The sequence below is a fragment of the Heterocephalus glaber genome, unplaced genomic scaffold (assembly GCF_053883595.1).
Source record: "Heterocephalus glaber isolate CG9 unplaced genomic scaffold, H.glaber_assembly_v1.0 deba00001707, whole genome shotgun sequence".
NCBI classification, from domain to species: Eukaryota; Metazoa; Chordata; class Mammalia; order Rodentia; family Bathyergidae; genus Heterocephalus; species Heterocephalus glaber.
In genome coordinates, this window is record NW_028258427.1 from 2,250,626 (window position 1) to 2,311,573 (window position 60,948).

General features: G+C 42.3%; 1 protein-coding gene across 4 annotated transcripts; it reads left to right on the forward strand.

The window, feature by feature from the left end:
* Positions 1-11,211: 11,211 nt before the first annotated feature.
* Positions 11,212-60,120, forward strand: Mylk3 (myosin light chain kinase 3). 4 transcript variants are annotated; one of them, XM_004873888.3, is made up of 13 exons: positions 11,212-11,418; positions 29,873-29,963; positions 32,500-32,920; positions 38,764-39,215; positions 40,886-40,991; positions 41,556-41,649; positions 42,108-42,217; positions 43,307-43,448; positions 48,736-48,806; positions 53,554-53,682; positions 55,063-55,215; positions 56,888-57,020; positions 59,153-60,120. In XM_004873888.3, the coding sequence occupies exons 1-13, from the start codon at positions 11,401-11,403 to the stop codon at positions 59,207-59,209; spliced, it is 1,977 nt and encodes a 658-aa protein (XP_004873945.2). In that variant the 5' UTR covers positions 11,212-11,400; the 3' UTR covers positions 59,210-60,120. The 4 variants fall into 4 exon arrangements, with proteins under 4 accessions (XP_004873945.2, XP_004873944.2, XP_004873943.2 ...); XM_004873887.3 differs by lacking the exon at positions 11,212-11,418 and adding an exon at positions 14,859-15,037; XM_004873886.3 differs by lacking the exon at positions 11,212-11,418 and adding an exon at positions 23,445-24,058.
* Positions 60,121-60,948: the final 828 nt, after the last annotated feature.

Below are 60,948 nucleotides of genomic sequence, written 5' to 3' on the forward strand. Positions count from 1 at the left end.
TTTTGATAATTTGAGAAGGTCTTTGAAATGAGAATTATTTCCAAAGGTTAGGAATGAGCTGAGGCTGGTGGTACAGGCCTGTAACCCAGTACTCTGGAAGGCTGAGGCAGGAGGATTGCAAGTCAGCCCAGCCTGGGCAATTTAGTGACTTAGCAAGACCCTGCCTCGAAATACAAAACAAAAAATAGGGCTGGGGATGTATGTAGTTCATTAGGATGGTTCAGTATGTTCAATTTCCAGTATCACAAAAAGAAGAAAAAAAAATCAGGCTTCGATGAAATCATTCATTCTTTAATTCACGAGTACCTACTAAGTGTCAGTTACTCTGCTAGGCTCTCAGGAGTCTGAGGCAAGAGGATTCCAAATCTGAAGGCAACCAGGCCAAATTAGTGAGACCTGTCTCAAAATTTTAAAAAGGGTATAGGGATGTGGTAGAGCCATTGCCTAGCATGTGAGAGGCCCTGGGTTAAATCCTGAGTGCTACATAAGAGAAAAAAAAGTGAACTTTTTAAACAAGGTAATTACATAATGATACTTAAGGTTTTGTGGTAAGGGAAGGCTCTTCTGACATGGTAATATTTCAGCTGAGACTTGAGGACAGAGTAATGTTCTTTATGCTTGGGATTCATTGAGCCTTTTGCATCTGAGAAGTTAAGAGTTTTCAACAAATTTGGAAGTTATTTTATCATTTTCTCTCTCCTTTGGAAACTGAAATTACACATATATTAGTAAACCATTTGAAATCAAACAGCTTGTTGTTTTGGGGTGATTTGTTTTGGGTTTTAGTTTCTGAGACAGTTTATGTTTCCCGGGCTAGTCTCAAACTCCTGGGCTTCAACAATCCTCCTGCTTCAGACTACCTTGTAGCTGTGACTACAGTTGATTTTTACTCTCTTGAATAATTTCTATTGTCTGTGTCTTTATGTTCACTAATGTTTTCTTGCAACATTTAACCTACCTTTAATCCTACCAATGTGTTTTTCATCTCATTGTTGGAATTTTCATCTTTAGAATTTCACTTTAGGATTAAAATTTTTTGTTCTATGTCTCCATTTAACATATGCTGCTTTTTCTTTAGCTTCTCAAAAACTGGAGCAATCAAAGGGCTCATCTCTTTAGTTCTTTGTCTCTCCTGCATCAGTGTCCTTTTTTGCCTGATGTTCAGTGTCTTGAGAACTGATCTTTCATGTATCTTGTCCACAGTTAGTTGTTTCAGACAAGAGAGTAAAGGCAGCCCTTACTCCCTCTTGGCTGCATATAGAAGTACTTTGCCACTATTATTTAGCTTATATTCACTGTTAAAGTAATGTCAATGGAAAACACTTTAGAGTCCGAGTGTATGTATTTTCCATCACTTTGGTTTCCATATTATTCTTCATTTAGAGTCTGTTTATTAACACACCTGTCAAAAGGGCTCTGGTATTTTTTATTCTCTTTTATTTTTTTATTTTAAAACATCACTTCTGGGCTGGGAATTTAGCTCAGTGGTTCTGCTGCCTGCCTCGAAAGCACAAGGTCCCAAGTTCGATCCCTGGTACCAAAACAAACAAACAAAAAAAATCACTTCTGATTTTACCAGAGTCTTTTGTTATTTATTATGAAACTACAGTATCACACTGGGCTGAGCTGCTTCTCAGATGTAGCTATCAAACATTTTTGTAGTCGTTATGGTTTCGATTGAGAATACCCCCCAAAAGTCTCATATGTTCAGAGGTGGGGCTTTTGGAAGGTGATTGGATCACAGGATCATGGGACTGCTATACTCATCAATCCTCTGATGAATCCATTGCTTGAATGTGCTGTTAGGATGTAGGGCCTGGTTGGAAGAGGCAGGTCACTGGGCCCATGATCTGGAAAAAGTATCTCCTCCCTAATCCTCCTTTCCCTCTGCTTCCTGGATGTCATGATGTGAGCAGCTTTCTTCCACCATGCCATTTCCTGCCTTGGGAGCCAGATGACCACCCATGGATGGAGACCTCTAAAATTGTGAGGCAAAATAAACTTCTCTTTTAAATTTTGGGCATCAGGTATTGTATCTCAGTGACCATTGTCTTAGTCATATGGCCCAAGAACTTTAGAATCAATGTGTGTTGAGGCAGAGTTGTGCCTTTAAAATTGTAGTAAAATCCACATAACAGTTACCATTTTAATCACTTTAAAGTGTATAATTTGTGCTCGCTTCAGCAGCACATATACTAAAGTGTATAATTCAGTGATGTTAAATATATTCATAATGTTGTATAAAAACTGACCACTATTTATTTCCAGAACTTTTTCATCACTGCATATTGATACTCTACATCTGTTAAACAATAAATCACTATGCCTTTCTTTTTGGTCCCTGGTAAGCTCTATATCTCTATGAATTGGCCTATTCTAGTACTACATGTAAGTGGAATCATGCAATATATAACTTGTAGTACCTGGCTTATTTGATTTAGCATAATGTTTTCAAAGTATCAGCTTCACCCCCAGTATTCCGTTGTATGTATAATATTTTGATTATTCATTTATCTAGTGAAAACTTGGGTTGTTTCCACCTTTTGGCTATGAACATAGGTATACAAGTGTTCATTTGAAATCCCCCCCTTCAGTTCTTTGGGGTATTTACTTAGGAGTAGAATCACTAGATCATATGAGATATTTTACTTTTTTTTTTGAGACAGGGTCTCACTATGTAATTCAAGCTGGCCTTGAACTTACTATTAGCCCAGGCTGGCCTCAAACTCACTGTGATCCTCTTGCCTCAGTTTCTCTAGTGCTTGGATTACTAGGCAAGTGCTGTACAACTCAGCTATATCCCTTGCCCTAAACTTCACTTTTCTATTGGTTGGAAAAGCTTATCCCCGTAAGAAAATATAAAACAAAACAAACCCCCTCACTCCTTGGCACCTTGTTTCTAATTAGACGTGCAAATGAAAAAATTCACTTTCTGAATTTTCATAGCATCATTAAGAAAATCTGCTGCAGTTCTAGTAGCAGCAGGTCTACACAATGTATACCTTGTGCTTTCTGTGGTTGGAAGCCACATACACTTAGTGCTAGGAATACAGATAAACATAACTTCTGCCCTTCATGAGGAAGCTCAGGGTTAAAAGTCTTAAATGTAATTTATGAGGCTATAAAAATATAAAACCCTTAAAAACCCAAATCTGTTTATAACAAAAGAATCAGTTACAGTGCATTTACTTATTTCTTTTGTGATAGTGCCAGTATTTGATTAAAAGGGACAATAAAAAAATAGAAAGGATCTACCACTTATGGAGTGGTCACTGTTCCAGGCACTATGCCAAATGCTTTCCTTTTATGATTATGTTTAATAATTATGAATCAGGAAACTGAAACTCAAAGAGTCAAGAAAGTTGCTCAAGGACACACACCTGATAAGTAAGTGGCAGAGCCTGGATACAAACCTAGGTTATTATGGCCCCAATTTTGTAACAAAAGTATTGACAACTTGTTGGAAGGGACAGAAACAGGGAAATGCATTTCAAAGAGCTTCAAGTTATTGAGACTGTCTGGGAAAGCAGTGGAGATATTGTTTAGATTAAGATTTAATAAAATATTTAATAGGTAGAGAAACCTTAAAAAAAACTGTTTTGGAAATTTTATGTAGGAGTGCCCAAAGTCATGTTCATTTTCTGATTGCTACACGATATTTTTCAGACTCAAATTTTGGAGTCAAGTATCTTGATTGGCCTTTGTCTTCATTACTGTGTCCTCTTCATTGGCCTTACCACCTCCTCCTGAAGGAAATGTCATTTGAAAAGCTTCCTTTCCTAAATAGTTCTTACCATACCTCATCTGTTTACCTTTCAGCCATGGCCAGCCTGTGGCCTATATGGTGCATGCTGTCTTTTTTTTCCTAATATTATCATTAAAAAATATTTAAAGAAGGAAATTTTGTTACTTATATACATTAGCCATATTATATATTTCATATTTAGCTCAAGACAGTTCCTCTTCACTTAGTGCAACCCAGGCAAGCGAAAAGGTTGAACATCGTCCAGCCCTTGATGATTTGCCTAATGCTGTTTAATGGATTTTCCTTCATTTAAGGTGTAAATGCCTCCATTTAATCTACTTCTCTCTGTATCATAGCCCTATGCTCTTTTGGTTCTTGACAAACATACTTTTGGGCCCCTTGTTTTGTACACACACACACACCCCGTTCATTTTGATTTATAGAAGTTCGTGGTCACTCTCTCCAACTTGAAGCCTGAAGACTATCTCTAGAGTCTTTGTCTTATCAGACCAATTTTCACATTGTGATAATGGAAAATCTTGTTGTTTCAAATTTTAGAAATCTACCATTGGGTCAGTTAGTCATAGCCAGTTTGGTGAGGATGAGTTCCATAGTGCAGACATGAGTGCTGAGAGTCCACCTATAGGCTCTTAGGGACATTCCTGGAAAAGGCAAAATACTTGCTAGCTAGGTAATTATCCAGAGATGCCTGCTATGCTCTGTATCCTACAGCATTGGAAGAACTAATGTTCTTATAAATCAGTTGGAGAAACATCTGAATCCCAGGAGTTGGGTGCACTTGTGAGCCATGAAACACCCAGATCCAATGAGGGTGGATGATGTCAGCCTGGAGGCTGGTCATCAGTGAAGGGGGGGGCCTCTTGACCTTCACATTACCCTGATTTTAGCTTTTCTCTTGGTGACTCATTTGAGTTATCTCTAAAGTGCAAATGCCCATACCTACAGAGGTGTGGTCCTGGCTTCTTTGACCCTGTTAGGCCACGTTAAGAAAATGACACAAGGGCTGGGGATTTAGCTCAGTGGTTCCGCTGCCTGCCTTGCAAGCGCAAGGACCTGAGTTCAATCCCCGGTACCAAAAAAAAAAAAAAAATGACATAAGTTGGAGTGGTGACGTGTACCTAGTACCAGCACTCAGAGATTGAGGTAGGAGGAGCCCTTGAGCCCTGGGTTCAAGACTTGCAAGGGCAACATAGTGAGGCTTCCTCCTAAAAAAAGAAAAGAAAAATGGCACATATGTTGTCATTTTCCCACCATCTTTCATCACCCCTTTCCTGAAAATACATACCCCTGTCTTGGTATGGTAAATCTAGAAAATGATCACCCATGGTGGCAGCCAAGTGGGTTTCCATCAGAGTTACCCGAGGGTGGGGGATGCAAAGATGGGAAAGTGGCTGCCATCAGTTTATCCCTCCCTCCCACCCCTGCCTTTTCTCTATGTATGCTCTTTTCACTGAACATTGGACTTTGGCATCTGACCTTTTGTGTCTTTTCTGTTCCTTCACACTTTCTCTCTTTTTATTCTGTGTTCTGGGAGATTTCTTCTCTTTTATTACTCTTAAATGTTTTATTTCAACTCTCATATCTTCAGTGTCTCATTGCTTCCTCTTGTTCTGTGGCTATTTTGGGGGGGGGGATTAACCTGTTCTGGTTTTATAAAATCTTCCTTAATTCTCCTTGAATAAATTTTTCTACTTCCTGATAATCTTTTGTTTCCACTAGAGTTTGATTTTCATATCCACATATCTTGGTGTTTCTTTTTCAAGTTGTTGGTTTTACTAATCTTTGGTGATCTTTGGTTGTTTGGTCACATTTAAGAAAGATGGTCTAGTCACCATGCAAGCCTGTAATCCCAGCTACTAAGGAGTCTCAGACAACAGGATTTCAAGTTTGAGGCCAGCCTGAGCAATTTATCAAGAACCTTTCTGCAGAATAAAATATGTCAAAGTGGGATGGGGCTTGAGAGTGTGGCTCAGTGGTAAAGCACTTGCCTAGCTTGTGTGAGCTCCTGAGCTCAATCCCTACCACCACCACCACTACCACTCCCACAAAAGGAGAAGGAAGGGGAGGAAGAAGAAGGAGGAGAAAGAAAGAAGAAAGATCTGTCTAGTTGGGTGACTTTTGCCCATTGAGATTCTGACTGGATGCTCTGGGGATATGGTGGGAAAGGGTGGTTAGGACTCAATTATAGACAAAAGCCATCTGATTATTAGAATGAGGATTTTGCTTGAAGCACCAAGTTGATTCTCCATTGCAAATTGTTTAATTTCTTTAAAGAAGAGCTGTCAGGGACTTGTTCACTTTTGCCTGAGGGTAAATGCCAGCTGCCTGTACTTGCTAGTGTGTGTGAGGGATGCAGAGTGGGAAAAGGGGTGGAAGAAGCAGGTGGATACAGTTGATCCACTGTCAGAGCTTTCACAGGTTGACTGGCAGCCCTGCTCTGCAGCTTGCTATTCAACAGCTAACCTTCTCCCATGGGCTTTCTGCCTTCCAGAAATCGATTAGCTCTCTTACCTCTACATGCTTCCCACTTACTTTGTCTTCATGGTATGAGTTTATTCCTTGTGTTTTTATCCCTTTAGTACAAAGGGTCAAGGCAGAGAAAGCACTGCTGATAGTTTTAAAATGACACATATTTAGATAGTTATTCCACAAGTAGCATTTCTTTTTTTAAAAAATGTTTATCGGTACATATTTGCCATAATAGTGCTCACATTCATCATATGGAATTTGTACCTGTACATAATATATCTTAATTCTCATTTTTTCCCATTCCCTTCCTATTCCTTTAACCCTTCTTCCCCTCCCCATTTACAGAAGCTTTGTTTCCATTTCTTTCCTTCCAGTCTTTGTTTTTTTGTGTGTTTTTTTTGGGTACTGAGGATCGAACTCGGGTCCTTGCGCTTGTGCAGCCGGGGGTGAAACCACTGAGCTAAATCCCCAGCCCACAAACTTAGATTTTTTTTTTTTTTTGGGTACCAGGGATTGATTGAACTTGGGACCTTGCACTTCCAAGGCAGGGGCCAGAACCACTGAGCTAAATCCCCTGCCCAAGTCTTTGTTTTTTTAATCCCTTCCTTCCTTTCCCCTTCCTCCTTCCCTTGTTACCCATCTCATTTGAACATATTCTTCCTACTTCCCAATATTTATCCTCCATTTTGCCACTTAGGGTTTCTCACACAGGAGAAACAATGCAATATTAAAATTTGTGTGTTTTATTTATATCACTTAAATTATGGTCTTGAGGTGCATCCAATTACCTACAAATGACTCAAGTTTATCCTTTATGGAAGAGTAGCACTCCATTCTATATAAATACCACACTTTCTTTAGCCATTTATCTGTTGATGGCATATGGGCTGTTTCCAAGATTTAGGTATTACAGATTGTGCGCTATAAGCATGAGTATGGATATATCACTGTGGTAGGATGCTTTTAACCCTTGAGAAGATGCCTAGAAGGGGAATAGCTGGATCAAATGGAACCTCTAGTTTTAGTGTTTTGAGGAATGTCTGTGATGATTTCCATAGTGGTTGCACTGGTTTACACTTCCACTAAAAATGGGAACGTGTTCCTTTTTCCCCACAGCCTTGCCAGCATTTATTATTGGTTGATTTCTCAACAATAGCCATTTTTTTTGGAATGAGATGGAATTTCAGTGTTGTTTTATTTTGCATTTCTCAAATGACCAGTAATGTTGAACATTTTTTCCATATATTTATTTGCTGTTTGTGCTTCTTCATTTGAGAAGTGTCTGTTCATTTCAAATGCTGAATTTTGGATTGCATCTTTGAATTTGAGGGGCTCTGATTTTTTTGAGTTCTTTATATATTCTAGATATCAGCCCTTTGTCTGAGGAGTAGCTAGTTAAAATTTTTCCCATCCTGTGGGTTATCTCTTCACTCTGTTTTGGTTTCTTTTGCTGTGTAAATCTTTAATTTGATGTGATCCCAGTTGTTGATTCTTTGTAATATTTCCTCTGTGATCAGGGTTTTGTTTATAAAGTCTTTTTCTACACCTATGTCTTCAAGAGTTCTACCTATTCTGTCTTCCAGCAGATTTAATATTTCTGTTTTCATATTTAGATCTTTAATCCATTTTGATTTTAGTTTAGTGCATGGTGAGAGATATGGGTCTTGGGTCAGTCTTCGGCATGTGGAAAGCAAGTTTTCCCAGCACTATTTATTACAGAGGCTGTCTTTCTTTCAGAGAAAGTATTCGGCACTTTTATCAAAGATAAGGTAGCTGAGTGTGTTTGGAGTTGTTCCTGCATCTTCTATTCTGTTCTATTGCTCATTGGGTCTTTTCTTTTTTGCCAGTATCATGCTGTTTTTCTCATGGTAGCTTTGTAATATAACTTTAGGTCAGGGATTGTGATGCCCTTTGCCTTGCCCTTGTTGCCCAGAATTGTTTTTGCTATTCTGGTTCCATATGAATTTTAGAATTGTTTTTTCTAGTTCTGTGAAGTATGCTATTGGTATTTTGATAGGAATTGCATTAAATCTGTATAATCTGTTTTGGAAGGGTGGCCATTTTTACTATATTGGTTCTGCCTATCCAAGAACAAGGGATATCTTTCCATTTTCTGATATCTTCTTTGATCTCTTTTTTCAGAGTGCTATAGTTTTCAATATAAAGGTCTTTTATTTCCTTTGTTAGATTGAGTCCAAAGAATTTGCTATTGTGAAAATTCTTGTTTCCCTAATTTCTGTCTCAGTGAATTTGTTATTGGTGTACAGTAATGCTATTGATTTTTAAGTGTTGACTTTATATTCTGGCATGCTAAATATAAATTTGGTTCAAATTTGGTTATTAATTTTAGGAGTCTTTTGATGATATTTTTGGATCTTCTATTTAGAGTATTATGTCATTTGCCAATAATGATAATTTAACTTCTTCCATTCTTATCTGTATTCCTTTTATTTCTTTCTTTTGTCTAATTGTTCTGGCTAATGTTTCCAGAACCATATTGAACAGAAATGGTGATAGTGAACAGCTTTTTTTTTTTAATTATTTTTTTATTTTTTTGAAGAAATCTACTTGTTCTCATTTTTTAGGTTTTTTTTAGTTTTTTTTTTTTCTTGTTACCGGGGATTGAACTTGGGACCTTGAGCTTTCGAGGCAGGCGCCGGAACCACTGAGCTAAATCCCCGGCCGCTTGGATAGCTTTGTCTTGTTCCTGATTTTAGAGTGAAAGCTTTCAGTTTTTGACCATTTAGTATGATGCTGGCTGTTGGTTTGTCATAGATGACTTTTATCAAATTGAGATAAAGACCATCCTTTTCAATGTTTTGTAGAGTTTATATCATGAATGTGTGTTAGACTTTGTCAAATGCTTTTTCTGCATCTATGGTTTTTGTCTTTGGCTCTGTTAATATCTATATTACATTTAATGATTTGCATATGTTGAACCATCCCTGAATCCCTGGGATGACTCCTACTTGGTCATAGTGTATAATCTTTTTTTTTTGGTACCAGGGATCAAACTCGGGACCTTGCGCTTGCGCAGCAGGCAACGAAACCACTGAGCTAAATCCCTGGCCCTTGTATAATCTTGTTGATGAGTTGCTGCTATGTGTTTGCCAGTATCTTATTGAGGATTTTTGCATCCATATTCATTAGGGAGATTGGCCTGTAGTTCTCTTTTCTGGTTGGACCCTTCTCTGGTTTTAGTATCGGTGTAAATCATGCTTCCAGGAATTTGGGAGTATTGCTTCCCTTTCAGTTTCATTAAAGATATTGAGGGGCTGGGGATTTAGCTCAGTGATTCTGCTGCCTGCTTCGCAAGCTCAAGGACCCAAGTTCGATCCCCAGTACCAAAATAAAAAAGATATTGAGACAAGGGAGGGTGAGTTTTCAGTGCAATCACATGTATCATTATAAAGGGACGCCAAAGAAGATTTGATGCAACACAAGGACACATATGCATATGTGAAGACAGTGGAGTATGATAGTGGAGGTAGAGATTGGAGTAATGTGGCCACAAAGCAAGAAACGCTAGCAGCTACCAAAAGCTGGAAGATCCAAGGAATGGATTCTCCTCCAGGTCTTTGGAGGAAGCATAGTGCTGCTTACCCTGTAATTTGACCCAGCGATCCTGCCTTTGGACTTGTAGCCTCTAGAATCATGAGCAAACACCTTTCTGCCGCTTTCAGCTACTAAATTTGTGGTAATTTGCTATGGCAGCTATAGGAAACTGATACAGTGACTTTGTGACCTCTCTAAGCCTCCATTTCCTGATCTGTAAAATGGAAGTTATTTATTTGTTTAACTATTTTGGTGTTTTTTTGGCAGGTGGAAGGAGATAGGATCTTTTTATGTTGCCCAAGCTGGCCTCAAATTTCTTGGCTGAAGCAACGCTCCTGTTTCAGCCTCTTGAGTAACTGGAACTATTGGGATAATTGTGTGGCTCTTTTAAAATGAAGATATGAATGGTACATATCTAGTGTCTTAAAAACTAATACATTTTAAATGCTTGGTAGGGTGGCCGGCACATGATAAATGCTCATCAGAGATGAGGTATTTTGATTACGAGTGAATCTCAGCTAACCCAGCCTCCAGTTCACAGAATGTATATGGCTACTCAATAAAGTCAACAGGGCATTTTAGAGGCAAATAAATTGAAATTAAAACTGACAATATATGATAGGCCAACTGATACCATATATGATAGACCAAAACTGACAATACATATGACCAAATGATAGAACTGACAAAAATAATTCACCTCTAATTTTTTTTTCTTTAGCAGTGCTGAGGGTCAAATCCAGGACCTTGTACATGCTAAACAAGGGCTCTGCCACTGACCCACAACTCCAGCATCCACATCTAGTTTCTAATTGTACTATAGCCATCAGAGAAACACGGTTCAGGTAGTAACTTTTAAGTAACTTTCTTATTTTCCATGACTTGACTGCTATTCTCATTCTAAGATACATTAATTAACAAACATAAAAGTAAACACTGCAACTGGGAATTTTAAGTGTGAATCCAATTGGCTGTCAGGCATATAATTCAAGACTAGCACATTTTGATCCGTCATCCATAGAAATGAGCAGGGGTAGGGGGACTGCACTGACCTAGGGTCCTGGTCCAAGATATCTAGGGGTTATTTCTCCCTGAAAGCTGCCTTGAAGTTGTTCACACTTTTTACCCAGCTCCAAGAGACGTCATAGCTTTCCTTATGGATTACTCTGGGCAAGTGATGGAGGATTAGCAGAATGGCCTGGAGTGGCTTTCAGCAGGGTACGGCCAGCTGACACACGCCACTTCGGTTTCCAAGGAGCCCAACTATCCCCACTCACGCACGGCTGATGCACTTGTGTCTAAATGTGGTGTAGTCAGGGCCCTGGGCCAGGTTCAGGGCAGGAAATAGAATGCCACCTCCATCACTAGGGAAACAATGGTCTAGTGCATGCTTTATACTGAGGCCAACAAGAAAGCTCAAAGGGACAGTCAGCTGAGTAAGGGAGACCAGAGGACAACTTGCAGGAATCTTGTCTTGAGTTATAACTGTTGACAAGCCACTTAGCTGCCCCCGCTTTAAGCCTGACTGAGTATAAGATGGAAGTAACAATATTTACACATCTCACTGGAGATTTACGAAAACAACCTTTCTGACAGACCACTTGGGATCCATGGATGGAAGGTGGTATGTAAGTGCAGATGATAAACTCATGTGTTTGTGTTTCCAGCAGTGCTTTAGGGGCATGCAGACCCTCCAGAAAACACTCTTAGAGTCTAGTAGGAAGAAAAGAAAAACAATAAAAATGAACAGCTCTTGGTTTTAGGTGCATGGATTTGTCTTTGGTTTGTACAGCTTTGGGGGAATTGTATGTGTAATTCAGACTTCAGAACTGTTTTTCAAACCTGTTGCTGTGATTAATAATACAAGTGCTTAAATCATTTGATAATATTGCTAGTGATTTTTCCCAAATGTTTACCAACTTTCCTTTTAAAAAATTCCCCAAATAGTTCTACTTTATAGTTTATGAATTGTGCATGAAGTCTGGAACATTTCTTCCCAAGTTGGATGGGGGATCTATTTAAAAAATAAAGCACAAAGCGTTCATCTTTCCCGATGAGATTTGCTGTCTGAAGAGACTCTTGAGCCTGTTAAATGTGGGACCAAGTAATTGACCTCAGACCTCCCTATAAGGTTATTAAATGTTGTTTTCTGTCAACCAGGGCCTTGAGGGAGTTTACTATTCTGTGTTCTTGGTTAATTAAACTCTCTCTGGTGCATATAGTCTGTCTAGAATAATTCCTGTGGGTTTCAGTAAATGATGACTACTAGAGAAAAACAATTTTTGTTAAATAACACAAATCATGCACTCTTTTTTGTTGTTGTTGTTGTGGTGGTGGTGGTGGTACAGGGGATTGATGAACCCAGGGCCTCTGCCCTGAGCTACTTTTTACTTTCCCTTTTGAAATGGGGTCTCACTAAATCACTAAGTTACCCAGGCTGGGCTCAAACTTGTGATCCTCTTGTCTCAGCCTCCCAAGAGAAGAGATTATAGGTGTGTGCCACCATTCCCAGCTCACCTCTCTTTAAAATTAGAAAGAAGATGGGCCGGGGATTTAGCTCAGTGGTTCCATCGCTCAAGCACAAGGTCCTGAGTTCGATCACCAGTACCAAAAAAAAAAATTTAGAAGATATAAGAAAACTATAGAAAATAAAGATAATCTATAATGTCTCATGTGGAATTAAACATACTTGAATCCATGCATATTTTAAACAAAAATGGGATTCTAACAAAAGCTACTGTTATTTTGCATCCTGCTTTTGGGGTGAGGTTTTCAGCTGTTGGATCTGGAAAAAGTGTCACAGATCCCTAGAATCTCCTGCTCACAAGGAGAGATCAAACTTCTGTTGCCAGTTGTGTAGGTTGGGAACAAGGCCTCGGAATTTAAGGCAGCACTTGTAGGAGAAATTTCAAAGACTTGTTCTCTTAAATATTGCTCTACTTCCTTAGCACTCCTGTGTTTTGGCAACATGGAAGAACACATCCTGGAAGTGGTAAACATTTGATGACTTAGCTTGATCCTAGCCCTCCCAGTCCATGTGCACTCTGCTGCCAGGCCCATCCATCTCCTTTCCCCCTTTTTTTTCATGCTAGCAGGAATTGATTAAGGCATAAACCATATGCAGTGCAATACACACACACAGACACACACACTACAGCCATGAAATTTGAACAAACACACACACCCATGTGATTACCACCCAAGATAGAAAACATCTCCAGCATCCCAGAAGTAGCTTTTTGTCTCCTCCAAGTCAAAACCCCTTCCCCAGTTAATTACTTCCACCAGTTCTTAAACTGACTTTGTCATGTTACTCCTCACCTCAGAACATTCCATCAGGGAGTGTTGTCCCTCTGTCTTGCTGCTTCGGATCTAAATGTTTTGGGTCTCAGTGTTTCTGCCTAATTTTCCTGCTCTACCCTCCTCAGGCCCCACTTGCTGAGTCAGCTGGGCCTCCACTGACATCCTGAACAGAGGACAGCTCCTACCCTGTCACCCCTCGTGACCAGGCACCACTTGGAGCTTTATTTGCTCTGTCCTCACTAGAATTGCATTTCGCTGGCCTTCCCAAGTGACAGCCATCCTTCAAGGCTGAGCTCAATTTTCTCCAAGAGGTCCTTCCCAATTTCTTTGCCTCCTTTTATACTCTGAATTGCCTGGTAGCAGGTAGCTAAGTTTTCTGTAAATACCTGACACTCTGGAAGCCCAGCTGTTGTACCACTCGTGCTTGTGACTCCTGATGGTCATTTATACCTTGTAGCAGGTATTTTCTCAAATGCTTTTCAATCACTGTCAATCATGGCACTGCCTGGGGGTCTCTCAGTCCCCAAGCCCCGGACCTTAGGGCAGATAAGATGAAGTCACAAAGCTATGTATGTGTTGTTAGGGCTAGGGGGCTTCCAGAAACCCTCCCCACTGTGGTATACACAAGCTCAGGACTGTAGAGCCAAGCCCGAGGCTCAGTTCCCTCTCTGTGAGCTGCAGTCTCTTCATGAGTCAAATGGTGATGATAATCCATCCTCTTCAGATGTGCAGCAAACATGAGGACACACGTCAGAGTATTACAGATGGAAACACCTTGGCAGTGTTAACTGGTAGACAGGCAAGGCGACGTGCTGGCATGAAACTGGCTGGTTTCGTTCCAACTTGCAAATGTAATTGAGTTTCTGAATTGATAGTTGGCAGATGCAGCCCTCTAAAGACAAATTCAAGTTGTAGACAAAAAGGAGAAAGTTTTACTTAGAGTACTTTCAGTTTTATGCAAACTTAAATTTGGCTGCCCGAACTTAAATCCAGGCTCTTACATGGACTTTGGAAAGTGCCTTTTCACTCCAAGCTTTGCAGGTCCTGGGCTCTGGTCAGGCTCAGAAAAGTGGGCTGCTATCAAAAGCTTTCAGCCCCTTCCCTGGATCCTATCAACTATTCTAGGCAAGCTGCGGTCACAAAGTAATATGTGTCCGTCTGTCTGTGTGTATGCCAGTGTGTGTGTAGAGCTTGGTCTCTCCTAGGACACTCTGGGATGACCTAACCAAGAGAACCCTCCTCTTCCTTCACTGTAGCCTGCCCCAGTTCTTGGGGATCCTGTACCCCTTCATTGCTTCCTGAGTAGTTTCCTTGGAGAGACAATAACTAGAGTCTTGCAGCTTGAAGGCCACTAACCAGGCTCCCAAGTTCCCAGCCAGGGCACATACAACCCTGTGGAAGAAATGCAGGAGTTCCTCCTCATTCTGCTGCTGGTCAAGACTTTCTTCTGTCCTGGTGTGCAATAATTCCCAATTCATCTGGGCCGCTGAACCAGGATTGTGGGTTTTGAACTGAGGTGAGTTTTGCCCTAGGACTCCTTCTCTCTCCCCCTTCTTGGACCTCACAATGTTTGTTTCACAGCTAAACACTCTGCTAAGTGATGCAGGAAGTAGGCCCCCAGGAAGGCAGATACAGCCCAGCAAGGCAGATAACCAAGTGAAGCCTCTGGATACCGTGGGGCCTGGGACAGGGTCAGAGATAAGCGGAAATGCCAGGCTTATCGCTACTCCCTGAGTTCTTCCAGAGAAACCATTCTGGCCGGCCAGCCCACTTCATTCCCAGTGCTCAAGGCAGCTGGGCAGAATCCATCTCCAGGCGGAGTAAACACTGGTCTGGCACAGCCACAGCTGCTGCAGGATGGGGACTCTGTGCCCCATTCCAACACTGCAGGGTCCTAGCACCAGAGGCCAGCAACGGACATCAGATTACACCCAGATATTTGCGGTAAGAGCAGCTCCATGCCAGTGTGCTTTGAAGTAGGAGCCTGAAGAACAATTGGAAGGTCATGGGACTGAAGGAGCTCCGGTGACAATTGTTACCCAGACCTAGGTCCTCTTGGGCTAAGAAACTTAACAGAAAGCTTTGGTTGCCAGGAACATTTTGAGGATGGTCACCTTGGGCCTTTCCTAACTAACGTGAGGTGCAGTGGGCAAATGATGCCAAATGCAGCTAACCCTGAAGTCTCATTAAACTCTGCAACGCTTCCTGAGGTTCTTTTTCATCTGTTTTCTTTTCTGAAAAAAGCTCAGCTCAGTTGAGAGCATGTTTGTACCTTCTGAATAGATGGCAAATGAGGGTGCATGTGGGAGAGATGGGTGGGGATCTGGGCTGGGCCAGGTGATGGCTTAGAACTGTAGAACCATCCTCCCCCTTCCTGCTCTCTCTACCCCACAACAAGGTGGTTGAGCACACTATCTTGGGGCTTCTCAGCTGGGGCAGGAGGTGGGAAGAAAGTGGGGTTGGTTTTGAGGATGGCAGTTCTAATCTACCGTTTTAAGAGCTAAATGCATGATATGAGTGTTGTACTTACATCATACTCAGGCAGCCCTGTGAATATTGTGCTGTTATGAGCCTCTTGAGCTGTGTTCAGAAAGGTGAAGTTCGGCTGGGGATTTAGCTCAGTGGGACCATGCCTGCCTTGCAAGTGCAAGGTCCTGAGTTCGACCCCAGTACCAAACAAAAACAAAAACAACAAAAAAAACAGAGAGGTGAAGTTAGTTCCAGGTATGCAGCTGGCCCATGAAACATTTGCATAATGTAGAAAAGAGCACGTTTCTTTTAGACAACTGCCTCCCCTCTCTTGGAAAATGCTCATAATATTTGATTTTGTTAGAACGAGACCCTTCATTTCCACATGCATTGTTATAAACACAGAAATCAATAAAATGTCCCTTAGATGCTGTGCCTTGAATTCTGCCTAACCTGCTTCTTGTCCTGGTCCTCAGAGCAAACATGTGGAAGTCTTTTAGTGGTTTCTTCTATTTGCCTCCATATTTCAATATTGGCTGTCTCTTATCTATGGGCTTCTTATTAAGACAAATGAAGACTTAGCTCTTATACTTCCTGCCCTCCCTCTTCCAATAGATTATATTGCTGTTTTTACTTAGTGAAGTGTTTGCAGTATTAATAGCTAAAAATATTCATTGCAAAATCAATTATTATATTATAATATCATTCTTTGTGGTAAGAACTCTGATTTTCTTGACCTTTCTAATTCCTTTTGTTCCCCCTTTGCCCTGTCTGCCATCACCCTGCTGATGGCTAAATTCTGAGCTCTTCCTGTGTGTCAAGCGCTGCTCTAGGGGCATTAAAACATTCTCCTGTTGGGCCAGGGATTTAGCTCAGTGGTTCCGCCACCTGCCTCCCAAGCACAAGGTCCTGAGTTCGATCCTCCCTACCAAAAAACAAAAACAAAAAAAAATTCTCCTGTAACCCTCCCACCAACTCCAGGCAACTGCATGTATAGTTATTATTTTTATGTCACAGAAAAGAAGTGCAGACTCAGGGAGGTTAAGTAAACACTGGCTACAATTCTAGCTAATAACTGGCAAATGCAGGAGTTACACCCAGTCTGAGCCATGCTCTTAATATTGTATACTGTCTTTTCCCTTTCAGAATTCTCTTTTTTGGGGGAATTTTCATTCACCTGTTTCAACTTTGGGCCAGAAGTTGCTGTCTCCTGAATTATTGATCTTCCTCCTCCTCTCTTCCTCTCTCTCTCTCTCTCTGTCTCTCTCTCTCTCTCTCTCTCTCTCTCTCTCTCTCTTCTCATTAAAGGACTTTCCTTAACGGTTCATGAAGAAATAAAAGCAAAGAGTACATAGATTTTTGGGGATCTTTGCAAGTCATAATACTTTTCATTCTATCCTCTGACAAATTCTGAGGGGAAATGCTTTCTGATATAGAATTCTATATGGAACCTATCTTCTAGCATCCAGTTTTTAAGATGAGAAGTCTGATGTTATTCTGATTTCAGTGATTTTCTTTTATTTCAGAGAGCTTTTGTAATCCTTTCTTTATCCTTGTGGGGTGTGGCGGAGCACGCCTGTAATCCTAGCTACTTGGCAGGCTGAAGTAGGAGGATTGTGAGTTCCAGGCTGGGCAACATAGTGAGACCTTGGCTCAAAAACAACAACAATTGAGGCTGGGGATTTAGCTCAGTGGTTCCACCGCCTGGTTGGCTAAGCCCAAGGACCCCAGTTCGATCCCCGGCACCAAAACAAACAAACAATGACAACAAAACCAAAAGAGCAAAGGGTGAATTTATCCTTCTAAATTTGCATAATATTGCAATATTTCTTTGATAACTTCTTTCACTTTTTCTCATTTTTATTCCTGAAATTCCAATTAATTATATATGAGACCAGCTGGATCCAGAGTCAAACACCTTTTCTCTCCTTATGTATATGCCTTTATTTTTAAGTTCCATCTTCTAAAGTAATACTGTTATTTTCTAATCCATAGCTTAGAGTTTTGAAATTTAACTCTCATATTTTGAATTTTCAAGACCTCTCTTATATTCCATGGGATGTTTTTCCATAACATCCTCTTTTAATGGATGGAATCATCTTTCACATACTTTCCCGTGGCTATGAATGATACCCTTTTTGAAATTTTCTTCCGTTTCTCATTTTCTTTGTTTCCTCCATGATTATGTTTTTATATTTTTTTTAATCTCCTCTTTTTATCTTGGGGACTTTCTTGGAGTGCCTGTTAATCCTTTTTTGCCTATGCATGTTTCAGAATAAGGTACTAAAATCTGGGTGGGTGGGGAAGGTTTGTTAACTGCTTTGGTTTATTGAGCATGATGAAGTGGGGAGCTTCTGCGGGATCCCCCAGTGCCAGTGCATAGAGCTATTATAATATGGACCCAGAAATAGACTGGTGGGAGGTGGGTTCCTGGCCATGTTCCCCTGTGCAGAGGTGTGGGGAAAGAGGAGTGGACCAGGATTTGGTTTCTCAGTGTTGCATTTCTGATCCACCCGGGGTCTCAGGGTCCAGAGGCTTCTCTGGGTTTTTATAGAGCAGACTGGCTCTACAATTGTGTGTATTCATCTGTTCCTGGTCCAGGCTGTGGTTTTCTGTTTCTTGTTTTTCTAGTTACCTCTCCTTCAATAGCTTTCCATCTTCCAGAAATTCATTGATAAAACTTATTCACCAATGGCTCCTCTTCCATTCTCTTTGTCATTGACAGTATGTATTTATTTTCTTCCTTTACTGTCACTCTAATTGGATCTCTGGAGAGAAAAGAGATAAATATGAGAGGTCAATCTTTCAACTTGAGTCAGAGTTTTGATAGCACTTTAGAGTGAAGATGTTGCAATCTCTCTCACTCCGTGAAACCCAAGATTGTAAGGTAACCAGAAGACCAGGGAAGAATCTTGAGGTTCATGAAAGCTAACCCTACCTTAGGGCATGCAGAGAGGCCAGCCTATCTTTTTTTTTTTTTTTTTTTTTTTTTTTTGGAGTGAATAGGCAGCCATCCTTGGGGAGGGCAGCCTGTTTATTGAATACAGAGGATACACTTACAAACTGAGTACACAAAATAAATAACTGCACATTCTCCATCCAGGGTCCATGGGATAAAGGCCCAAGACTCCAAATTTTCTTGTCCTACTCTTTGGACCAGGCCTACCCTGGGCAAGAGAGGGAGCCTATCTTTTTGCAGAAGTGGACCAGCTGTCCAAGAACAAAAAAAGTGTTACTGGATTTGATGCCCCATGTCAGTCTAGTGCAGCTGCCTCTTCTCTTGTCTTCCTTCTCCTATCATGGGGGTGTGGGTCCTCCTCTATCTTCTGAACAAGTAACATTGCCCAAGAAGCATTGCCCCATACTTGCTGTGCCCTGTGTATCAGTGAGAGTTGGGGAGAAGACTCAAGTCAGCCCTCAGGAAACTCGTGTGCACAAGCTCATTTCTCCTGAAGGCTGAGGACCAAAAGGGATTTAAAGCTGGTTTTCTTGGTTATGACTTTTCATCAGAGAAGCTTCAAGAACTTCTTTGAGTGTGTTTTGAACAGGGATCACAGAGGGTCCTAGAGCACACTGCTGGGGCTCATCAGGGTTTCCTGTCCTGAACTTTTGACTGCTCTGGGAAAGCCAATCTACTGCCTCCCCTCAAGAGAAGACTCTCCACAGTCAGCTCCACCGGGCGCCTCCCCTTAGTTCATCCCTCCAGTACCACGGTACCAAACACCAGCTGTGTGAATTGCCCGAAGGTTGGTTTGTCCAAGGTAGGCAGGCCAAAGGGGCCCTGCTCTGTCCTCTGGGAGGTTTGAGGTGGCTCTAGAGCAGTGGATGGCTTCAGAGGTCCCATTGCTAGTAAATGAACTTCCTTATACACTTGCTGGTTAAAGGAGACTTGGGGCAAATTCTTTTGTAATTTAAACGACTAACTTTAGAGATAGATTTGTGTATGGGGCATTTGTTTGTTTCATTTGGACTTTCAATATCTTCCAGAGCTTTGGTAACCCAACCCTTTGGTTGATCTCCATAGCAGTGATAGTAGTGAAGCAGCCTGTGTTGGTAGAAAGTCTGTCCTGGAGAGTTCTGTCTCTGTAGACTGATGGGAACTTTATTTCACAAACATTATTGGCACCAACTGAGAGAGAGACCCTGGGCTGGGCTTTGGACTTGTAGAGATTTATCTATGCAGCCATTTCCCAAAGTTTGAGTCAGGAAATCCTGGTTCCACAGGGAGGTATTAAGTATGAATTATTGTAGGGGAAAGAGTGGTCCTCCTCAGATGCGGTACCTTTTGTATAGCAGATGGGTCCTGCCTAAGACGGGCTGCAATACAGTGTTCCCTAATTTTTTTATTTTTTTATTTTTTTGGTACTGAGGATTGAACTTGAGACCTTACGCTTGCGAGGCAGGCAGTGGAACCACTGAGCTAAATCCCTGGCCCAGCCCTAATTTTTTTATTAGCACATGTTTGCAGTACATAATGATTACTTTTGTCATGGGGAGTTGGTACAAACCACATCTTAATTCTTTTCATCCCCTACCCCTTCCATCCCTCCCTGAGCCTTCCATCCCTTCATTCTCTTCTCATTTGCAAAAGCTCGATTTTCATTTTTTTCCTCTCAATCCTTTTTTCATCCCATTTCCCTTCCCTCTCTCCCCTCCTTACACTTCCTCCTCCACCAGTTTTCCTTTCCATTTAAAAAAGATCTCCTACTTCCTATTTTATTTTACTCTTTACTTAGATTTTGGGTTTCTCATATAAGAGAAACCATACAATACAATATTTAAATTTATGTGTCTGTCTTATTTCACTTAACATTATGGTCTCGAGGCTAAACCCATTTACCTACAAATGCCTCAAGTTTATCCTTCTTTACAGTAGAGTTGTACTCCACTGTATGTAAATAACTGCATTTTATTTATCCTTTCATCTGTTGATGGGCATATAGGCTGTTTCCAAGGTTTAGCTATTACTAATTGTGCACTATAAACATGGGTAACACTGTGGTATGATGCTTTTAACTCTTTTGGGAAGACCCAATCAAAACACAGGCAACTAAAATGAATAGATATTTCTTGAAGAAAAAGTACAAATAGCCAATAAATACATGAAGAAATGTTCAATGTTGCTAGCCATTAGAGAAATGCAAATTAAAACAGCACTTGAGATTCCATGTTACTCCAGAAAACTAAAACTCGAAATTCCATTTGAGCCAGCTATTCCCTTCTTGCTACCTTCCTAGAAGAGTTAAAGTCATCATATCAAGATCTAGCTATTATGAATTGTGCTGCTATAAACATAGGTATACATGTATCACTGTAATATGATGGCACTAAAAGTTTTAATTGACAGTTTTAGTTTTTTGAGCAACCTCCATACTGATTTCCAGAGCGGTTGTACTGGTTTACATTCACACCAACAATGTAGAAGGATTCTTTTTTCCTCGCAGCCTTGCCAGCGTTTATTATTATTTGATTTCTTCATGATAGCCATTCTTTCTGGAGTAACTTCTCAGATCTGAAGTTACATTACAAAGTTACTAATAAAAACAGCATGGCATGGAAACAGACATGTGGATCAATAGAGGAAACAGAACCTCAGGCACGTTCAGCTGTTTGATCTTTGACAAAGGGTCTGAAAGCATACACTGGAGGAAAGATATCTTCCTTAATAAATGGTGCTGGGAAAATATGCACATGCAGATTTTGAGTCTAGACTCATATATCTCACCAAAATAAAAATGAAGCAAAGATCTAAATGTTAGAAACAATCTGTTGGAAGATAAAATAGGTAAAACTCTTGAAGACATAGGGGACTTTCTAAACAGAGAGAGCCCCAGTGGCACAGGAAATGGTACTGAGAATCAACAAATGGAATCATATCAAATTAAAAAGCTTCTGCACAACCTAATTTCTTTTTCTAAGGACTCTTTCCCTCCCTTTCTCCCTTCTCCCCTGCCCTTCTTTCTTTTCTTCCCTTCTTCTTTTGCAGTACTGAGGATTGAACCTTTACACTGAGCTACTTTCCCAACCCTTTTTTATTTTTTATTTTGAGACAAGGTCTTACTAAGTTGCTAAAATGCTAAGGCTGAATTTAAACTTGGGATTCTCCTGCCTCAGGCTACTGGAGTGCTGGGATTGTCTGTGTGTGCCACCGTGCCTCTGTGTGTGTGTGTGTGTGTGTGTGTGTGTGTGTGTGTGTGTGTAAATAATCACAGTGGCTAAAACAGACTAATGCTATTTTGAGCAGGCCCTCGGTCAGTGATGGCAAATCTTTTAGAGACTGAGTGCCCAAACTGTAACCCAAAACCCACTTATTTATCACAAAGTGCCACACTGCAATTAAACCTGAATATTGAAGCTTTGGTTTAGAAAAAACAACTGTTATCTAATGCTCGGCCGCTAGGGTGACTTGGCTCGTGTGCTGACAGAAAGGGTTCTGGGTGCCCACTGTGGTTATGTGTGCCACAGGTTCACCACCAATGCCGTAGGTCATTCTACCAATGACACCCAGTACCTAGGAATGGTATGGACTTCCATGTGGGCTGCTTAGGTGCAGCTATCCTAATACAGAATGGGGATGGAGAAAAAAGAGTTGTGGCCAATCTGCATTTATACAGCAAGCACATTGTATTTGTAGGTTACCTGTGGCTTAAAATAGCAAAGCCACTGAGTGGCGCTTTTTTTTTTTTTTTTTTGGTACCGGGGATCAAACTCGGGACTTTGCACTTGCGAAGCAGGCAGCGGAACCACTGAGCTAAATCCCTGGCCCTGAGTGGCGCTTTTGGATGTCAAATTTCCAGGTTAGAGTGTATCATAATTACTTTTACTCAGAAGGGGGACACTATGGAGAACACACCCCTCATCCTACCTGCAGACCTCACAGGTTATGGTGAAACAATCCTCAGGAGACCTTGTGCCTGGGTGACCTTGGACACATTTCTCTCTGTGCCCTGCTTTATCCTGATGAGGGGTTAGATAAAAAGAATAAGTCAGACTTCACTTTGGTGTTGTTGGGACTCAGGTAGGTCCCTTGTGTCCCACCTCAGCGATGACCTGAGCATCTTGCACCTCTGCTTCTCTGATTTGTTTTTGATGCTTCTATAAAACTTTCATTCAAAATGAGTTTCCGAGGCTAAAACATTTAGAAAGCAGAGGAAACATGAGCCTCATTGTCCTCGGGACCTTGCTGAGTCTGTATCAGTGTAGAAAATGGGTCTTGATACCTACATAGTCATTATTGGACCACAGGGTCACTGGTAAATGACCCCCAGTGGCTTTGCAGGGAACATGACCTGTGGGGTGGAGCTGGCAAGTAGTCTAGGCTGTTGTTCCTTAGTTCTATTTCAAGTTACAAGTGACTAGTGACTGAGGGCCCTTTTTGGGAGGGGCTGCAGACTCACCCCACAGGCAGTCTAAACTCATGTTTCAGGCATTGGCAAAACAGTTTTTAATTTGCAGAAGCATCAAATTTTTCACCATGGCAAAAGTTAGACATTGGTTGAATATTCTATTTCTTTCCATTTCTGTCTTGCTCTCCATTATGAATTAGATGTATATGTAGTGGGTGGGACTTCATCTCCTCAGTGCCTGAGATCCCTGAAGCCTCGCTGTAGAATCCAGCTCATAGATGTGTTACCTAAAGGACCCTTTTCTCCCAGCCTTTAGCTTCAGCTGCATGAACCCCTGCCTAACCTGGGAAAATTCTTAAAATGTTTGCCCATCAGCAGCCTCTCAAGAGAGGAATGTTCTACACTGCCATGATGTCAAAGGGGCCCCAAGGAGAAGGGATCTGGGCCAAACCGAGCTTGTTACTCACAGCCCATGGCTGAGTGGGAGATAAGCAAGGCAAAGGCATGGAGAGAACCCAGCCCTCTGAGCTCCCTACACAGCCCCAGTTGTCAATGCACGTTGGAGCTGCAGGGTGAGACTGTTAGCTAACAAGGACAATGGTCTCACAGATGCTGCCTAAGTGAAAGCCACAGATTTGTGGCTTTTCTATTTCCTTGCCCTAGCCCTTCTCTAGCCTGAGTCACAATGTCAGGAGCCTCCAAGGAAAGTCTGGGCTCCCGAGGTCTGCCAGTGTTGGGCAAGGCCTGCCTCACTGCCATGGACAACAAGCTTAACGTGCTGAATGAGAAGGTCGACAAGCTCTTGAATTTCCAGGAAGATGTCACAGAGAAACTGCACTGTGTGTGCCGGGGCATGGGCCACCTGGAGCAAGGCCTGCAGCGACTGGAGGCCTCTCAAGGGCTGGACCTGGCGGGAGCTGACTGTGCTTCTCCAGCTGATGCTCAGGCTGGGTGGCCTGAGGTCCTGGAGTTGGTGAGGGCTGTGCAGCAGGATGGTGTCCAGCATAGTGCCAGGCTTGAAGCCCTCTTCAGTATGGTGGTGGCTCTGGACAGGGCCATTGCTCTGGTGGGTGCTGCGTTCCAGAACTCGAAGTTGGTGGATTTCATCATGCAAGGGAGGAAAGGCAGCCTGGCTGATGGCCCTGAGGAGGTTGGTTCTGTTTTCCCTGTCCTGGCTTGAAGGGAGGCTCAGGTGTCTGTGGTGGGGGACTGGCGGTTCTGGCCAGATAGCTAGTCTTAGAAGACCTAGAGGGATGCTTTCCCCTTCTTGTGTTCCTGTGTGTTCTGCTGATGCAGAAAAGGAGAGATTGAACCTTAGAGGTCACAGGTGGATTTCCAGAAAGTCCACTGACTGTTGCTCTCCCAGGGAAAGGAAAAGGCAGTGTGTTAGCCAGGACTGTGGGGTCTTGGGCAGCTCCAGGCAGCCAAGATGTAGGGGACAATGATAGTTAGGGAGAGGAGCGCATTAAGCTTCTTTAACACTTCTGGGGCTTCTCTTCCCCTCAGAGGTCCTTCCTGCTCTTTCACACCTGGGGTGGGAGACAGATGGGGAATGGTCCATTACCCCTGAGCAGAAACACAATCCCCCCTTCCTGTCCCAGCCTTGTGCTTTGTCCCAGAGTGAGTGGAGTGAGCAGCTGCCTGTGGGGAGATAAGTGTTGACAGTGGCCCATGGGGGACAACAGAGGCAGGAGCCAGAGTCCAAGGGTGGAGGGTGACATTTCTGGAAGCAGCTGTTCCCAAAGGTTTCATAATCAAACCTGCTGGGAGGAGAAAGATGGGGGTGAAGTATGTGGCAGAAACACCCTGTTTGGGAACAGCTGAGGGTCAGCCACTTAGCAACACTTAGTCAGCCTGGAGCAACTGTTTGGGATCTCTGCTGTCACTGACTAGCCTCTGGCAGGGAATGAGTTGGGGTCTAAAAGGGTTCAGTTTGTACTGACTATCAGCTACTGAGGCTGTCGCAGGAAAACAGCAGGGGGCCTTTCCAGCCCAGCCAGGCCAGAGCTCACCTGTGTAGCCCTCACCCTTCCCACTCCCTGCCCTGCAGCACCCCCCAGAGAAGCCCCCACCCTAGCTGTCTCCCAGGCTGGATGAAGTGACTTCTGCAGTGGCTCTTGCTTACTGATAACCAACCTCAGCTTCAATAAAGAAAATCAATCTAATAAATAAATCCAATTCATAGCTTTAAAAAGAAAATCAAATTAATATGCAGAAGAAAAAATACTCATGATGCAGAATGCCGTGGGTTATTTCCTCAAATAAAACAAAAACAAAACCAAACCTAGGAAAAACACTCATGTAGAATGAAAAGAATCCATTTCCCTCCTATTCCACCCCTCTGTCCCTAGGACAACTTCCCTTATACCCACAAGCAATTATAGGTACCAGATTTTTCTAAATTCTTTCAGATATAGACTCTGCATCTGCAAGCACTTTGATACAAATAATGGCTTCATACTTTGTTTTGTTTTCACCCAAATATTACCCACAATGTGCTTTCTTTGATTTTTTAAAAAATTTTTACTTAGGGCCGGGGATTTAGCTCAGTGGTGCCGCCACCTGCCTCGAAAGCACAAGGTCTTGAGTTCAATCCCCAGTACCAAAAAAAAAAATTGTACTTAATGTATTTTGGGCATTGTTTCATATTTATACCTAGAAAATTTTCTTGTTCTTATTTTTTTGTTTGTTTGGTACCGTGGATTGAACTCGGGTCCTTGCACTTGCACAGTAGGCGGCGAATCCACTGAGCCAAATCCCCGGCCCTTGTTCTTACTTCTTAAAGTTGCAGAGTACATCTTGGGGAATGTGTCTTAATTTGCTAGCTAGTCACATATCATTGTTTATACTGTTTGTCATCTTTAGCTTTTAAAAATAATGCTGCAGTGAATATCTTTAGATGTATGTCTTTGAACACAGTATGAGTTTATCTGTATGATACATTCCTAAGAGGGGAAATACTAAACCAAAGGGTAAACTTGTATTGATTAAAGCCAAATCAACGTTGAAAAAAGTTATTCCAACTTAGCCTTCTAACCATTACATATGGGAGTGCTTATTGCCTCCACTGTGGCTAATAAAGCATTGTATCCAATTTTTAAAATTCCTTTCCTGGCTGGTAAATGTAAAACAAGACCTTATTGTGGATGTATTTTAATATGAAAGCCTTCAAACATTTATAAAAGCAGAGATTAGTACACTCATTCCTTGTTACCCACGGGGGATTGGACCCCATTTGACACTAAAATCCACTTATGTTCAAGTCTCTTATATGAAATGACACAGTATTTGTATGTAATTTATGTACCTCCCCATCCAGAAATCATCTCTTGATTACTTATACAATAATAATACAATGTAAATGCTATGTAAATAGCTGTTGTACTACATTACTTGCAACTAATGAAAAGAAAAGGTCTGTACATGTTCAGTACAGATGCAGCCTTTCCCCTCAGATGTGTTACATCTAAAGTTGGTTGCGTTCTCAGTTGCAGAGCCCATGGATACAGAAGGCCCACTGTGTAATGAACCCTGTGACCTATCTCTCACTTCATCATGGCCTGAAGACCAAGGGCATTTCATCAATTCACCACCCATTTAGCCCTATCTAGATTATTTTAAAGCAAATCTAGGACTTTTGTCTTTCATAAACATTTCAGAGAGCCAGGGATTTAGCTCAGTGGTTTCGCCACCTGCTGTGCAAGTGCAAGGACCTGAGTTCAACCCTGGTACCAAAAAAAAAAAAAAAGAAAAAAAAAAAAAACCGTTTCGGAGTTTATATCTAAAATATATGGGCTCTTTTTAAAAAGCTAAGCATACATGATTATTCTATCTAACCAGTAAAAGGTGATAATTTCTATTATTACCAAAGTTGGTGTTCACATATTTATGCTCTATAAAATTTCTATAGTTTGTTTGAAACAAATCAAAACAAGGCAGTTGGTTATATGTCTCTTGAAAGCTAACTCTTCTTTTGAATTCATAAAAAATTTTTAAAGCTTTTTACTAAGGAAAACTTCAAACATAACCAAAACAGATAGAATGATATATCTGTAGTTTTAATTTATATTTCTTTCATGTAATTTATGTTTCTTTTACTAAAAGATTGAACATCATTTATACATTTAAAACTCTTTGTATTTTTGTTCATTCCTTTTTTTTTTTTCTGCCTTGTTCTTACAGATTTATAAGAGCTCTTTATATATTAATGAGGTTAGCTGTCACGTTGCAAATATTTAGGCATTTCTGGATGGGGGAAGTCATACAACTACTCTTGATTTTTGCTACATTTCTTGTCAGCATTGCTCCACTGGGCACTTCATGGGTCACTTTCTGGTCCTTGGGTTTCATACACATATTGGTAACTATCTACAGGTGAGTCCAGTCTCTGAACTGGTTGTCAGCTGCTTGTTGGCCCACTATGATATGAAGCCTTTACTTCCCAAGCTGGTCTTGAAGAAAGTGTTCAGAGGACAGATAGTGAACTGATACCCAACCACAGCTATTTAACACATTGTCAGTGCTGAAAACTGAGTTATGGAGGCATTCTGGAGACCTTCTTTGTGTCTTCTAAGAGAGTAGGGCCACAGTAGTCATCTGTGGAATTGAATTAAATCCTAGCCCTGGATGTTAAATGTGAAAATTATTCCAGAACTTTGTAAAGGTCATGTTTGGATCTTTTGAAGTACTCAGCAGCACTTTGGTTGCAACAATGAATTAGATTATTTCTAGGGCCAGGGATTTAGCTCAGTTCCTGCGCCTGCCTTGTAAGTGCGAGGTCCCAAGTTCGATCCCTGGTACCAAAAAAAAAAAAAGATTATTTCTAAAAGCCAGGGGTTCTCTCAGGAAAGATAAATTCAAGTTCAAGCCAGGGGTGGGCCAGAATCATGGTCAAGCTGTTCAGAACCATCAACCCCCTGGAATGGTGTTCAAGGTCTCTTCTACTTCTGCACACACAAACAAGGCAATTGAGTCCTGAAAATAGAGGCCTGGCTCCATGTGCTGTGTGTGTTTACGTGTGTGTGTTTAGGCTTGCGTGCACTAAAGCAGAGGGAGGGAGAGGACAGTTTGAGCGCAATAAGGTCTGCCAAAGGACAGTCCCTTCTACTGGTAGGGTGAAATAGGAGAAGGTCTGTGAAAATGCCAGCTGTTCTCCCCAGCTATGGGGGTGGCAGGACAGAAGACTAAGCCTGCAGAAGAATAAGGGACAGCTCTTTGCTGAGCAGAGTCTGTGGCACATCAATGGCATTGTTGGTAATCATAGCAACAGCAGGTAGCATTTTTATTAAGTGCCTACCACATGCCAGGCACTGGGCTGAGCGTCTACATGTGTTGTGTCCTTACCATTCACAGGGCAAAATTCAATGTCCTGGAATCCTGAAGGGGTGAGCATGGGTAATAGGACTGCAGGAAATGGGAAACTGTAGCATAGGAAAAAACAGCAAACCAAACCCTCAGCCCATGAAGACATTTGTGATCAGTGATGTCTATAAGCAACTCAGGAACTGCCCTAGCTGATGTTTGCTATCTGAGCATAGATAATTGCCAGATCTTTTGATTTTTTTCAAGAGAAGTAAGGAAATCAGAATTTTTTTCTAATTAGTTTAATTAAGGCATAAGAATAAAATAATACTTATTAAGTATGATTTATATACAATAAGCCACAAACACACACACACAAACTATGTATATTTTAAGTATACAGTTCAACAAATGTGTACACCCAGCTAACTACCACCACAATCAAAATATAGAACAGTTTGGCTGGGGATGGAGCTCAGTGGTAGAGCACTTGTCTAGCATGCACAAGGCACTGGGTTCTACCCCGACACTGAGGAGAAACAGACACACACACACACACAAATTCTATCTCCCCTACAAGGATCCTAAAATTTTAGTCTAAATACACAGATATCTAACGTTGGAAATAAACATTTTTAAAATGCTGCACAAGCCAAACAACATAAGCCTGAGCTGTTTTTGGTCTCAGGGCTCCCAGTTAAGGACCTCTGTGGCCATGGAAGGAGAAAGGCCCTTATTGGCGTGTCTCGTGCCTGGGGGCCCAGCCAAGGCTCTGGGCTGTGAGCAGAGCTGCTGCTGTGACCTGGCCTGGGAGTCAGAAGTCATATTAGGGACTTCACCAGTCAGAACCTTGAAGCCCCTGAAAGCGCTACGGCCCAGCAAGAGGTGAGCGTGTGTAGGATATTTGCTTGAGAGCTCCCTGTTTCAGCCTGAAAGCCCAGGTATGCTAGGCTCTGGTCTTGCACAGGCTCAGATTTAAGGGAGAGCTGCTGAAAGTTCCCCTGGGGCCGTACCTGCCATCTTTACACAGTGGGTTCCTTTGACACTGATGGCTCTTGGCTTCAAGCAGGACAAAATCACCAGCACTGTTGAGTACTCCATAGATCCTAGTTTGCAGATGTGAACGTGAGGTACAGAGAGCTTACGGAGCTGGACTAAGTGGTGAGGATGGGTAAGGTGAGCTGGCATGTTTGTGCTACTGGCCTCACTGCATCCTGGAAAAGAGTGACCTTGGGGTCTGCGAGGAGGCTGCCGGGCAGACCGGAGTCATTGGCGCAGCACTCCTTCCCTGCTAAGCACGGATTTAATGGAGTTCAGGATTCAGAACCCCTGTTTGGGGCTAGGCCTGCAGATCACCAACAATAAATAGAAGGATTGGAAACAACTTGAGTTCTGGGTTCGAAACTGGGCTCTTCTTTTAAGTTTTATAGCCTTGGGGAGGCCTTGGTGCCTTTATCTCTAAATGATAATATTTAGTAGTATTTACCTTAATATTTAGATGGCATTTAGATAATATTTAGATAGCATTTACCTACTAATATTACTGTGACAAGATGCCTAATAACCTAAATACCTTTATCTTAAGCACATGGTAGGTGGTCAACAAAGGTTTACGACCTGATGGATGTTGGTGACAATGATTTTTTTATGGTCATTATTTTAGAACAAAGAGCCAGTGGAAGAGAAGGAAGCAAAACCAAAGCATGGGCTGAGCACCAGGGGAGTGCAAGCTGCCATCAGGGGGCATTGGGAAGGTGAGTGGGCCCATTTGCTGTTTCCTATATAAAAATACAATGATATCACCCAAAGTGTGACCAATGGGAAATTGTTGAAGCTGCTTTTTTCTTTTTCGGCAGTTCTTTTTGTCTTTATGTGTACATGATTGCAGATGTCCACAGTCAATTGCAATGTTTTGAAAGCACTTGGAGCTGGGCATTATGGCACATGCCAGTTACTGATGATGCTGAAGTTGGAGGATTGCTTGAGCCCAGGAATTCAGCCTGAGTGACACAGTGAGACCCAGTTTAAAAAAATAAAAGGAACAGGGCCAGGGTTTTAGCTCAGTGGTTCCGTTGCCTGCCTTGCAAGCACAAGGTCCCGAGTTCAATCCCCAGTACCAAACAATAAAAAATAAAATAAAAGGAACATGGCCAGGTGTGGTGGCACGCACGTGTAATCCCGCCACTTGGGAGGCTGAGGCTGGAGGATCACCATGAGTTTGAGGCCAGCCTGAGATGCTGTCTCAAAAAAAAAAAAAAAAAAGAAATCACTTGGAATAGCTCCTTTCCATGTAGGCTATGCCACCAACTTAATAATAAACTTTATTTTATTTCATTTTGCTTTACTTCCTATGTAGAAAAAAGTGCAGCTTACTGCCAGCTTTCATTTAATTTTACATAAATACCTTGAGGCTGAGGCAAGTCCAACTGATTTTTAATGTGAAAATAAAATATAAAAACTTTTTTTAGCTGGGTATGGTGGTGCATGGCTGTAATCCCAGCACTTGGGACACTGAGACAGGAAGATTGCTGCAAGTTTGAAGCCAGGCTGGGCTGCACAGTGAGTTCATGGCCTGCCTGGACTGCACAGCGAGACCCTGTCTTAAAACAACAACAGGGCCTTGGGCTGGGGATTTAGCTCAGTGGTTTTGCTGCCTGCTGTGCAAGCACAAGGACACGAGTTTGATCCCTGGTACTAAAAAAAAAAACAACAACAGGGCCGCCTGCCTCGCAAGTGCAAGGTCTTGAGTTTGATCCCTGGTACCAAAAGCAATGACAACAACAAAACAGGGGCCAGGGATTTAGCTCAATGGCACCTCGCTTGCCTCGCAAGTGCAAGGTCCCGAGTTCAATCCCCAGTACCAACAAAACAAAAAACCAACAATAAAAAAGCCAAAACACTTTTCTTGGAGTCATTGCTAAACAGAACTTGTCTCTAATCCTAATGTAGCAGAAATATATATATATATATGGTGGTATGGTGATGCATGCTTATGATCCCAGGACTAGGGAAGCTGAGCTGCTAGATCACCTTGTGTTTGAGGCCAGCCTGGGCTACATAGTGAGTTCAAGGCCAGCCTGAACTATGTAGTGAGACCCTGTCTCAAAACAAAACAAAACAAAACAAAACGTAAATAAATTTTCATTTATTGAAAAATTTTCTATCATATTTACGTGGTTCCTGTTGCAAATGGCAGAAGAATGAGACCATCCGAGCAGGCTAGTAGAAGGCAACAAGGCACAGACTATTCACTTGAGTATAGGCTGACTGAAGGCAACAAAGCTGTCAGTGGCAAACAAAGAGAAAGGAGGGAGTTTTATAGGGGATTGGGAAGGGATCAGTCACGTACAGGGGTTGGAGCAAATATTTGTGGTTGGAGTCCATGCAGCAGTCAAAGCAGATGTCTGGATATTACCAGGTAACTTGGCACCAGGAAGATGTTGTGTTATACTTTGTAGTCTTATCTTTTTTCCATAACATCCCATTCTGTGTTCTGTCTGCCTGGAGAAATGGCTCAGTTTGTATCTGGTTTTTAGCCATCTTGAGGAGCAGCATGTTTTATTGAGGGCGGCAGTTTTTTCATCTGCTAAAAACTGTAGTTTGGAATTTAACAACATATTCATTAAACAGGTCATGGGCAAATTAAGCCTGACCGTTCCAAAGTCAAATTGACAAAGCAAGGTACATTAGAAGAAGTCCAGCTTCTGTCCTTGTTTTCTGTACCATCTTCTTCGCCCATATATAGCCATCTAAAAATCTTTGTCTTGGGCCGGGGATTTAGCTCAGTGGTTTTGCCATCTGCTGCTCAAGTGCAAGGACCGGAGTTTGATCCGTGGTACTAAAAAACAAAACAAAACAAAAATAAAAAGCTTTGTCTTCCCATTGAGCTCCAGTCTATTTAGTGCACATTGTACGTGCTTATATGCACACACACGTGCACACGCGTGCACACACACACACACACACGCACACACTGTTCTCCCTTCTTAGGTAAACAGCTTCTAACAGGTTCTGTATCCCAGTTCTCCACTTTCCTTCTTTTCACTTCCAGTATATTCTGAGATCATTCCACATCTGCCTATAATGATAGTAATTTCTCATTTTTTATAGCTATGCAACATCCCATTGTGTGGTTGCTCCCCCTTTCAGACAACTTCCTGACAGTCATTTAAGTTATTCTCAGCCTTTGACTACTACGAACATGGGACAATGAATCCACTTACTTTGCAAAATCTTTGTCATAGACTCTTCCAAGTGTGAATTGTTTTTACCTTGCCTGTTTTCCTGTAGAGACCCAAAGGGTGAATCAGCCAGATGGGACAGTGGAGAGGCTGCTCCCCATCAGGGCATCAGGGACAGGAGCTGACCTTCTCTCCCAGGTGAGGATCTCATCAGGGCACGAAGATGGAGTTCCTAGCCCAGGACCGATGTTCCCTGGTGACCTGCTGCTGCCCACAGAAGCCTGTGCCACAGCTCTGGAAACATCCAGTGAGAACCCTGGGAATTGCCTGGAATCATCTGCAGCACCTGACAGGGTTGGTGAGGCTCCCACTAGCCAGGAGGTGGTATCTGGTGCAAGACAAGGAGCATCATCCAGCAGGCCTGACACTCAGCTTTCAGAGGAGGGCATGAGGTTGATGTCAGGGCCCATCCCTCTGTCTGCAGTACCTCTGACCAGGATGGCTCACAGTGGTGGAGAAGTGCCTTGCAGGTAAGAGGAGCAGTTCTGTGCTTGGGGAATTGTAGGGAACAGGGGAAGGGGACCTTACCAGAACCTCTGCAGTAAGTCCTAGTCTCCTGTGAGCCACGGCAGCAGGAAAGGTAGAAAAATAAGACTGAGAAGAAACTGAGCTTTGGGTCTGATCAGCGCTGCTCTGGGCAGCAAAGACAAAGACTCCTAGCTTGCAGCACCATTTATTCAGTACATTGGGAGAAACAAAAGTAACAAATGAATATGTAGATTTCAGTACTTCACATTGGGATAAACAAGGTATAACAAAAGACGGGGGGGGGGGGGTAGCTATGGAAATCTAAGAACAATGAGGAACTTTGCAGAAGAAGATTTGGTCCCTCCCAGAAACTATGCAGATGAAGATTTGGTTCCTCCCAGGGTGTCTCCCGCAGGTGTGGTCTTGCCCTGGAGCATCACAGGATCACTAAAGTCTCATTGTGACCCAAGGCCAAAATGGAATTATGTCTCAGAATGCCATAGCTGGCCTGTAGGCGGAAAGAACTAGGCCTAATCAAATGATTTTTCCCTAGAATTCTGTAGCATTGCTCCCAACAGGAAATGGAAAAGATTAACAGCTGGCCTCAGCTGCAGCATGGCCAGTGGGCCAGCCAGAGACGTGTTGAGTGACTGCCATATGCATAGGGCTAGTCCAGCTTCCTGGAGAGAAAACCCCATGTTTGGGAGCTTCGAGGACTGGTTTGTACCTGCTGCCCACTAGATTACCTAGGGAGATTTAAGAAACACTGATGCCCAGAGATTGTGATTCAGTTCTTCTCGAGTGAGTCTTGGGCATTGAAGTTTTTGTTTGTTTGTTTGTTTGTTTTTTCTTCTTGTTTTCTTAAGCAGTGTTGGGGTCAAGCTCAGGGTCTCGTGCATGCTAGGCAAGTACTCTACCACTGAGCTATAGCCCCAGTCCTATTTTAAACATATTTGTTTGTTTGTTTGTTTGTTTGTTTGTTTTGTTTTGTTTTGTTGGTACCGGGGATCGAACTTGGGACCTTGCGCTTGCAAGGCAGGCGCCAGAACCACTGAGCTAAATCCTCGGCCCTTTAAATATATTTTTAAAACACTCTCTAGGTGACTAACAGGGAGCAGGGTTAAGAATCGTCAGGTCGGGCTGGGGATTTGGCTCAGTGGTTCTGGCTCCTGCCTTGAAAGTGCAAGGTGCTGAGTTCAATCCCTGGTACCAAAAAAAAAAAAGAATCATCAGGTCTTAAAATAAATAATAACAATTTAAAAATGGGGCTCATAGAGTACTTCCACTGACCAGGCAGACCAAGCAGGGGCGGCACATTTTGCAGGGATCTCTTTGTTCTCACAATATGCTCAGCAAGCAGGGGTGGTTGTTGATCCCCATTTTACTGAAGAGGAAACAGGCTCAGAGTGCTGTGACCACCTAGCGATTCAGATTGGGATCTGAGTCCAGTTACTGGTCTCCAGAATCAGTGACCCTAACTACCACACTGGTTCCTCAGGCCAGCTTTTAATTAAATCCTAAATAATATGGGCATGGGGAAGAGGAACAGGGCAGGCTGGGTCAATCCAAGAGTGGTGCTTTCAGGAGGATTACATTGAATGTTCTGGAGGTAGAATTGTGGTAGCTGATGCTCAGGATGCTCAGAAGCCTGCTGACTCTCAGGCCCTCCCTCCTTCTACCCCTCTGAGGCCATATCCTGGTGCCAGAGCTCACTGCAGGGTACTGGGCTTTCCTGGGTTTTTTTCAGAGGAACTTGGTGCCCCTGTGTTGTTGTGCCCAGTTTACGAAGTCCCAAAGACCACCAGGAGGCCGTTTCCGATGTAAGCACACGAGGGTCATTTATTCAAGCTTAAGCAGGGACTCTCAACTGTCACCGACACAGCGGATCGAGATTGAGAGCCCCGAGTTCCAAATTAGCAGGGTTTTTATAGAGGTTACAGCAAGCTTCAGTCATTAGCAGCCATATGATTGGTTAACGTTTAGCAAGTATGAAGTGTAGAATTTTGATTGGCTAGGCTCATTGGGGGTTGAAGGGGATTACGTATAGGTTTTTACAAGAAAAATGGGGACAAAGGTTAGTGGTCTACTGTCACGTACTGATGGTCAGCAGACATCCTGACTAATGGTCATGACCACCTTGTGTGGATAGTCAGCACGTTAACAGATTGTCCTATAGATAGTGGGCCCAGGACACTTGTTTCTAGAGCAAACAGATGGCTGAGTAATGAGCTTAGGAATCTTGAGTTACAGATCATGTCTTTTGTCCCAGATTAAGCACATTTAATCATTAATTTGAAAGAACAAAGGAGACTGCTCCATTTTGGACAAAATGGAGTCATTCTGGTCTCACATTAGCAAAATGGAGTCACTTTTGGTCTCACAGTGTCTGCCCTGGGCTACCCTATACTTTGAGACCCCAGAGCCTGGCTCAGGGAGGTGATCTGGTGTCTGTTTGCTATGGTGACTGGCAGAGCAGTCCAGATTGTTTGTCAGCCTTTGTTCTGGAAGGAAATGGGGGCCCAAGGGAAGGATTCCTGGCAGGCATCCCTGGGCCCAGGTCAGGGCCCTAAATATGGAATCTGGGGCTGGGGGTGAACTTTCCATGAACTTGTTAGGGGGCCCAAAATGATTCTGAGTGAGAAGAGAAGATCTCTATCTCAGTTTCAGCCCATGAGCTGAATTCCAGGCACAGTAGACCTGCAACATGTGGAAAGAAATAAGGAGATTACTACTTGCCCTCCTTTCCTAAGTGCGTGAATATATTTTCAGGAAAGTAGATTTAAGTTAAGGGTCAACTGTGATTAGTAGGGGCTTTCTAGGTAGAGTGTGCTAGGGCCATATCTGAACTTGGTGACACTGAGTGATGTAACTGATTGGCAATGCCTGCCATGGGTATATTCTAGTAAAAACCTTTGGATATGCATGCGATGAAATATCATTCAGCCTTAAAACAGAAAGAAATTCTGACAAATAGTGCAACACGAGTTAACCCTGAGGCAACATACTAAATGAAACCATTTGCAAGAAGATAAATACTATATGATTCCACTGAGATGAGGTAACTAGAGCGGTAAGAAAGCTTACTGTGGAGTAGTTCAATAGTAAGAAAGCTTTGGACACTAAAAGTGACATGTGTCTTAGTTACTTTTTCTTGTTGCTGAGCTAAAATACCCAACACCCAAAGTTAAAAAGAAAGGTTTGGGCTGGGGATTTAGCTCAGTGGTTCCGCCACCTGCCTCAAAAGTGCAAGGTACTGAGTTCCATCCCTGGTACCAAAAAAAAAAAAGAAATGTTTGTAGAGGTTTCAGTCCATAGTTGGCTGGCTCCAAAGCAGGGTGGCATTGTAGAGGGGGCACCGCAGAGGAGAAACAGTTAATGGCAAAGCAGAGTAGGCAGAAAGCAGCCAGCAGTGAAGTAGCAAGCAGTGAGCAGCAATCAATGGCAGCAGACTCTTTCTGTACCTTATATTCTATCCAGGATACATACCTTTAGGACAAGTAGCACTCACACTCAGGGAAAGCCTTTCCATTATCCATGCCCAGAACTATGCCAAATCAATCAGTGGACCAATTTAGTAATCACACATCCTTGATCCCAGCATCACACTCCTAAATGCAACATCACATACTAGATCCAGCCACTTCTGAAAAGCCCCACCTATGACCACATGGGACTTTGTTGGGGGGACATTTAGATACAAGCCATAACAGCATGGAACTGCATGGCATGGCTTTGGGGTCATTGAATGTTCCATGGAAGGGAAGACTAAGGAGGAGAGCATTGACACTGGCCTTCTCAGCAGACCAGAAGATATTCCTCTGGAGAGCAACTACCTTGCCAGTTTCCTGTGTCCTCAGTCTTGGAAAGAGGCCCAAGCTAGGTATTGGGGGCTTGGCTTGGATACCCCCTCTTCCTACCAACCCTTCTTTAGTCTTTCAAGGTGGTGTTGGAAGAATTTGTGCCCCCTGCCCAATGCTTAGCTCTGGAGAGGCTGTCAATCCCTCAGTGTCCACCCAGGGTCAGGGCCTGCCCTCAGAGGTCTAGCAGCTCAGAGAGCTGAAGAAAGGCTTCTTCACTTTTTCTTTTTTCATTTGTAATAAAAAACACATTTCAGAATTTACCATCTTAACTTTTTGCGGGGAGCAGCAAAGGAGAGAACCCAGGGCTTCCCACATGCTAGGCAAGTGCTCTGCCACTGGGCTACACCCTAGCCCATCTTAATCACTTTTAAATATATGATTCAGTAGTGTTATGTGTTCACTCTGTTGAGAAACAGATCTACAGAAAATTTTCATCTTACAAATTGAAACTCTGCACTCACTAAATAATAACTCCCCATTTCCCATTTCTGTTATCCCAACCCCTGGTAAGCACCATTCTGCTTTCTATCTTTGTAAGTTTAACTACTCTAGTTACCTCTTCTCAGTGGAATCATACAATATTTATCTTCTTGTGCTGGTTTATTGCACTTAGTATGTTGTCTTCAGGGTTCTTCGATGTACAATTTGTCTAAATTTCTTTCCTTTTTAAGGCTAAATAACATTCCATTGCATGCACGTACTGTACTTTGTTTATCCATTCAACCATTAGTGGATATCTGGGTTGCTCCTACCCTGTGCTTCTTGTGAATAAAGCTATGAACACGGTTATACAAATATCTCTCAGACACTGTGCTTTCAGCACTTTCGGGTATATACCCAGAAGTGGAATTTCTGGGACATATTCTATGCTACTTTTAAGTTTTTAAACAACTTTCACAGTTTTCCGCAGCGATTTGACCATCTCAGGCTTTGCTCTTTGAACCTTGCCTTTGTGCATCCCTGTCTTAGTTGACCCCCTCTATTCATTGACCCTCTCCTTTCATCTGAAAGTGTCACTTGCTCTGTGTGACAGAGGAGTAAACCCAGTTGGACTTGTCCACGTTGTCTAGCAGAGTGAAGACCAGAATCAGGCCACCTGGCTTCCTCTCAACCCCATACACATAGACTATGGCAGTGGTTTTGATCCAGCAAGAAGCCTCCCAAGAGGCAGCCAGAGCTGGGGAACAGCTCTGAGAGGGAGGTCTGACGCCTGCGGATGTGGCTGCTGAGTCAAGTTCCCTCCTCTGAACACCATGTCTCAGTGCCACCACATCTGGGTAGTGAAAATCAATGGAGAGGGCCGGAAGGCATGGCCAGGGCACACCAGGACACCAGGGCTGCTCTTCTGCTCCATGGGCACGGAGGCTCAGCACAGCCAGGGCTGCTGTGCTTAATTTTAGTCAAATGTGTCAGACCTGAGCTTTCAGCGTGGTGTTAGACTGGGTTCCTCCTTCTCTTCATTTAACAAAAAGGGAAACTGAGGCCCAGAGGAGGATGGGAAAAATCTGAAGGTCTCCCACCTTCAGGCCACAATCCTCTTGGGACAGAAGGCTCCAGGAACCTCAGGAATGTCTGGTCCCCACCCTTGTCCACCATGGGTTACCTATCTCCAGCCTTCCTGGGCCCTCACCTCATGGAATGCCTAGAGCTGGCCCCTCTCCTGTCCTGTCTGAGCAGTGGTCCAGGATCCAGAGGGACAGGAGTTGGAGTCTGTTAGTTCCAGCCACAAGATGACTTATTATTACAACCCTCATACAACCTTAAGGTACACATGGAGAACTGAGGCCAAGGGGCCACTGTCAGTGATTGGCAGTAATAGCCTTTGAACCTGGGTCTCTTCTGATTGCAGCTCTTGCTTTTAATCCTCAGGCCCTGTTTCTAGGGATTTTTTTTTGTACTGGGAATCGAACTCAGGACCTTGCGTTTGCCAGGCACCACTGAGGTAAATCCCTGGCCCTCTCAGGTCCTGTTTCTCTCCGCCCTAGGATCTCCATTCATGTGCACCAAATGGATACTCCTGGGGAGTTGCTTGTGACACGAGGGGGCAACCTTACACCCACTCTCCCTGCAGAGGCTCCAACAGCTGCCCATCCAGGTGAGCAGGACCTTCCCGGGCCTGGGTGCTGCTCCCAAGCCACTGGAACTGGGTCAGAAGAGCAGACTTCCCAAGGAGCCAGAGAGATTCCCCTGTTGCCGAGGAGGAGCAGCCACCCAGCAGATGAAGAGAAGCAATGGTGTGAGGCTGAGCCGATCATAGGACTAAGTATGACCAGGGACAAAGGAGCTACTGCTGCTGAAGGTGTGGGGATACAGCAAGAAAAAGGCCCAGGAGCAGGACACCTGGATCCTGGGAAAGACTGTGAAGCTGGAGGCTCGGGGAGAGTGGAAGCAGGAGGGAGGTCGCTCTCAGGTGCTGAGGCTGGCAGCATGGTTCTGGGTAAGTGAGGCTGTCCCTTGGCTTCACTAGATACCAACTCTGAGATAGGAGGCTGTGCCCCTGTGGGCTTTCCTGCTGCTTCCAGGGTTGAGAGGTGTGGAGCTGGGGGAGTCTGATTCATGGAAACAGCCTGCCAATACTTCCTGGGGCTACATACCAAGACGTGGGATACAAAGGGCTGAAATCAAATTGCCTGTGGTAGTAGGGGAGGAGAGGACCCACATGGTCCAACTGGGTGGATTTCTCAAAACCACCTGCCTACCTATTTGGCTTTCCAATATTGGTATCATTTTTCATTGAGACAGAGAAAGCTTCTGTTAAAAAACAAAGACACTTGGGGCTGGGGATTTAGCTCAGTGGTTCTGCTGCCTGCCTTGCAAGCACAAGGACCAGAGTTCGATCCCCGGTACCAAAAACAAAAACAAAAACAAACAAAAAAAACAGAGACACTTAACTGGCGTGTATGACCACTCTCAGCTGTTTCCATCCAGAGAGCGGATTCCCACCAGGATGGGGAGAGGGCAGTGAGGCTGCTGGCCTGCTTACTGACCCAATGAGGGGATGGGAGACATCCTTGTGTTCTTGTGACTCAAAGGCTATCAATCCCTCTGGCTTTGGGTCGCTCTTGAGTACTCCTTGTAGTTGGAGAGCCAGAAGGGCGCCTCCACGACAGGCCCTGAACAAGTGCCAGCGCAAGCCACTGACATCCTGCTGCCACATCTCCCAGGACTTTACATACAAACTGCTTCATGTCATTGTGTTTGGTACATGTTCCAGATTCTGTTTATTCCTTTATTTCATATGATATTTCTAGGTATTTATATTATCTCCAAAGGACAAGATTTTTTTTTTAAAAGCCCTAACCTATGTTTACCTTTCTGAGTGCAAGCCGTCTTCTACTCCCTCTGCAGACCACTGTTCCTTCCTCTTCCCTGTCCTGTGCCCCAGCTCTGTCCTCAGAGGGCTCCCTTGTGGCTCTCTTGCCCTCTAGTGTCTGGTGGGAATGAGGTATCAGGAAACCAAGAGTGGAAGGAGAGAAAGTGGGTGTTGATTTCTCTCACTGCCTGCTTCTAGTACCTCTCTTGCTGGTTTCCATAGCAGCCCCTCACCTTTGAAGACAGTCTTTTCAGGTGGGTGCAGTAGTGCATGTCTTTGATCCCAGCTACTCAGGAGTATTTGCAGAGAGGATTACAACATGAAGCCCGAGCAATTTATTGAAATCCTGTCTCAAAAGTAAAATAAAATAGAAGAAGCTGATGATGTAGCTTACCAGGTGGTAAAATGCTTGCCTACTAAAAAAAGTCCCTTTATTAGACTCTGCTCACTGACCTTGTTCTAGTGTATGCTCTTTCCTCCAGTCTGCACTGATCCCCCCAGGATGAACAGATTGTATATAACTTTGTAGCCTTGCCAAGAGCTCTATCCTAGTGGCCAGGAGACCTGGATTTGAATCCCATCTATTCTGGCTTGTTGTGTAGCTCTTGGTGAGTCTCCTTTCCTCTCTGAAAGTCAGCTTCCATCTCTGCCAATTGAGTGACTCACTGAGATGATTGTTGAGTAGGGGCTTTCAAATACCAGGGCTGGGAAGCCAAGTGAGGTCTAGTATACCTCTGGGTCTGGGAGAGGTGGTTGCATATAGGGGATTCACAAGCCCCTTTTCTCCTAAACAGATGACAGCCCAGCCCCTGCAGCCCCTTTTGAACACCGGGTAGTGAATGTCAAGGAGACAGCAATCTCAGCAGGTTACACAGTGTGCCAGCATGAAGTCTTGGGAGGGTAGGTGGACATCTGCCTGGCTGGGAGTGGGAGCAGGAGCAAGAGCTGGGGCCTTGTGGGATGGTTCTCAGGACTCAAACCCAGGCCTACCCACTGAGAGAGTAAGGGATGGCCCACAGAGAGTGTAATAAAGAGGAGCCCTAAAGTGCAGGATAGCTCTGTGGTGTGGGTGGTGCAGGAGGACCCCCACAGTGGAATGTGGGAGCAGGAGAGGTGACAGCAGAGCTGACATGGGTGCAGTGAACAAGATATCCTCTGGAGTGGAGAAGGCACCCTGTGGTGTGGAGTAAGGTGAGGGGGATATTCCCTGGGATGCAGGATAGCCAGTATGGAGTGGGGTTGGGATTTGGAGGAAACCACATGTTGAAGGAGTTAGTTTCCAGGGTTCAGCATAGCCTGTGTGGTATGGGGGCAGTGACGAAGGCATGCTCTGGTGTGAAAGGTTGTCCACATAGTATGTGTGGAGAAGGGAGTGGGACCAGGAAGCCCAGGGGACAGGGAACTTACCATGCCTGTGATAAGTTTCTTGTGCTCTCAGCCTTTTGTGTCCATATGTCTCTATAGGGGGCGCTTTGGCCAGGTCCACAAGTGCACAGAGAAGTCCACAGGCCTCCCACTGGCTGCCAAGGTCATCAAAGTGAAGAGTGTCAAAGACAGGGTAAAGTATCTGCTCTGGGCCACTCAGGTCATTCTAGCCAAGCTCAGGTCTCCTTCACTTCCTTCATAGCCCCCCAGGCCTGCATTGCCCCTCCATGCTGAAAAGGGAACCCACTGCTTTTCCTGCCTCTTTGCTGTGACTCCTGACCCCACCCAGAAAGTTATCTCACACTCCTCAGTCCAGACCCACAACTACACATGTGGCTATCTGGCATGACTACCTGTGGGCCTGTGGGCAACAAGGCCTTTTTCTTCTTGGGCTGCAAGTTTCTTGTTGGGATTTGGGTGGGTTGAGCTAAGAATGTGGTTGGGTAGGAATCAAGGAGACCTGGTGTGACAGCAGGGCATCAAAAAAGGAAGAGGGTTGTGTGCCTGTCAGTCCATCTGTCTTGGGAAGTCCAGCTGGCTCATCTTTTTGACCTGTTTTCTTGGAAACCCCCTCTCTTCTCTTTCTACAAGGAGGATGTGAAGAACGAGATCAACATCATGAACCAGCTTAGCCATGTGAACCTGATCCAGCTCTACGATGCCTTTGAGAGCAAGAACAGCTTTACCCTCATCATGGAGTAGTGAGTGTCTTAGAGGTGGGGCAGTGGTCTCTCCTTGGGCCAGGGCCTTCATTGTAGGTAGAGCTGTCTTTCCTTTCCTCTCACTGGGAGATCCAGTGCTGTGCCATGTCAACCCCTCTTCCTAGGCTTGGCTGCTTGAATTCTAGTATGAAGCATGATGGACAAAGCCATTTTGTCACAAACTAGCGGCCGTTGAGCTTGCTTTGACCTGAAGATATTATGTCAGTTTAGCTTAAAATTTTTTAGTAATTTTTAACAATTTTAGAAAAATTTAGAAATTGAATTTAAAATTAGAAATTAAATTTAGAAAACTTAATTATAGAATTTTAGTTGTTAACATATGGAGATTGGAAAAGTTAAACAATAGAAATTGGACAGTTGGACAGTAATGTTGGACTGGTGTTTCTGGCCATAAATGGTGCTGGAGCTCACAGTGGCTGCCCTTGTGGACAGGGTCACTAGTTCTCATTAACCATGATCCCTACCACTCCCTCCAGTGCCACTCCCTGGCACTGAGGCCATGGGTCTAGAGGCCATTTATATTTGTGCTTATATTGCTTTTTTCTTCTGGCAAGGAAACATTTGTCATGTTGTGTATCTATCAAAAGTGGAAAAACGTGGGCTGGGGATTTAGCTCAGTGGTTCTGCCGCCTGCCTCGAAAGTGCAACGTCCTGAGTTTGATCCCCGGTACCAAAAAAGAGGTGGAAAAGCAAAAGATGGACTAAGGATGGTGTGTTGTGAGAAGACTTTTGCCTCGCATCTAATCTAATTTTTTGACTTAGGCTTCTTCTTCTGTAAGAATTCATTCTGTCCATCAGCAAATAAATTTGCAAACCCGGCCTAGATTATCCATAGTGAGACCATCCTGTCTTTCCTTCGGCCCATCGTGTCCTTTTTACCCTCTGAACTCTTTGCTGGAATGGCCTGAGCAAAGGTCCTGACACAGCCCCAGCTGGTCATGGTACCAGCCCTGTGACTTTTGGTGTAACCAACCTTGATTTTACCTAGGCAGTCTTCTTGGTGAAAGCAGTGGACAAATCCTCGGAGTATTGCTCAGCCTAGTGCTTGCTTCTCTTTTCCTCTGGCAGTGTGGATGGGGGTGAACTCTTCGACCGGATCACAGATGAAAAGAACCACCTGACTGAACTGGATGTGGTCTTGTTTACCAGGCAGGTCTGTGAGGGTGTGCATTACCTCCACCAGCACTACATCCTACACCTAGACCTCAAGGTGGGTTCTGCCCTTGGCATAGCAAATGTGGGGTCCCCAGTTCCTGAGCCTCTGGTGCACTTCATGGTTGAGACCTCTGTCAGCAATCCTGGCTTCCATCCTGTCTCTGCCTTGTCCTAATTCTGGAGTCTAGGGCTGGCCAATCATGCTGCTTCTCTAAGCCTTGGTTCTTTCATCTGTAACTTGTGGATAATTGAACTTCTTTAAGTGTTGTTAGAGGATTAAAGGATACAATGACCTTTTTTTCTTTAAAAATATCTTAGTTTTTTTTGGTTTTTTTTGGTTTTTTTGGTACCAGGAATTGAACTCAGGGACTTATGCTTGCCAGGTAGATGCTGTGCTGCTGAGCTACATTCCTGTTCTTGGTGGCTTTTTTTTTTTAAGATTAGCTTTTGAAAAATTCAAAAGGAAGACATGTTTGTGGTGACAGATCTAGGCAATATCAAAGTATATAAAATACACAGTGGGAGGTTTTTTCCCACTCTATCTTCATGAAGAGAAGTCCTGTCTATGAGCAGCCTGCTACCATACACAACCACACACAGGGGAGCATATGATGCATCTTATTTTTAAATTTGCTTCTTTCAGTTAACAGTAAACTGTAAATCTTTCCTCATTCTTTTGAAGGGCAAAGTGATACTCCATTAAATGAAAGCATTGCATTTTCTTTTGTCTCCCAGAAGTCTCCTAGGCATGTCCTATATACAGAGCCCTGTGTATAATTGTTGGCTGGCAATAAACGCTTGATATATGCCAGTCCTTTCTGTGATTTTTCTCATCCATGGAGCCAACAGAAGAACATGTCTCCACAACTTGTTTCAGAAAGGGGTGCATTTTGGTGGCTCCTTGCAGGAAATGGGAAGTAGATGCTGTGCTAGTAGTGGTGCATGTTGCTCCTTCTGACCATCTTTTCTGATTGGCATCAAACTGCAAGGTTGGGGCAGTCAGAAAAATGGCGGGTGGGGTGGGGAATTAGCCTCAATCTTCTGCTCACTGGAACTAATTTCAAGTCTTCTGGAAAACCCCTCATGGGATGGGAACGAGGGAAAGTGCAGGAATCTGCTCTGTACTTCTGAGTCTAGAACCAGATTTGGGGCAATTTCTGTAAGTGTAATTCCTTGCAGTGTTTGCTGCCCATTTCTTTTTTTTTTTTTTTTCAGTGCCGGGGATTGAACTCGGGTCCCTGCGCTTGCGCAGCAGGCGGCGGAACCACTGAGCTAAATCCCCGGCCTCCGTGTTTTTGTTTTTTTTTCCCCCCCCCTCCATTTCTAAGCCGAGAGCAGGACTGGTCTTGGTTAACTCTTTTTTTTTTTTTTTTTGGTACCGGGGATTGAACTTGGGTCCTTGCGCTTGCCCAGCAGGTGGCGAAACCACTGAGCTAAATCCCCAGCACAAGGTCGTGGTTAACTCTTGTCTAGTTGTGATCTTTGCGCTCATCAGTTGTGAAGTAGGGAGAGTTAATACTGCTACAAATGTCACATGGATTAGAATATGAAGGAAGCACTCAACAGCTGTGCTGTCCAATTCAGCAGTCACCAGCCACATGTGGTAACTGCATATTTGAAATGTGGCTAATGTGACTAAGGTACTGATTTTTCAGTTTTATTAATTGTAATTAATTTATATGTAAAAACTGACATTTGATTCAGTTATTGAAAAAATTTTAATATATTTGGACCAACTTGTATTTACTCCTCAACTATAAATTTCCTGAAATCTAAACACAGATTAAATAACTGATGAAAACTTAGTTGGAAAAAAAAAAAAGAAAACTTAGGGTCTGTACTGATATATTCTTTAAGTATAAAATAGTGGATTCAAAAGACTTATCCCGGGGAGCTGGATCTTGTAATACACCCTGGGAGGCTGTGTCAGGAGGATCACAGCCTGGGCAATTTAACTAAATTTTGGTGAAATTTGAGCCCAACCTGGACAATTTAGCAAGACCCTGTCTCAAAAAATAAAAAGAGATTGGAAATGTAGCTTAGTGGAAAGGCCCTGGGTTCAATTCCCAGTACCACAAGAAAACAAAAAATGTGAAATGGCAGCTCACAGAATGGGAGAAGATATTCCCAAATCGTATACCAAATAAGAGATTTCTATCTATTATATATATTATTCATTAAGTTTATTGGTACATTTTAGGTATATAATATGATGACATTCCTCATTGGCAATTTGTGCCTTTACATGATATATCTTGGTTCTTATTTTTTTTCCCCATTCCCCTGCCCTCCCTTCAACCCCTCCACCCCTCTCTATTTATTTTTTCCTTTTCTCATATTTATTCCTTTCCCTTCTTTCCTTTCCGCTAAGCCTCCCACTTCCCCTTCCCCTTTGGACTTTTTCTTCCTATTTCACATTATTTATTATATATTTTGATGCTCATTTATACTTTCAATGTCTCACACCAGAGAAACTATTTGGTATTTACACATGTATGTCATGTTTATTTCACTTAAGAGCATGGCCTCAATGTGCAACCATTTAGCTATAAACGTCTCTAGTTTCTCATTCTTTATGGATGAGTAGCACTCCATTTTATAAAAACAAAACCAAACCACATCTTCTTTATCCAGTCTCCAGTTGATGGGCTGTTTCCAAGTTCTAGCTATTACAACCTGTGCCGCTATAAACATGGCTGCGCATATATTGCTGTGGTATGAGTCTTTTAATTCTTTTGGGAAGATACCCAGCAGGGGCATAGGTGGGTCAAATGGGACCTCTAATCCTAGGAGAATATATTTTTTAAAAACTCTTTTAACTCAATAACAGAAAGACAAGTCAATTAAACATGATGAAATGGATTGGGGATGTAACTTAGTGATGGAGCATTTGCATAGTATATCTGGAGCCCTGGGTTTTGTTCCTAGCACTGAAGTAAAAAAAAAGAGAGAAAGGGTCTGGGGTTTTAGCTCAGTGGTTCTACCACCTGCCTCGAAAACACAAGGTCCTGAGTTCTATCCCCGGTACCAAAAAAAAAAAAAAAGAGAGAGAAAGAAGTGGTGATAGGATTTGAATAAACATATATCCAATGAAGATACACAAAGGCCAATAAGTACTTGAGAGTATTATCGACATCATTAGTCATTAGTGGAATGTAAATCGAAGCAATAATACGATACCACTTCATAACTCCTCAACTGACTAAAACAAAAATAAAAATGACAAACAAGTGTTAACTAGGATGTGGAAAAATTTGAACTCTCAGACATTATTGGCAAGATTATAAAACTGTACATCCATTTTAAAACCAATTTGACAATTCCTAAAAATACGAAAAGTAGGATTACCCTATGACCCTGCAATTTCATTCTTAGGTATATGCTTGAGAGAATTGAAACATAAACAGGAAATCTCATACACAAATGTTCTTAGCAGTGTGATTCATAACAGACAAAAAGTGGAAACAACATAGATGTTCATTAACTGATGAATGGATAAATAAAATATGGTATACCCATGTAATGGAATGTTATTAGCCATGAAAAAGAATGAAGTACTAATAAATATTATATGGATGAAACTTGAGAATGTTATGCCAAACAAAAGAAGCTGGACACAAATGGCTACGTATTTTATGATTCCATTTATATAAATTCTCAATATAAGTAAATCTTAGGGAGACAATATACATTTTCAGTTGCCAGGGGTTGGAGGGGAGTGAAGAATGGACAGTGACTGATGATGGGTGTGGGGTTTTTTTGTTTTGTTTTGTTTTAGAAAGGGTCTCGCTGTGTAGTTTAGGCTGGTCCTGAGTTCACTGTATAGGCCTGGCTAGTCTCAAACTCATGGTGATCCTTCTGCGTCATCTTTTTTTTTTTCTTAAGTAATGAAAATATTTCTAAAATTAGATAGTGGTGATCATTACACAATTCTGTGAATACACTAAAAAGTCACTGAATTGTATACATTAAAATAGTGACTTTTATAGTATAATTAATTATAATTCAATAATATTATAAAAATCTTTATGTTTCTTTTTACTTTTTAAATATGGCTGCTAGAAATTTTGAGATTATAAGTGTGACTCCCTTTATATATCTCTGTTGAACAGTGTTGTTCTGGACCTTATAAAGAAGACATAGAGATTTTTCAGTGGGCATGGGCACATTTCTCAGTGGGCACTCAGAATGCTTAGGCAGGAGGATCACTGCGAGTTCAAGGCCTGCCTGAAACTCATAGCAAGACCCTGTTTCAAAAAAACATAGATTTTTAAACATCATTCTTTTGTACCTGAGGAATTTGCAAAACCCCATTGTTGCATAAACAACAAGCAAGTCTTCTGTTGGGAAGATGAGTACCTGACATTTGTTGGCTATAAAGTATGTCATATACATGAGATCATTTGATTCTTCCACCCTCCCAGAAAGACAGGCAAGAAGTGTTACTGTTCCCATTTTAAAGCTGGAGACACTGAGGTTTGGGAAGGGAAAGGGCCTCATTTAGGGCTACAGGACCAGGTAATAGATCCCTCGACATCAGACGCTGGATTCTAGGTCCCTGGGATTTTTCTATCATAAACCTTCCATCTCCACACCCCCACTCCAGCTTGTCATGCACAAGCAGCAAGTATTGTTTCAGGCTCTCTCAGGGCCTCAGAGTTGATCTGAGAGACCTAAAAGAAGAACCATATCAAGGCCACCATCCCTAGCACATGGGTCACAGCTGTCATTACAAAATGTCAGGTAGACATTTAGCAGCTCTACTCTCCTTCACTAGGCCAGTGATGCTTTGGTTTTACTGGTGTGATTCTGTCATGGGTCAGGGTTGGGGCCTGTGCATGGGGACTTTTAAAACTTCCCTGACAATCCTCGTGTGTCACCAGGGCTGGGGACCATTGCCCCAAGCTGAAAGTGCACCACGGAGGTTTTCAGTTTGGCTCCCACGGTGATACAGGTGTGTTTAAATTTGATTTCATTGTCAACATTTAAAAGCATGAATTTTCACACACACAGAAAAACTGCATTTCTGGATTCCCCGCATTACTGAAAAATGGCTATTGTTCCTGCACTCCTGGATCCTGACCAGCAGCTGGCGCTGAGCGGTGGCTGCAGGGCAGGAGTCCTCCAGTGCCCACAGGCCACATGGATCCTGTGGTCTCACACCCCACTGTATTAACGTAATTATCTGTCTAAGCGCCAAGGCCACCCTGAGCCATATGTTGGTACTGGAGGCAGGAAACTAAAGCCTGCAGGTGTGGCATATTAAAACAATATCTAGACATGTGGCAGCCACAGACCTCTGGCTGTTAATTGGGCTAAGCAGACTTCTCTTTCTTTTCCAGCCAGAGAACATACTGTGTGTCAGTCAGACAGGACACCAAATTAAAATCATTGATTTCGGGCTGGCCAGAAGGTAAGGGGATTTTATTTTATTTTATTTTATTTTATTTTATTTTATTTTATATTTTGGTACCAGGGATCAAACTTGGGATCTTGCGCCTGCAAGGCAGGCACCGGAACCACTGAGCTAAATCCCTGGCTGGTAAGGGGATTTTATTTTGATACACTGACAAAAGTCCTTGGGACTCTATAGCTCTCTTGGGCAAGGTTACAAAACTTGAGTTTGGGATGGAGGCAAGAAAGCTCTCTTACCCAGAGGCTGATGGCCTTTGGGTTGCAGGTAGCCCTTGTTACTACTTCAGTCCTAAAAGGCTGTGGATTAACTGTGTAATACACGCCTGTAATCCCAGCCCTCAGGAGGCTGAGGCAGGAGGATCACTATGAGTTCAAGGCCACCCTGAGCTACATAGCAAGACAAAAAAGAAAAAAGTCAGAAAAGGTTATGGACATGAGAAGTGTAAACATGGCTAGGAAAAGAGTTGATGGCTGAGAGAGAAAGTGGTGGCAAACAGAACTTTTTAGAATCACTGGTAAAGGAGAAGAAAATCTCTAGCTCAAATTTAGTGGGCACTTCCTATCTTCCAGGCACCATGCTAAAAGTTTTACATGCCAAATTATCTCTTTTCATCCTCACAATAGCCCTTGAAAAAGCTAAGATTATTGGCCCCATCTTCTAAATGAGGCAATTGAGAATAAAAATAATAAAGTGAATCAAATAATTATTCTGCCAAAGTGCCCCTCCTTCCTTCAAACCAGTTTTCAAAGAGCAGCCTCCTCTCTTCCAAATTTGTTGGGAGCCAGGCAAATACAAACCTAGGGTCGACAAAGCCTACATCCATCCAGGGAAAGAGCATCAAGTGACTGGTGGGAAGTCAAGGAACTGGAATGCAGCAGAAGCCCTCATCTGGCAGCCTGCTCCTCCCCTGCACTGGCCATAGACCCAGACTTAGGACTCAGGAGCCAAACCGAGTGGAAGAGCCTTCCCTATTCTCCCAAACCCTGGAAGCCACTTTCCCAGGTTGCACCCTTCGTCCTGATGCCTTAGTCTGCCTGCATCCATATATCGTGTGTTTTGTGGCTGTGCAGTTCCTTCCACTATAGTGGAACATATTGCCCTACCCCACTGATGCTGCATATGAGTTGCTTTGCTCAGTGGAAGCTGGGTAGAGGTGACATCAGGCCAATTCCAAGCTAGGCCACAAGAGCTTGTCTTCTCGCCCCTCTGCCATCACCACAGGAAGAGAATGAGAGATTCTGAAGGTGCAGTGGGATGACAGAACTTTCTTCTGCTATTATACGGTAGCACATGGAGCAGTGAAAATGTACCTCTCACCCCTGGAAATAGGTAACAGTTGCCGCTTCAACGAGGAAAGAGTGACCTTGAAGACTCCCTCCATGGTACTGGATGCTGCCTGGGAGTGACCGCAAAAAACTACAGCTAAGCTCAATGAGCAGCTCTGCCTCCACGGGGTCTGGGCTCTACTTCCTTCTATTTGTCCATGGAGTGGAGGATACCTGACGGCTCATAAAGTAACAAGGACAACTTTTTTGTGGGAAACAGTCATCAAGATGACAGAAAAGCCAGACATGGTGGCACACACCTATAACCTCAGCACTTGGGAGGCTAGGGGAGGAGGACTGTCCTGAGTTTTAGGTCAACTTGAGCTACACAGAAAGATCCTATGTATCAAAAAACCAGAAAAAAACAAACAAAAAGATGACAGAGAAACTTCAGAAAGAATTGAAAATTCAGCAGTTACAGTGCTAAAACAGACCCAGAAAATATGTAATTCCTAGAGAAAAGTCATTCTTGGAGGAAACAATTCTGCAGGAAGCCTGCAGGATGAGCATACAACTATTGTTATACATAAATAAGAATGCCTGAGGGTGTGGGGGCGGAGAGTCCTCCTAAATGCCAAAAGTCTGCTACAGCTCCTGCTAAGAATCCAACACAACTGTCATGAGCAAAGAGCCTGAGAGATGTTTACCATATCTATGACTGCACAGGATTATACAGTATAGTCTACAAGGCTTCAAGCATTTTAAGGGACTTTAAAGGTGTTTTTGTGGTTGTTGTCGTTGTTGTTTTGACAGTACGGGGATCGAACTCAGGACCTTGTGCCTGCGAGGCAGGCGCAGTGCCGAGCTAAATTCCTGGCCCACTTTAAGATGTTTTTAAAAATTATATGCAGAAGGGCCAGGGATTTAGCTCAGTGATTCCACCGCCTGCCTCGCAAGCACAAGGTCCCAAGTTCAATCCCTGGTACCAAAAAACCCAATTATATACAGTGTTCACTTTAATGCACTGAAATTTAGGGTGGTTTGGTAGTGCCCGGGTGTGATCTCAGCCCTTAGCAGTCACCATGTGCCACCATTTACCAATAACCCAAGCTTAAGCGGCTCCAGGACCACTTCCTCAATGCATGGCACCACCCTACACTGTCAAACACGTGTTTTCATATTTAAATTCATTATTTCCTAGAAGGCAAGGATGGTGACAGGTGTATCACACAACTCAGCATAGCTGGGCCCAGGTGGGCTGGGGATCCATAGAATTGAGTTGCCAGCACCCACTCAGCATCTTCCTTTAACTATCACCCTCTGTTCTCAGATAGGTACCTAAAGCACAGTTAATCCCAGCCTGTAATACACAGTAATACACGCCCAGCTCTTATTCTTTCTTTTTGGAATTGTGATTTTTAAAATACCACACAATATAAAATTTACCACCCAGAGTCCATCAGTGGGTGAATGGATAAAGGAAATATGGTACATATACACAATAATGTTCAGCCTTTAAAAAGGTAATCCTGTCATTTGAGACAGCACATATGAATCTAGAGGACATTATGTTAAGCAAAAATACCAGGCACAGAAAGATAAATAAAGCATGATCTCAGTGATGTGTGGAATCAGCATACAGGAGTGATGAACTCACAGGAACAGAGTATAGAATGGTGGTCACTAGGGGCAGCCAGTGGTACTGGGGAGATGTTGGCTAAAGGATACAAACTTTTAGTTAGGCGAGAAGAATAAGTTCAAGAGAGCCAATGTAAAAGATGATGTTATTGGGCCGGGGATTTAGCTCAGTGGTGCCGCTGCCTGCCTTGCAAGCGAAAAGTCCCGAGTTTGATCCCCGGTACCAAAAGAAAAAAAAAATTTAGCAAAACAAGATGATGTTATTAACAGTATATTGTCTACTTTAAAATTATTAAGAGAATAGATTTGAAGTGTTCTTTTCACATAAAAATAAGTGAGGTAATACGTATGTTAATTTAGGCAGTCCAAAATGTATGTGTGTGTGTATATATATACACACACCAAAACATCATGTTGTGAACTATAGATATTTATGATTTTGTCATTTAGGATAAATTCATGAATTAAAAATTACTATCTTAATATTTAAGAATACAGTTCAGTAGCACAGCTGTAATCCTAGTGCATTGTTGAGTAACTAATCTTCAGAACATTTATTTCATCTTGCAAAACTGGAACTCCGTGCTCATTAAGTAATAATGCCCCATTTTCCCCTCACCTGCCGCCCTTGGCAACCACTGGTTTGCTTTCTGTTTCTATAAATTTGACTATTCTAGGTATTTCATATCAGTGAAATCATACAGTATTTCTTTTTTTTTTTTTTTTTGGTTTTTTTTTTGGGGGGGGGCCAGGGATCGAACTCGGGTCCTTGGACTTGCGCAGCAGGCGACGAAACCACTGAGCTAAATCCCCGGCCCCATGCAGTATTTCTTTATCACTATGTTATTTGACTTATCACAATGTCGAGGTTAGTCCACAGTGTAGCCTGTGTCAGAATTCCCTTTTTAAGGTGGAATGATATTTTCAAATTTTCTTTATCCATTCATCTGTCAGTGAACATTTGAGTAACTTCTGCCTTTTAGCTATTGTCGAGTAATGTAATGCTGCTATGAGCATGGGTGTACATGTATCTCTTGGTGACCTTGCTTTCAATTATTTTGGCTATATACCCAGAATGGATGCTAGATCATATGGTAATTCTTTTTAATTGTTTGAGCAACCACTTTTCTGTTTTCTATTGTGTCTGCACCATTTTACATTTCCACCAGTAGAAGCCAAATTTTTCATTTTCTGTAAATGCTAGTCGACATTTGTGTACTCTCTCTCTCTCCCATATAAATGACTATATGATTCCACTGGTATATTTAAATATGTTAGCCATCCTGGTGGGTAAGAAGTAGTATCACAACATCATGGTTTTGATTTGCATTCCCTAATGATCAGTGATGATGTGCATCTTTTCTTCTTTTTCTAATTTTACTGTCATCCTCCTACCATATTGTACACACCAACAGCAATCTCTGCCCACCTTGTTTGTTTGTACGTGTCCATGTGCCTTCATGTTGAATATGATATATGAATATTCTTTGCAGACTGTAAATGTCTGGAGGAGAAGGACTGTACTCTTCTAATTCTTCCACTAATTTAGAAAAGCATGAACGTTGAGACCTGGGGTGTGATTATCTCCCCAGCAAAATACACGTGTAGGGCTGGGGATTCAGCTCAGTGGTGCCGCTGCTGCCTGCCTCACAAGTGCAAAGACCTGAGTTCAATCCCTGGTAGCAAAAAAACTCCCACACACGTGTAGTGTGAATATGAGGCCAAGGCTCTGTGCCTGATGGTAAGGGTTGGAGGATGTTTCCTCCCTCCAGGAATCGGTCCCTTCTCTGAATCTCCCCCAAGGCCTCACACCTCTGGTTCTCTGCACTCCTTCTCCCCAGGTACAAGCCTCGGGAAAAGCTGAAGGTGAACTTTGGTACTCCTGAGTTTCTAGCCCCAGAAGTCGTCAACTATGAGTTTGTTTCCTTCCCTACTGACATGTGGAGTGTGGGAGTCATCACCTACATGCTGTGAGTGCTCCAGGGGGCCTGGCTCTGAGGTGGGGCAGGGCCATCTGTCTTACTTTAGGTACCCTTACAAACAGCAAAAACTTTGAAGTTTTTTTAAAGAGTATTTCTAGGAAGCATCAGTAGCAGAGTAGGGCAGTGAGATGGGGAAGGAAAAGCAGCCAGTTGAAGGTATGTTGCTAAGCTAGTTTCTTTATTTAAATTGATCCTATTTGTAAGTTATCACTTACCATAGGCTAATCTTGGAAAAAATTGAGATATACAGATGTCATTCCCAGAGTAAAGATCTGGATGCCTTAAGATTCAGTAGCTATATCAAAATTACGGGCTGAGCTATTGAGCTTTTTTGATACACATAAAATAATAACAAAATAACTAAAGCCATTAATGACCAGAAGTAAAGCCCTCCTGTGAACTCCTTGAGTTTATTTCCACTGGGAAACTCTGGACTCCATTGTGGAACACCCTTTGAATTATTTTATCTGAGGGGTGAAACAGTTCGACAATTTATATACAAACTCTTATTAGTTACTGTTTGTGGGCTGGTCACCCATGTCGGGGATTGAATTAACTTCCTGATACTTCTGCATGTATAAAGCAAGTTTTAACTGGAGAGGAAGCCCTTCAGGAAAGAAATGAAGGTGTTTCGGTATGTGTGGGGCTGGACTGCACTAAGGGCATGAGGCAAGGGGACAGGTGGGCAGGATGATATTATATTTCCAGCCTTGTCACTGCCGACCCAGGGCTCCCTGTTTTCTTCTCCCCAACTGTGGACTTCCATGGCTCTTTCCTTAGGGGCCAAAGTCATGTTTTACTTTTTGTCTTATTGTGTAACTTCTGCCCTGTGTTCCTGCACTGTGCATTGTCTATGGTACCAGCCTGGGGAAGTTTAGAGCCCCAAGGCCAGCGAGCTAGGCTATCTTGCCTCTCAGCCTTCACTAGCAGGACCCCAGTAAAGGCAATTTCTCTTGGGCCCTAGTATCTAAATGTTACTAGGTGAGGGGGAGTATCTAAATGATTCAGATTGTCTGAGAAACACCAAAGGCCATTTTAAAATTAAATCAATATATACTTGATTACTGATATATTGAGTCAAGTTCAAATTTTTCTTTACCTCGAAGATAAGGAGAAAAGAGGTGAGGGTGATAGAGGACTTCTTCTGAATGTCCTTCCTGCCTCTATTTTTAAATTCTTCTACCTCCTCCTCTAAATTAATGCTGAGTTATATACTGTCGAGAAATAATGGAGCTACTTTTCTCTTGAACCCTGTTGGTTCTGGTTAGGTCTGCTTGAGCCTTGCAAGGGTTTTTTGTATTCTGTTAAAGCATTTTGGTAAATGTGGCTTCCATATACTGTACTGATGTTCCTTTCTCCCCTCTGTAGACTTAGTGGTTTGTCCCCATTTCTAGGGGAAACAGATGCAGAGACCATGAATTTCATTGTGAATTGTAGCTGGGACTTTGACGCTGACACCTTTGAAGGACTGTCAGAAGAGGCCAAGGACTTTGTTTCCCGGCTACTGGTCAAAGAGAAGAGGTACTCTTTACTGCTTGTCACTCGGGGACCATTGTGATTGTGAGCCTGATCTGGGTGTTGGACTGGACCGCCAGAGCTAAAGGCCCCTTTTTCTTTACGATTTCTTAGTCTGCTACTTCTTTGGAATAATAATGGGAACAGAGAGAGGAAGAAAGGAAATCAATTAAAAACTACTAGGAGCATGGAATCCAGAGATGCTTTAGAAAGGAGCATAATTGCAAATGAGTCCTGTTCCAAGTTATCAGTTATGATAGGCTAATGTTGAAAAAAAGTTGAGATATGCAGATATCATTCACCAGATTAAAGGTCTGAATACTTCAATTTCTTGGTGATGAAAGCCTACTTAGGCTTCGGCAGTTATATCAAAGTCATAGAGTAAACCATTGAGTATATTTTGATAGTCTCATAAAATAACTGAAAACAATCAGAAGTATTAATAAGCCAGAAGTAAAGACCACCTGCGGGCAACTGGAGTTTATTTCAGTTGGGAACTCTGGAATTCATTGTGGAACAATACTTCTGAGTTACTTTTTCTTTTTTTTTTTAGTGTTTTGAGATAGGGTTCAGGCTGTCCATGAACTCATTCTGTAGCCCAGGCTGGCCTTGAACTTGCTGCAATCCTTCTGCCTCAGCTTCCCAAGTGCTGGGATTACAGGTGTATACCACCATATCCCTGAATTACTAAGGCCCCAGAAATCTGGGCTCTAACACAGCTCATTGTTCTCTGATTTTCACAGTTTTATTTCTGATTGTGAAAGGTTATGTGAGAGGAAAAAAAATTCGAATTAAGATGAATATACTGGAGGGAGAAATGAGCTTCTTTCAAGTGTCCTGTTCTTTTGTTTGAAATTTTAAATTTTTATTAGTACACATTTGTGGTACATAACGGTGACATTCATCATGAGGAGCTGGTATATGTACATAACACATCTTAATTCTTTTTTTTTTTTTTTTTTTTTTTTTGTGGTACCGGGGATCGAACTCAGGTCCTTGAGTGTGCGCAGCAGGCAGCGAAACCAAATCCCTGGCCCCACATCTTAATTCTTTTTACTTCTCCTTTCTCTCTCCCTCCTTCTTCCATCTCTTGGTCCCTTTCTCATTTGCAAAAGATCTATTTACTTCCTATTATGTTTTATATTTCTCTTTAAATTATTTATAGTTTGGAGAAACCGTGCAATATTTGAGTTTCTTAACATTTGTTCACAACATTTCCTACAAATGCTACAAATTTATCCTTCTTTAAGGCAGAGTAATACTCTAGTGTGTATAAATACCACATTTTCTTTTTTTTTTTTTGGTACTGGGGATCGAACTCGGGTCCTTGCGCTTGCGCGGTTCTTTATCCATTCTTTTGCTTTTTGAGAGCAATCCCAGGCATAGCTAGCCTTATTGCTCTGCCTCAGTTTCCCAGCCCTCACTGGGAGGTGCTGATTAATCACTCTAACATATTCCCTCATAGAGGTCAGAGAACATTTTGCTAATGACTTACTACTGACTGGTCCTTTTAAGTGGGCAATTTTAGACAGCAAGTTCCCTTTGGGGTGCATGACATGATTCTGCCTGAGTGATTAAAATGTTCTACTGACTCAGGCTTCCTACCCAATAGAACAGTTTCGGGTAGCCACAAAAGGCAACCTCAACTAAAAGTTCCAACTGCTGTTTGATTTCACAGCTGCAGAATGAGTGCCACACAGTGCCTGAAACATGAGTGGTTGAATAATTTGCCTGCCAAAGCCTCAAAATCCAAAGTTCATCTCAAATCTCAAGTATTGCTTCAGAAATACATGGCCCAGAGAAAATGGAAGGTATTTTGTTTTTCTTTCAATAAAAGAACCATTTGTCTTGTGACTTTTGAAAGAACTGTCGCTAACTTTTTACATATATTTTTTATTCTAAATAGATTATTTAGAGGAGAAAAATCTTGTGTTAAAAGGTGTCAGCTTGATTTAAAAAAGCCACAGACCAAAAAAATAACTGGCATAAAAGAGTCACTTAGTCTGTGTTTATATGGACACTTGAAGTGATAGAATGAAGTTGAGCATGTGAGATATGCTCAAAATATATAGTGAATGTTTAAATTTTTAAACATTTATTATAGTAAAAGACACATAGCCATTAATTCTCCCCAAAATACTACCTCTTGTTTTAAGTACAATTATCCCATCATTTTTACCACTTTCTGAAGCAGTTCTGGAAGTCCGAAGGTATATTAAAAAATAAAGTGAATTCCGCTGCTAAGTGTCATCCAGTGGAAAGGCAGGCTCGTAAAAACATTAAGGTGTCTTTTCATCCACCCTTCACCAGCTCTGGCATTGTGAGACTTCTGGTTCCTTCCTAGTTGAAATGATGAGAGGTAAATGCTTTGAATCCACTCAGGACATCAAGGCAACCACGACAGCACAACTACAGACACTCACAAAAGAGGACTTCCAGAACTGCTTCAGAAAGTGGCAAGAATGATGGGCTAAGTGTGCTTGAAGTGAAGGGGAGGATTTTGAAGAGGATGAATGGCAATGTCTTTTTTTTTCTGTTTCTGTTTCTGATTTTCTTTTTCGAGACATGGTCCCACTATGTGGTTCAGGCTAGCCTTGAACTCACTATGTAGCCCAGGCTGGCCTCAAACTCACAGCAATCTTCCTGCCTCACCTTCCTGAGTGTTGGGATTACAGGCATACACCACCACACCCAGCAATATGTCTTTTACTGTAACAATTTAAAAACAATTTTTTCAACATTGACCATATTTTTTCATCCCACCTTGGTATATTCTCTGTGGCAGTAGTGTCATTCCTGAACTAACTGCTTATAGCTTGAGGCCTGATTCATCCACATTTCAGAAATGGGCTGTGGGAAAACTCTATTAAGTCTTTTTTTTTTGGTACCGGGGATCAAACTTGGGGCCTTGTGCTTGTGAGGCAGGTGGTGGAACCACTGAGCTAAATCCCCAGCCCAACCCTATTAAGTCTTTTTTTTTTCCATTCAGTTTATTGGTACATTTTAGGTATACAATACAGTTACATTCATCATTGGGATTTTATACCTTTATATGATGTATCTTGGTTCTTATTTTTTTCCCCATTCCCCTGCCCTCCCTTCACCCCCTCCACTCTCCTATTTACAAAGACTTTGTTTCCATGTTTTTCCTTTTCTCATATTTTTTATTTTCCCTTCTTTAACCCTATTAAGTCTTAAAAACTTTATGTCTTTGTTTATAACAGACCTCTTTGGTAACATGGACATAGAAGCTATCTTAATAGTAGTTATCATCCAGGGAAGTGGCTTTCCAGCATTTTGGTGCTGATTCTGATCCTCACTAAAACACAAAACAGGGCAGGGGCCATAGCTCCATGTCACAAAATATCCTTACTATGCCTAAGACCCTAGGTTAAAACCCCAACACCAAAACCAAAACCAACCAATCAAACATCACAAAAAACACCCAAAACAGAACAAAACAACAAAACCTTTACCTAGGGAACCAGTACACACGTATACATATACATATACACATAAATGTCACATTTACTCTTCTGTGATACATTCTGTGTAGAAATACGCATACATATCTATACATAGATATAATTCTATATATTCTGTGATACATTCTACTTTCTGTTCTATGTCATTTGGTTTTATTTTTTAAAAAATAAGTATTCATAATCTAAAACTTTGATTTCATATCCTACTGGTGGGTGGTGAATCACAACTTGAGAAACATTGTTCCAGGATCCTCTTTTTTGAAAGGGCGGAGTACCTTATTTTCTCCTTACACTCCAAACAGCTCTGAAGGTCACAGGATTATTCTACTATAATTATTTTAGAAACTTGTTTTCCCCTTTAGATTACTAATTTTAAACAAACCCAAGTGGCTACATTTCTTTCACTGTTTCTTTTTAAATCTAAAAATATGCTTTTTGTTTTCTCTCCTTACCTCAAGAAACATTTCTACGTGGTGACTGCTGCCAATAGGTTAAGGAAATTTCCAACCACTTAATATTCAACTCTACTGCTTCAAAAGGCCCAGAAATTATTGAGGTCTTTGTTGATTTGAAGAGATGATTCAAGACTTTAAATAACCTGGCATTTTACTATTATTGATTCTTCTAATTTTGTAACAACAAAAAAAAGTTGACTGTTGCTTTCTTTATGGCTGTAAAGAAAGCATCTTAGAAACTTTTTTTTCCTGTAAGATCACTAAGTTTGAAATGCTGTGTTTACTTTTCAAGTATTAAAATGTAGGTATATTTAGGTAAGTAGAAAAGGCCCTACTTTGCACATGTCAAATTTAAATTTGAAACTTGGCTTTTATGCAAGGGCATGTTACTCAGAATTGCCTCTTCCAGTGCAAATATTCCAATACAAAGAATTCCTAGCATTTTGACTTGCTTAGGTTTGAGCAAATCTTGTATTAACCTAATCTAGTGTCATGCGGTATGGATTTAGGACAGTGATCTCCAAACTTGTTTAAACTTATGTTCTCTTTTAAGAATCAAGACCAACATGCATCTTTTAGTTTTGTGTAAAATTTCGAAGTATATTAATCATGACTAAATCTGAAAATTTTTACTTGATTTTAGCCAAAAGGCCAAGAAGCAATTAAATCTGAAAAATTTGAATATTTTTAAATTCTATACCCACCTTCACTCTCTCTCTTACTTCTTAGTTATGAACTTCTGGTCTTGTAAGTCTGAAAACTGATATGCAGTATATGAAGTGAACCTGCCTGGCAAGCGGCAAGGTCCTGTGTTTGATCCCTGGTATGGGGAAAAATATGTATCTTTCTCTCTCTAAATATATAGATATATATATGAAGTGAAATAAGAATGTAATGATGTTAAACTTTCTGGGAGGAAAACAGAAATAATATAGTATGAAGCAATAAAGAAGTGCTTTTCTACTGCTTTATTAAGGATATACTACTTTTGATGTCATTTTAAAATATGTGCTTCTTATATACTGGTGCATTTACTCCATGCATTGAAATAGTCACATCATCCATTCACTGAAACAACTCTTTTCTCAATATGGTGAGCAACGCTGGGCTGGGGATTTAGCTCAGTGCTGCCTGCCTCGCAAGCGCAAGGTCCCAAGTTCGATCCCTGGTACCAAAAAAAGAGAAAAATATGGTGAGCAACTAAAACATTTACAAACTCTACATGTGTACATTTCAGCACTCTCTGTTTTTTGTTTTTGTTTTGTTCTCTTTGAGAAAGGGTCTTACTACATATTTCAGGCTGGCCTTGAACTCACTATGTAGCCCAGGCAGGCCTTGAACTTTTGGCAAAACTCCTGCCATCATGCCTGGCTCATTTCAGCACTTTATCCCTTAATTAAAGGGAATACTTTATTATTATTATTTTTATTTTTATTTTTTGGTTCCAGGGATTGAACTCAGGACCTTCCACTTTTGAGGCAGGTGCCGGAACCACTGAGCTAAATCCCTGGCCCGGAAATACTTTATTATTCAAAAGCTAACACTTTTTAAAATTTCTTCACTTCTGCTTGATGTTTGTTTTTTTTTTTGAGACGGGCTCTCACTGTTGTTCAAGCTGGCCTTGAACTCACTATGTAGCTCAGGCTGGCCTTGAACTCATAGTGATTCTCCTGCCTCAGCCTCCCAAGTGCTGTGATTATAGGCATGTGCTAGCACACCCAGCTCACTTCTGCCTGATTTCTATGGTACAGTATTTCCATTACCTGCTTCAAAAAGCTGTTTTAATTGGTGTAGTGACT

Bases quoted from the DNA above. Each gene is read 5' to 3' on its own strand.
- Mylk3 (XM_004873886.3), top strand. From the start codon at position 23,594: ATGTCAGGAGCCTCCAAGGAAAGTCTGGGCTCCCGAGGTCTGCCAGTG. The intron at 39,216-40,885 runs GTAAGTGAGGCT...TCTCCTAAACAG, and splicing joins GGCTGGCAGCATGGTTCTGG to ATGACAGCCCAGCCCCTGCA. The intron at 43,449-48,735 runs GTGGGTTCTGCC...TTTCTTTTCCAG, and splicing joins TCCTACACCTAGACCTCAAG to CCAGAGAACATACTGTGTGT.